The 72089-nt window shown below is 40.7% G+C and overlaps 1 long non-coding RNA gene across 1 annotated transcript; it reads left to right on the top strand.

Moving 5' to 3' along the window:
• The first annotated feature begins 39727 nt into the window (after positions 1–39727).
• On the top strand, positions 39728–48355 carry LOC134331541 (uncharacterized). The gene is made up of 3 exons (XR_010015132.1): positions 39728–39801; positions 47994–48062; positions 48304–48355. It is a non-coding gene; the product is annotated as an uncharacterized LOC134331541 (long non-coding RNA).
• The last annotated feature ends 23734 nt before the right edge of the window (positions 48356–72089 follow it).

The following is a 72089-nucleotide window of genomic DNA, read 5'->3' as shown; positions in this document are numbered from 1 at the left end:
TCCTGCTAATCACCCAGAGACATATAAGGAGGCAGCTGGGGAGAACTCATGGGAACTATTTTGATTTGATCTGTTTTGCCTTTGCTTTTGAACTTAGTTTGACTGTCTGCTTGCCTTTGAGTTTGCATGTTTGCTTGTTTGCCCTTGTCTGTCTGCTCCAGTTTGTTTGCTAATGTTGGTTAGTTCTGATTCATGCCTTGTTTAGTCTTGTTCCTATTTATCTTAGTCTAGTTCTTGTTTAGCTTAGGGTTTAGGTTAAGCTTTGTTCTTGTATGTTTAGTTTAGCGTTAGCATTGTTTGTGTGTGTATAAATTAGTTAAGTGTTAGCATTTAGTTTAGCATTTAGCTTATTTCATGTTTAGCTTTAGCATTTAGCATAGGTCATGTGTTTGCCTTGTCATGTTCTAACCCTTTTTGTGTAAAACCCTGTGTCTTCTGTTATTATTAAATAATTTACTTTGAACATATTTCTGTGTCCACCTCCTTCTTGTCTTGTCTAGCCCAGCATTACATATACCCTAAGCTAAGCTAACACAACAAGAACATGACAAAACCAAAATCATGACAACTGTTCAATGACATGTCCAATCACATCTGCCAATTTAATGTTGAAGGACTGTTTAATTATGTTAAATAATCACAATACGAGGCATTTTAACATCTGATCACAAACTATCCAACTCCTCCACACTCTCAGCATACATGTATCAAAAATTCACCTATGTGCCATCAACAAGCAAAACTGCATCAATACTTTGAGACTTTTAAACATGCCAATGTACTGCATTCTCTGTCCTAGATGTAAACAGTACACCTACGCTTAGTGCAACTAATACCAGCATAATAGCATCCTGGGATACAACTAGCTCAAACTGTGGTAATCAAACCTTTACCTGGGATGTGACGTGCAACGGCAAACATGGAAGTAAGGAAAAATAATAAATCATCATTATTTTAAATATCCTTCAATTAAAAAAATGTCATTTTATGGAATTCATCAGTAATAATTCTGAAAAAAAATGTAACTTGTTAATTTCAGAACATGATCAAAAACAGAACCTCTACATTATTTCTGGACTGGACCCATTTAAAGAGTACAAATGCAACTTTAATGCATTCTATAAAAAAAAACACTTTAACAGCACATCAAAAGACATACGAACTGAACCTGGAGGTAAGCATATTCCGTTTTGCAAATGCGGTTTAATAAATTAGGAGCTTTGAGGCTAAGCAAATCTTTGCCCGTGTTTTTAGTGACATTTTTAGTAATATATACAACTAAATTTAACTCTTCATTCACACTTTTTTGCACTTTGCTTGGGCTACTCTTAAAAAGTAACTGGGCCATTAACATTTCCTAAGACTAACCTATATGTACGCTATTGTTTTTTAAATAATGGTGAAGTCCCTTTTTTAAACATCTACAGTCATGGCCAAAAGTGTTGGCACCCCTGAAATTTTTCCAAAAAATGAAGTATTCCTCCCAGAAAATTATTGCAATTACACATGTTTTGTTATACACATGTTTATTTCATTTGTGTGTATTGGAACAACACAAAAAAAGCAGAGAAAAAATGCAAATGAGACATAATTTCACGCAAAACTCAAAAAATGGGCCGGACAAAATTATTGGCACCCTCAACTTAATATTTGGTTGCACACCCTTTGGAAAAAAATAACTGAAATCAATCGCTTCCTATAACCATTAACAAGCTTCTTACACCTCTCAACTGGAATTCTGGACCACTCTTCTTTTGCAAACTGCTCCAGGTCTCATATTTGAAGGGTGCCTTCTCCCAAGAGCAATTTTAAGATCTCTTCACAGGTGTTCAATGGGATTTAGATTCTGATTCATTGCTGGCCACTTCAGAACTCTCCAGCACTTTGTTTCCACCCATTTCTGGTGCTTTTTGAAGTATGTTTGGGGTCATTGTCCTGCTGGAAGACCCATGACCTAGGATGCAAACCCAGCTTTCTGACACTGGGTTCTACATTGCGACCCAAAATCCTTTCGTAATCTTCAGATTTTATGATGCCTTGCACACAGTCAAGGCACCCAGTGCCAGGGGCAGCAAAACAACCCCAAAACATCGTTAACCCTCCACCATATTTCACTGTAGGTACTGTGTTCTTTTCTCATTCCGTTTTTGGTAAAAAGTAGAATGATGTCCTTTACCAAAAAGCTCTATCTTGGACTCATGATTTTTTGTCTCTGTGTCAGCAGTGGGGTCCTCCTGGGTCTTCTGCCGTAACGTTTCATTTGATTCAAATATCGACGGATAGTTCGCGCTGACACTGATGCACCCTGAGCCTGCAGGACAGCTTGAATTTCTTTGGAACTTGATTGGGACTGCTTATCCACCATCCGGACTATCCTGCGTTGCAACCTTTCATCAATTTTTCTCTTCTGTCCACGTCCAGGGAGATTAGCTACAGTGGCATGGGTTGTAAACTTCTTGATTATGTTGCGCACCGTGGACAAAGGAACATAAAGATCTCTGGAGATGGACTTGTAACCTTGAGATTGTTGATATTTTTCCACAATTTTGGTTCTCAAGTCCTCAGACAGTTCTCTTCTCCTCTTTCTGTTCTCCATGCTTAGTGTGGCACACACAGACACATAATGCAAAGATTGAGTCAACTTCTCTCCTTTTTATCTGTTTTTTTTTTTTATTTAAGGTTTGTGGTTAGCGATTTAACATTTTTCTTTCACGTTTCATTTTTTTTTCACCGCTAATGACAAGGTCATATTACACAACTTTCAAAGTCATCAGGTCACTGCACAGTTCACACTACACAACTGGATCTCTTGCAATCAGGAGTCTTTTAAGTTGTTGTGTATTTCACACTACACGACTGATTGGCGATAGTGGGTCACACACTACACGATCTATCAATAAAAGGAGTCGCAGGCAAGTCTGTCTAGTCTCCCTTCGTTTTGTCACAAAAACGCACATGAGAAGTGACAAGGGGTTTAATGAAACCATGTCCAAAAATGCACGTCACCAATAAGCAAGAGATCAAAGTTGTTTGTGCGCTGATGTGCAGCGTAAAAGCAAGGATAAAAAAAACATTAATGAATGAGTGAATTGGGCTACGCGACCAGCAGGGTTCGTCTGTTCTGTTGTGAGTTTGAGGTTAATGAATATTTTTTGTAATGCATCGTTGGTATTATGGTTTGGTGTGAATTATAGTCACATATACAGGCTTCTGGTTGAAGTATATTCTTTACTGTAACTTGTTTTAGAATCTATCTTTGACTATTAACTTGCTTAACTGTGCTAGAATTGAACTATTTGTAAGAAACTAAAGCTAATCTGTTGCTGCATTAATCTGTGTTTTGCTGATTGGCTGGGTGGTTTCAGGTGCCTATTGTTAGAGGCCTAGGTGTGAATTGAGGGGCAGGGCTAAGCTTAGTATAAAATTAAATCTCCGCCGGTCTTTACCATTACTAGGTTTTATTGTCTGTCTGGATTGTTTAATCTGTCTAATTTTTACTACTAATCTAAACTAAACTAACTTTGGGTAAGCACAATCAGTCTCTGACATTGTTTCAGTTACCAAACTCATTTCAGCATGTGCTACTCAATCATTCCTGTGCTCATATCTCACAGACCCTGCAGACATCTCAAGTCACATTACAGGAACAGCAACGCCAGCAACCTCATCTACCCCCAACTGAAACAGTCTCAAACAGTGGTGGTAGGTGGGGTCTGGAATTGTCAATCAGCCGTCTAAAAAGCTGACTTCATCTCAGCTTTTGCACTTTTTCACAGCCTTGACCTCCTGGCACTAACTGAGACGTGGATCACCACCGAGAACTCAGCAACACCAGCAGCCTTATCCTCTGCCTACACCTTCTCTCATACACCGAGAGGATCTGGCAGGGGTGGTGGTTCAGGTTTGCTCTTGACCAGGAAATGGCACTTTACTCCTGTGAATCTTTCTCACCTTAACATTTCATCCTTTGAATTTCATGCTATTACTGTTACTTTTCCAATTACTCTTCATATCATTGTCATCTACAGACCACCTGGCTCATTGGGAGACTTCATAGAAGAGCTGGATGTTCTTCTGAGTTTCTTCCCTTCAGATGGAACTCCTCTGACTCTTCTTGGTGACTTTAATCTCCCTACAGACAAACTTCAGTCATCCTGTCTTCTTCCTCTTCTTTCATCTTTCAACCTCCTCTTTAACCACAGCCCTCCAACACACAAAGGAGGAAATCTTCTGGACCTGGTCTTCAGCCGTCCAGCTTCTGCTCTGGACCCCACCGTCACCCCACTTCACCTCTTCGACCATCACTTTGTGTCCTTCTCTCTCTCTCCCAACCCTTTCCACTTCCAACCACACTTACATCCTTAAAACACGCCCTAATCTTAACTCTCTTTCTTCCTCCTTACTGATTTCTAACATCTTAACTTCACTACCTAACCCTGACATGCTCGCTACCCTTCCACTCAACTCTGCAACTAATACTCTACTCTATTCTCTTTCATCATCCCTCGATCAGCTCTGTGCTCTTACCTTCAAACGAGGAAAACCTTCTCACCCTGCTCCTTGGCTTTCAGATGCATTGCGCAGCAACAGAAGAGAATTGAGGGCAGCTGAGAGAAAGTGGAGAAAATCTAAGCTTGGTGTTGATCTCCACTCCTACCACAATCTGCTGTCCAGGTTCTCATCCGACGTGACGGCTGCAAAAACATCTTTTTACAAAGCCAAGCTTGAAAAATCTGCTGCTGACCCACGTAAGCTTCATGCTATCTTTTCTTCACTTCTGAACCCTCCTCCTCCTCCCCATCTGCTTCTCTTACTGCTACTGACTTTGCAACATTCTTTCAGGAAAAGATTGACAAAATCAATCAATCCTTCTCTCTGACCGACCCACTTTCAACTGACCCTCAACCCACCAACACACTCACCAGCTTCACCCCACTCACCATGGTTGAGGTTGCACAGCTCCTCTCATCCAGCAATCCCACTACATGCACACTCGACCCTATACCATCCACCATCCTCAAAGACATCTCACAGGACCTAATCCCCTTCATCACACCCATCATCAACAACTCCCTAACATCAGGTGTTGTCCCTACTGCTTTTAAGAAAGCTCAGGTCATTCCCCTTCTTAAGAAACCTACACTAGACAGACCTGTCTCACTCCTCTCTTTTCTATCCAAAATTCTTGAACGTTCTGTCTATAACCAACTATCTGCCTTTCTTACTCAGAATGACCTCCACGTTCCGTACCAGTCTGGCTTCAAGGCAGCGCATTCTACAGAAACTGCACTTGTAGCTGTTACTGAGAAGCTTCATGCAGCCAAAGCAGCCAAACTGTCATCGGTCCTTATTCTGCAGCCTTCGACACGGTGAATCACAGCATTCTCCTGTCCACTCTCTCCAACCTTGGAGTAACAGGTTCAGCATGGCAATGGATGGCCTCCTACCTCGAAGGGCGCCAAGTGTCATGCAGGGGATCCATATCTCCTCCATGCACTTTCTCAACCGGTGTTCCTCAGGGCTCTGTACTTGGCCCACTTCTCTTCTCTATCTACACCCACTCTTTGGGTAAGGTCATAGCCTCCCATGGCTTCTCCTACCACTCCTATGCAGATGACACTCAGCTCATTCTGTCATTTCCTCCTTCAGACACACAAGTCTCAGCTCACATCTCAGCATGTTTGCAAGATATCTCACAATGGATGTCAGCTCATCATCTAAAACTCAATCCCAGCAAGACAGAGATGTTGCTCATTCCTGGAGATCAATCTCCAACCCAGGACCTAGTCATCTCTCTTGATGACTCCCATATTAGACCATCTGTTAAGGTAAGAAGCCTTGGTGTTGTCCTGGATAACCAGCTGACCTTCTCTCTCCTTACAATCGCTTGTAATCTCACGGTTGGACTACTGCAACTCCCTCCTGGCAGGAGCTCCCATGTCCACTATTAAACCCTTGCAGCTCATTCAAAATGCAGCTGCCCATCTGGTTTTTAACCAGCCCAAACACTGCCACCCCACATCACCCCACTGCGTCGTTCTCTTCACTGGCTTCCTGTAGCTGCACACATTCAGTTTAAAACACTGATGCTCACCTACAAAGCCAAAAATGGACCAACCCCAAGCTATCTTCGCGGTCTAATCAAACGCGCAACCTCCGAGCCACTAGTCTTGCTCGACTTGATCCTCCAAAAAGGAAGACAAGCATCAAGGCTCTTCTCTGTTCTAGCACCCAAGTGGTGGAATGAACTTCCTCTGTCTGTCCGAACATCTGAGTCTCTTGCTGTCTTTAAAAACAATTAAAAACCCACCTTTTTACTAAGCACTTAAGCTGACTTGTACTTATTTACTAACAATTTTTTTTTCCATTATCAAAAAAACCCCCAAAATAAAACAAAAACAGGTTTTAGCAGATTTGTGTTCTTCGACTGTTGTTTGCTAAAACTTGAGAAATGAAATGTTTACTATGGAAGCACTTCTGTAAGTCGCTCTGGATAAGAGCGTCTGCTAAATGCAGAAAATGTAAATGTTATTCAGTCAATTTAGAACTTATTATTAAGGCACCTTAGTAGGGAGCATGTTAAGGCATCTAAAAATTCGGACAGCCTTCTTCTCTGGAGCGTGTGTAGGATGACATACAATGTTGTCTATATAGAGAGCTCACTAGGTTTTCAAACAGACCCAATGTTTGATGTATGTGTTTATGTATCGAGTGCATTTGTCCCTTTGGGTATTCCATAGTCAACAATAATGTGTGTTTCTACACACATGATCATCTCTCTGTTGTCTGTGCTAATAAGAACAAGCCAGTAAAGTATTATGCTTTTGATAATTTGTCTATGGAAAGTTTTTTTCTGTCTTGATAACATGATAGTGAAGTGTTTCTTTTTTAGTGAGGTTAAGTGATAAAACATGACTCTATACACACATTTTTTTTATAATATTTTTTTAGCCATAGAGAAAGACGCAGCAGGCTCACCCTCACTCACCCCCAAGCAACAAACACAACCTACAGTCACCCAATGCTAAAGAGGGTAACGATGTCTTTATTTTGCAAAAAGTGATTTCAGCTACATTAAGTCATAAATGATTGTAACAGTACAATTTAATATACATACATTTGCAAGAAAATAACTGTAAGCAATTAGAAATTATTTTCATTAGGGAGTTTTCATAAAATGAGGTGGCTAAAAAGTTAAATTAAGTTAAATTAAATAATTTTTACAAATGCAGTGCTGTTGTATTTTGTCTTAGATGGTCCTATTCCAGTTATCAGTACTAGGTGATGCTGTGTGTTGCACCCCGGTAGGAATCAGACGAGGCTGTGTGATACCGTCTGCCCCATAGTACCTGTGTTGTATCAGTACTAGATGATGCTGTGTGTTCCACCCCGGTGGGAATCAGACGATGCTGTGTGATACCGTCTGGCCCATAGTACCTGTGTTGTATCAGTACTAGGTGATGCTGTGTGTTCCACCCCGGTGGGAATCAGACGACGCTGTGTAATACCGTCTGCCCCATAGTACCTGTGTTGTATTAATACTAGGTGATGCTGTGTGTTCCACCCCGGTGGGAATCAGACGACGCTGTATGATACCATCTGGCCCATAGTACTAGAAAAGGTGGCGCTGTGTGTTCCACCTGACCCGTAGTTTAAGAATTAACAGTAAAGACGTCTGGGACGCCTGTCTATGTAAGACGGAGATATCACCATGGACGAAATCGCTATATGAGCGTCATTGTGTGGCAGTAGAACTGGAACACTGTACTATTGGTAAAGATCGGTTGTATTAGTTACTTTGTTTGCTGTCAGTCTGTGGGATAGTCTTAGTATTTAGTACTGTAATTTCCCAGTTAATATGTATAATTAATCCCTTATAATAATGTGTATCTTTCTTGTTTTAATTTCATATTCTCTAAAGTGTATGGTATATTTTACTATATTTTCTTGTAGTTTTCATGTTCTTAATTGCTTATCTCTCTTGTTTTAATTTCATATTCCTTAAATTGTAGGGTATATTTTACTATATTTTCTTTTAGTCTTCATGTTCTATATTGCTTATCTCTCTTGTTTTAATTTCATATTTCCTAAATTGTAGGGTATATTTTACAATATTTTCTTTTAATTTTTCATGCTCTTAATTTTTGTATCTTTCTTGTTTGAATTTCATGTTGTCTTACTGTAACTAAATGTTTGCAAGAAGTCTTCCTGAGGTTCTAGATCTCAGGAATGTTTTAATGCTTTTAATAAAATTTTTTTTCTTTATGTAAAGCACTTTGAATTTCCACTGTGTATGAAAGGTGCTATACAAATAAACTTGCCTTGCCTTGCCTTACTGTCTAAATGGGTATCATTTATTAATTAAGCCAGAATCAGTTCTCAATTCAGAATCAATTCTGACTCAAGAACCTTAATTCAACCTCATCACAAAAAATGTTCAGAATCAATGAATCCAGAGGGCATTTGTAGCCTAGTGGTTAAGGTACTGCACTAGTAATCGAAAGGTTGTTGGTTTAAGCCCCATCACTGCCAGGTTGTCACTGTTGGGCCCTTGAGCAAGGCCCTTAACCCTCAAATGCTTCAAGTCGCTTTGAATAAAAGTGTCTGCTAAATGCCGAAAATGTAAACGTCCATTATTTCCAAGATTTTTAAATAAATGTAAAAAAACAATCATTAGCAATTGTAAATGCAACACTGACTTCCATTAGAAGAACCAAAAATGGTTCTTCTATCGTTATGATGTCAAGCTTGTAAAAACAGAACCCTTTTGGTGCTATATACAGTAGAACCCTTTTCAAAAAGGTTCAATATAGCACTCTCTACAGCATATTCTCCATCAGTCTGAAGAACCCTTTCATGATGCAAAAAAAACAAAAGGTTCTTTGAAGGTTTCATGGTTCTATTTTATATCATTATTAACAATTTATCATTATTAGTTAGTTAGTCAACCATCGTGGACGTTTTTTGGTTTTGTCCATTTGAGGCAGTCATACTGTTTTTAAACATGTATTTAATTCTGGACTTGTTAAGCTTATAATTAGGGATGCATCAATAAAAAAATTTCCCAACCGAGTACAAGTACATGTATTTTTGTACTTGCCGATACCGATACTAATACCTATTTAGAATGATGCAATCTGGAGCATTATGGAATAGTGTAGTTTTTAGTGTAAAATAGTGCAATGGAACTGTTGATTTGTTCCTTTGAGTACACACCCTGAACAGAAACCAACGGTCTCAATACCGTTTTTTTTTTAAACAACACACGCGAGAAGTGACAAGAAGTTTAATGATACCACGTCTGTTGTGTTCTGTATACAGTATTCATGTATTGTGTTACATTCTGAAAAGTACATGTTCATAAATACTGTTACTTGGTTTGACCAGTTGGTGGCACTGTTAGAAAAGGAATAAAGAGGAGATGCTAAAAAAAAAAAAAAGAAGAGAGATTATTATGGCGGATAATAAAGAAGAGTGATCAAGCTTGCTGTCGTGTGCATTATTTGAATAACTTGCTTTTACGGTTCATGTACCAAGACACAACAAACTGGCGACGAGGATGGGATCATTTCAGCTGGTAGGGTTTTTGAAGTTGCAGGCCATCCAGTCTCCATGTACGTCCGTAGTGTAGTTATCTCTGGGCAGGAAGAGCAAGCAGCAGTAAAATCAGACACCGGTATGGCAGCAAGAAACATGGTGACAGTAGCCACAGTCTCTGGTTCAGTATCTACAGTCGTATCATTGTGGTGAGGTAACGGTAAGCGAGATAGGCAATCAGCAGCACGATTATCTGCGCCTCTTCTGTACATGATGTCATAATTGAAGCAAAGTAGCCTAGCTGACCAGCGTGCTATACGCAAACCCGCACGTCCCATGCCTTTGGATGTCAGCAGTGTAGTTAAGGCTTGGTGATCGGTCCGCAAGGTGAACATTTGGCAACACGAATAGCATGGATTGTTCTGTAGTGAGTTGGAGGTTATTAAATATTTTTGCATGTTGGTGTTTTGTTGTTATGTTTTGTAGAGAACAATCAGGTCAGAAATACTGTAAAACGTGTGTGTGCCGGTGTATTCTGATATAAACTATATTATCCCCCTGTCCCACCTGTTTACACATCTCTCCTGCGTTTCCCCTCACACTGTATCCTGCGTTCTCATGGGCTGTTCGACATGTCTCTCATTCCCAGTCGCACATGCTAGAAAACTTAAACCGATCGCCGGGCGAACGCCGAGTTGCTCCCAAGCCGGCAAATGTAGCGCCGACCAGTCGCCGAGCAAAAATCGTGTAGTGTACACTAGGCATAACACAGCAACGTGCACTAGGCACACGGTATCGGATGTTTAGTATCGGGCAAATACCCCATACTAGGGCTGTCGTGCTAACCGCAATTTTTTATATTTTGATATTCACGTTTTTTCTTTCTTTCTTCTCTTTTTTTTTTTTTTTTTTTTAGGGTCCATCTTGTTTCACGCTTACATTCGGGCGTAATAAATGTTAAATAAATTCATAATGAAAATGAGCTAGGAGCGACATTTTCCCGCAACCTGTTCGCATGCGTTGCTGCTGAGTGTCAGGCTTTGTGTTTTAAAATGTAAACAATCGCAACAGGAATTATAGGCAATTTTATTAATGATCAAATTGAGTTCACTCTCAATAAAATACTTGTAATTTAGACTATATTCAAACATCCTCGGTGTACTAAAACACTTAATGACGGTTAATATGGCATTGCAGCCTGCAAATATTCTCTTGCTGGAATGATTTTAATGTATTTTTTCGTTGAATAAAAATGTATTGAAACGAATAATAACTTAAAATGTAGTATATATTGTTATGTTAATTATATCTACTAAATAGATAGTTAATAGTGGAGCAATAACCAGGCTAGATTTGCTTTGATCTGTAAAGTCGCATGCAGGATCAGTACACGTGTATTAGTGCAACATCGGTAACACCGGGAACATCTCTACCCCACTCAGATCCTCTCTAAACCACATCAGGTGAACATGTTGGTTCTTCTAGCGCACATGATAACGCAGGTTTAAGGTCTTACAGACTTTATTCTTTATTTTATTTTTTTTTTACCATATTTTGATTAGATGTACGTTTAAAATATTTAGCCTAAACTCTTTTTTTTTTCGTTTCACAGTGTATATCTAGCCTAGGCTAGAAGCTAAATTTAAACCTTTTTTTAATAGAGAAAAGACGCGCATCCCTGCTCTGTTCTGTATTTAACATTAAACACGCATTTGATTTGTCTTAAAGCTGTCTCATCTTTGTCATTATAAAGCAATAATATACCGAATTATAGCCTAACAATAAAGCTCGTTTATATAGCTCTAAAATCCAGATTAATTAAGTAATAAAAAAATAAAAAATAAAATAAAATAAAAAATGGCGATATCACCGCATACCGCGATATTGAGACAGGTTGAATATCGCAAGGGGAAATTCTTTCACCGCGACAGCCCTACCCGATACCAGTATCGGTACTCATGCATCTCTACTTATAATATACCCCCCCCCCCCCCATTTGGTTATATAATGCAATATCAGACAAGTGACTACAAGATTTTTGAACAGATCTATGCTAGACATTTTAAGTTCTGACAGGTTACTGCTCTAATTTAAACTGTAATTATTACTTCATGTATATACACTTTATCACATATAGTTGAAAACCTAAGTGTGAATGGGGATATTATTAGTTTTGACTAATAAGAAATAAACATTTGCAAGCTAACTGCACTGTAAGCCCGGACTTTATATCTAATTAAACATTTTTAGTACAACATACTGTACATAAATTATTTAAGTTTTTTTGCTCTACTATAAAATGCAGAGTACATTGTACTAATTTGAGTATGCATATACATGTGCTAAAAGATTTAAGTTCATTAAACAAAAAAAATACTTTTCTATCAGATTAACTTAAAAAAGTTAAGTTAAGGTAATTAAACAGAAAAACGCCCCCATTTACGTGTAAGTCCGCCTTTTTTCAGCTTGCTGTTGGTGAATCAGGCAAAAATGATTTTCTTGTGTTGGGTAGCCATTTGTTTTAACTTTTGTAACCTGTTGCAAAATACTTTTTACTTTTCATTTAGACCTTTTTGCAAAAGTAAACTTGTCTTTCTTGAATGTCTTTTGTAAAGTGGAACCTTTGTTAAACTAAGTGGACAAACATTTTCTTCCTCATTATCCAATTTTTGAGTAGCATGTACACCAGTCTGATGGGGCTTTTTCATCTTCTGTCTAATTTTGGTAAGTGTTTTAAATTACTTAACAATTTTGTTGACACTAAATTGCGCTGCTTTATTTGCCATTTTTAGGCTACATGCTAGCATGCTAGCCTTCATATGAAGCAAAGAGTGTGCTGGCTTGCTTTATTTTAATCCTTAAATCAATTATATTAATGTTACGTGGGACAGTGAGGTTTGGACCCAAACACACGGACCACACAAAGCTGTTTAATAGGAGAGTCCCTGTAGTGCTTTTGATAACCACTAGGGAGACTGGCAGGAATCTACAGGAATGGGCTCAAGATAAAGGTGCTCAGAAAAGAAAATAGGAGAAAGGTCAAAACTAAGGGCGTCAATGCTGACGGCTCAAAATCAGGATTTACTCTAATAAATGAGAACTAAGATTATCCACTCTAAATAATATTTCTCCAACTTAACTAATCATTAGCTTCTTATTTTATCTTATTTCATTTTTCATTTATTTATTTATTACTATTATTTATTTCTTTTCGTATGTTTTTACTTTCATTATTAATTATTCATTAAGCTTTTTCTTTGTTTCATAATTTGCTCTTTCCCTAGCGGAGGAAGTTACCTCGGGCAGTGCCCTACCGTCGCCCCGCTATGCGGCTTGACGTTACCGACTTTCCCTATCAACTGTTATTGGAACACCACCGGACTGCGCGTCACCGCTGACGTAGCGCAGCTCTCGGAGACCAGACCCGGAAGATAGATCGCTCTTTTTATTTTTCTCTCGCTCTTCCTAGATGAGGCAGATCGCCTCTAGAAACAAATATATCTTTCCCTAGCTGTAGATATTACCTCGGGCAGTGCCCTACCGTCGCCCCGCTATGCGGCTTGACGTTACCGACTTTCCCTATCAAAATACCGATCGCCATGCAACGCGAGAGCAGAATGAAGGTGCGACGGTGAACCACGCTCGCTCGTCTACTTAAAAGCAGGCGGGGGGCATGGTCCTCCGTCATTAGTGATTCTCCACAGCTATTCCCTATGAATGCTGATTCATTCAAGGAGGTGTTCGACACAGGATGACCGGTGACTAGTAGTCAGACACCGGAGCATTCGGCCCAGGTCTTGGTTGAGCCGCTCAGTCTGGCCATTGGACTCAGGGTGGAAGCCTGATGACAGGCTAGCTGTAGCCCCTAAAAGCTGACAGAAAGCTTTCCAAAACCTACTTGAGAATTGTGGCCCCCGATCGAATACTACATCCGTGGGTATGCCGTGGATCCGGACCACGTGCTGAAGCAGCAACACAGCGGTCTCCTGGGCTGTTGGCAACTTGGGGAGTGCCACGAATTTGCATGCTTTGGAAAACCTGTCAACTATAACCATGATGGCTGTGTTGCCCCGTGAGGGTGGCAACCCTGTGACAAAATCCATGGCTATGTGCGACCAGGGGTGGGCGGGTATGGGTAGTGGGTGCAACAGGCCTTGAGGTTGGGAGCGGGGCTCTTTTTACCTGCAACAAACTGCGCATGCCCGAATGGGGTTTTGCACATCTTGCTCCATCCCTGGCCACCAAAATCGCCGCTGCAAAAATTCGAGGGTTCTATTGACTCCCGGATGGGCCGTAAAAGGTGAGGCATGTCCCCAATCCATGACTCGACCTCTTACGGCTGGCGGCACAAACAGCCGACCTGGCGGACCACCCCCTGGGTCCGGCTCGAGCTGCAGGGCCCTTCTTACTGTCCTTTCAATCCCCCACTCTAGAGCAGCAACAATATGTGCGCTGGGGACAATGGGCTCCGGCTCTCTGTCCAAGACCGGTGCCTCCCACTGGCGGGACAGAGCGTCCGGTTTTCCATTCTTGGTCCCTGGGCGGTACGACGGAGTGAAGTGAAACCGGGTAAAAAATAGTGACCACCGAGCCTGGCGAGGATTGAGCCGTTTAGCCTGTTGGATGTAGGCTAAATTTTTGTGGTCAGTCCACACCAGGAAAGGATGTTTTGCTCCCTCTAACCAGTGGCGCCATTCTTCCAGCGCCAATTTAATGGCTAGGAGTTCTCTGTCACCAACGCTGTAGTTTCTCTCTGTGGGGGTTAATCTGTGAGAAAAGAAAGCACAGGGGTGGAGCTCGTGGCCCGGACCCACACGTTGGGATAGCACGGCTCCAACCCCTACCTCAGAAGCGTCTACCTCGACTATGAATGGCTCCTCCGGATCGGGGACTTGGAGGACCGGAGCCGATGTCAGCTGTTCCTTAAGTGAGTCGAATGCCTTTTGGGCATCGTCGGTCCAGCGAAATGGTCCGGGAGTCTTCCGGGTGAGGGTTGTGAGGGGTGCTGCGATTGTGCTAAAATTTCTCACAAACCTCCGGAAGAAATTAGCGAAACCCAAGAACTGCTGAACCTGACGGAGGGACCCTGGACGAGGCCATTCCGCGATGGCTTTGATTTTTGCTTGATCCATACGAACAGAGCCGCTGGACACAATAAACCCCAAAAAGGGGACAGATGACGCAGGAAACATTGACTCTCTAGCTTCACGTACAAGTTGTTTTCTAGTAACAGCTGGACAACACGCCTCACATGTCCCACATGCTCCTGCACGGAATGGCTAAAGATTAGAATATCATCCAGGTACACATATACATAGCGGTCTAGGGTCTCCCTGAGGACCTCATTAATAAACCTTTGAAACACCGCTGGGGCGTTCATAAGCCCAAAGGGCATAACGAGGTACTTATAGTGGCCCGTTGGGGGTGATAAAAGCGGTTTTCCACTCGTCCCCCTGCCTAATGCGGATAAGGTTGTACGCACTGTGCAGGTCCAATTTTGTAAAAATGGTAGCCTGCTGCAACGCTTCAAAGGCTGTGGGCATTAGGGGAAGTGGGTAGCGATCCTTAACTGTTATCACATTCAGCCCCCGATAATCAATGCAGGGACGCAATGTGCCATCTGCCTTGCCTACAAAGAAGAAACTTGCCCCAGCCAGTGAGGAGTACGGGCGGATGAAACCAAGCTGAAGGGCTTCCCTAATATAGTCCTCCATTGCCTTGTGTTCAGGACCCGAAAGAGCAAATAGCCGTCCTCAGGGTGGAGTGGTGCCTGGGAGAAGGTTAATGGCACAATCAAACGCCCGATGGGGAGGTAGGCGTTGTGCCTGCGCCTTGCTAAAGACCTCCCCCAGATCCCAATAACACTCTGGCACAGAGGCAAGGTCTGGTGGTGGGGTTATTTTCGGGGACCTCGGCATATGTGGGCTTGTAGACCCGACCAGACAATCCCCCTTGCACCGTGGGCCCCACACACAGATCGACCGCGTTGACCAATCTATGTTGGGGTTATGTTTTTCTAGCCATGGGTACCCCAATACTAATCGCAGTTGTGGAGCTTGTGTGACCAAGAATGTAATGCGTTTTGAATGGGCCCCCTATGCACATGGTCACCGGCTCAGTACGATGGGTTATGGGACCACTGGCTAGGGGTCGACCATCAAAGGCTTGGGCTTTAATGGGTCGGCCCAACTCTCGGATGGGCAGACTTAATTGTCTGGCCAGGACCACATCCACAAAATTATCTGCGGCCCCTGAGTCGATGCAGGCCTGCAAGTACACTGCCTTATGGCCCACCCAAACCAAAGTGACAGATACCTGCATGCCTACCACGGGGAGAGAGTTTTGGCCTAGTCCCGGCTCCCCTCGCCGCGACTGGCCGACTCGTTTCCCTGACGGCGTTGGGCTCGCATTCCCGAGGAGCGGCCCTGCCCTGGAACCTGTGCCTCCCCTAGTTGCATGGGTTCAGGAGGGGGTTCTCTAAAGTGTGAGTGTCGGGAGCTGTGAGGCTCTGGACAAAGTTCCTCAGGGCCCCGACGGCTGGCCAACTGTTCCCGAGCCCGATCAATGTTAATGCACATTTCATACAACTGGCTCAATGCGTCAGGGGGGTCATGTGTGGCCAGTTCATCTTTTATGTGCTCACTGAGACCTTTTTGAAAAATGGCCTTGAGGGCCTCCTCATTCCAGCCGCCAGGGTCCGGAAATCAATCACGTATTCTGCTACAGGTCTGGTTCCCTGTGACAGCTCCAGCAACCGTGGAGCTGCGTGCCGTCCCCCTCGGGGGTTATAAAAGGTCTCCCGCATAGCGCGGGAAAAGGTTTGCTCATTGGCACATTCCGGTGCACCTTGCTCCCAAAGAGCCGTAGCCCAAGCCAGGGCCCGCCCAGTCAACAGAGATATCATAAATGCTACTTTGGACCTCTTTGAAGGGAACCGGGATGGCTGCTGCTCAAAGACCAATGAGCATTGTAGCAAAAACCCTCTACAACAATCGAGGTCCCCAGCGTATCGTTCTGGAGTAGCTATTAAAGCATCTGGTTGGGCTACCTGTGCCCCAGATACTCCAGGGGGTGCTGGCTCAGATGGAGGAATTCGGGCCTGTGCTGCAGCCAACACTGACAGTTGCTGTGCTATCTCGTGGAGCATCTGCTCATGCCGGCCTAGCACTCTTCCTTGTGCCTGTAGGGCCTCTCTCTCTGACGAGGTCTCGGCTGGGTCCATGTCTGGTTGCACCTTTCTGTTACGTGGGACAGTGAGGTTTGGACCCAAACGCACAAACCACACAAAGCTGTTTAATAGGAGAGTCCCTGTAGTGCTTTTGATCACCACTAGGGAGACTGGCAGGAATCTACAGGAATGTGCTCAAGATAAAGGTGCTCACAAAAGAAAATAGGAGAAAGGTCAAAACTAAGGGCGTCAATGCTGACGGCTCAAAATCAGGATTTACTCTAATAAATGAGAACTAAGATTATCCACTCTAAATAATATTTATCCAACTTAACTAATTATTAGTTTCTTATTTTATCTTTTATTTTATTTCATTTTTCATTTATTTATTTAATACTATTATTTATTTCTTTTCGTATGTTTTTACGTTCATTATTAATTATTCATTAAGCTCTTTCTTTGTTTCATAATTTGCTCTTTCCCTAGCGGAGGAAGTTACCTCGGGCAGTGCCCTACCGTCGCCTTGCTATGCGGCTTGACGTTACCGACTTTCCCTATCAACTGTTATTGGAACACCACCGGACTGCGCGTCACCGCTGACGTAGCGCAGCTCTCGGAGACCAGACCCAGGAGATAGATCGCTCTTTTTATTTTTCTCTCGCTCTTCCTAGATGAGGCAGATCGCCTCTAGAAACAAATATCTCTTTCCCTAGCTGTAGATATTACCTCGGGCAGTGCCCTACCGTCGCCCCGCTATGCGGCTTGACGTTACCGACTTTCCCTATCAAAATACCGATCGCCATGCAACGCGAGAGCAGAATGAAGGTGCGACGGTGAACCACGCTCGCTCGTCTGCTTAAAAGCAGGCAGGGGTTTGGAGTTCCAGTGGTCCGCACACGCCTGCCGAGACGGCGCCCTCTGCCTGCCGTCGAGCGCATGGCTGGACCCCTTACAATTAATGTTTATATTAATACTTCTATTTCTTGTTTCTTTGTTTTGTTTTAGAGAGCTGCAGCCAAACTGTAAGAGGTCAAGCCATACCGCCGGCTACCAGCAGGGGGCCGGGTCGGCGCAGTAAGAGAGCAGCTGGGAGCAGCTCTCAGAACTCCAGTTCCCAGAAGCCTTAGCACTGATTAGTGCTAATCAGGCACACCTGCAGGGTGCTGCATAAAAGACTCACACAAACCGTGCTCAGTGCTGCACCTTTGTAGAGGGGCAGACGGTAAGGTACTTTGCAAAAGGAGAAAACAAAAGTGAGAGAAAAGAAAAGTAAAAGAAAAGAAAGAGAAAAGAAAAGTGAAAGAAAAGTAAAAGAAAAGTAAAAGAAAAGAAAGAGGAAAGGAAGAGAAAAGTAAAGAATTATAGACTGAGATATTTATTAACAAAAGATAACAGTTTTAGTTAAGAGTATTTCCAGCCCAGTGGCTGAGGGTTATTTTGTGTTGGTTTAGTTAGCAGTAGCTCCCTTTGTTTGAGCACGCCATTTTTTGGCGTTTCCTTTGTTTGCCGTTCCCGCCTTTTTTCACCACTGCCTTTTGAGTTGGTTTTCCATGTGCTTTGCCACTCCTCTTGTAGAGTAGTGGTAAAGTGCAGCTCCCTGGTTCCCTGAGTTGCTGGTTCGAATCCAGCCTCAGACACATCAACTCTAAAAGTACACAAGCACACTCACTACACCTCATACATCAATTTTATTATATATTAGTAAAAATAAATTAATCTAGAGCTCTGCTCTTGGGTCCACCACCCACCCTTCCCGTAACACAAACATTAAGAAATCAGCTTGCTGTGTGACATGTATTTTAAGTAAATACTTCTGAAGTGAAATAAAGAAAAATAATTTTATAATTCTGTCTTTTTCTATAAACATTTCTAATTGATATTTAAAATGTAATTAACATGAAAACTAAGAAGAAATCTTTTTTTTTCCATTCAGTTAATAAGTAGAATTATTGGGAAAAGCAGTTGGTATAACAAAAAAAAGAAAGTTTAATCAACTTGCTTTTTAGGTGTAATAACTTAATGTTTTAAGTTATGCTAACTCAAGTTTTCATTATACGTACATTACTTAACTTTTTTTAAGGCAACCGGTTTCCTCAAATTTTTTAAGTAAATTTAATTTATTCGGGCTTACAGTGTGAGCCCGGGTGTGTTATAACTAACAGTGTGATAACTAACACCAGTGTGTTTAACTGCTTGTTTATTGGAATATTTAACTTATTTCTTAGATTCATGGACTGGAGTAAAGCCGGTTCAGCCAAATCATCTGAGTCAGTGATGATTCCAGTGCTCACACGCCTTGTGTACTTGGCAGCAGCTCAGAGGACTCACAGGATCCATAGCAGGTGGTTTGTGGATCCCCAGTCCGGTAGCCACACACAACACATTGAACGAGCTTGAGGGATCATCAAAGGACATATCCATAGACTGAAAGGAAATCACACTGAGACTTTGTTGAAGGAGCACCTCAAGGTGCTTGAATGGTCATCCTGGCTTGGCTCTCGTCATCCTGATGGGCCACTTGGACATTTGTTCAAGGGCATACAAAAAGAATTTCCAGTGTAAATTTTCATAATTTATTTCTTATATTAGCTAAATGTTAATGTTTTTAACTAATGTTTGTAAATGAATGGCGATGTGTTTTGCACTTTACTATAATTCTCTCTTTTGGCAGTTATACGTGTTAGTAACTCATTAACAAATGGTGAAATGTTTAACACTTTACAATAAGGCTCCTGTTTTGCAGTTAAAAGTGTTAGTAACGTATTAACAAATGGTGAAGTGTTTTGCACTTTACTATAATTCTCTCTTTTGGCAGTTATAAGTGTTAATAACTCATTAATAAATGGTGAAGTGTTTTACACTTTACAATAAGGCTCCTGTTTTGCAGTTAAAAGTGTTAGTAACTCATTAACAAATGGTGAAGTGTTTTATACCTTATAATAAGGCTCCTCTTTTGCAGTTATAAGTGTTACACTTTTAAATAAAGCTCCTGTTTTGCAGTTATAAGTGTTAGTAACTCATTAACAAATAGTGAAGTGTTTTACACTTTACATTAAGGCTCCTGTTTTGCAGTTATAAGTGTTAGTAACTCATGAACATACGGTGAAGTGTGTTACACTTTTTACAATAAGTCAGAGACGGTTTAGATAGGTCACAGATATGTGAGAGTGGCCTGCAGTAAACCAGAACCTGTGACAGCCATGAGGAAGATATCACTATGCTGAAAATGTCATGGTAAAAGTAAATATTGCTAAGACCTTAGAATGTGAATTTAGTCATTTCATATAGAGTTCGCCACATTATCGTTAATGACTAAAAAAAATGGTGGTTAAATGGCTAAACATGGTGGTTAAATGGTTAAAATTATTAACACGTGATGAAGCTGACAGGTTTAATGCTTTGAAGACAAAGCAAGATAAGTAGCTGACAAGATCTGAGGTTTAACATAACAGATTGATGTGGGTTCAGTATTTGGCAATAATGTAGGTTCACTATTTGGCAAATAACGTTCCAGTTGCCCTTTCTATTTATGCTTTTCAACCATTTATAACCCATTTATGAAGGTAGGCTTATTTTAAAGTGGAGCTCCACACAGCGGTAAAACACGCTAGCACACCAGAGCTGGGATTTTGAATACATTGTATCGAATCTCAGCTCTGCCATCCGGTTGGGCTGGGAAGCCTCATGAACGATTGGCTGTTGTTTAGGGATGGGAAAGCCGGACCAGGGTTCCTCATAACTGGTGCAATTACGACCTCTGCTGGCTGATTGATGGCGTCTGCACAGAGTTGGGGAATAACGCTGATCAGGGTGTGGCTCTCTGTGTACAAAGCTGATCCGTATATAAACTCGACTAATGCACGTGAAAAGAGGCAGTCGGTATTGCTCATGTGTCGGAAGGGGCATGTGTTTGTTGCAAAGCTCCTCATTCAGTGGTGGAGGGTTGTATTGGTAGAGGTGAAGTGTAATGAAACCAGGGTAATTGGATAGAACTAGATTACGGAAGAAAATTGGGGGGGGAAATCAGTGATAACGTTGTAGTGCTTTGTGTGATGAAGTGTGCGTGCGTGTGTGTGTGAACTTGTGAGCAGAAGCTGTGACTGCTCTTATTTCAGGGCATGCTGAGTAAAAAAAATTATTAACTACATTAACTGATCAGTGGTTGTAACAGAATACATATATTTGCAAGATCATAACTGTAAACAATTTTGGAATTAAGGAAGTATCGGACGCTCCCTTGTAATTCAGTCAATGTAGTAATTAGATTAGGCTTTGGTGTACGTCACTTCCGGTGGTACGCACGCTGAGACGCTAGCCTAGTTGTTTGTTTGTAGCCTTTAGCTAAATAACTTTTTATATACGTATGTTTTAAACATATAATTTATACGTTAATCTTCCGTGTGTTGTTGATTTAGTTTTATTTTGTTTATCGTAAAAAGCGCTTGTGTTTACTAACGTAAATTCGTGCTGTGTTGGAAACTAGGAAACTTCTGCTACCGGCATCCGAACGAAGCCGGTTTTGTTTGTTTTTGTACTTCAGCGCATAAACATCTTAATGATCCAGAATTAAAACTGTTTTCGGTCCGCACGAAGCGCGTTTGTGTTTGGTTGTGTTCTGTATTTCAGCTCTTAAAACACCTTTGTTCTGTGGGGAGTTATAACCGTTTCTGTTCGTAGGAAGCGCGTTTATTTGTTTATTTGTTTAGTACACCAGCGCATAACACCGTTCTCCTTTAGAATTACAGCCGCTTTTGTCCGAACGAAGCGCGTTTGTGTTGGTTTGGTTGGTGGTTTTTGTATTCCAGCTCATCATCGCCTGTTTCATCCGGAATTAAAGCCGTTCTTCTGTGACTACCAGCAGAAGCGCCGGTGAATCCAACATAAACATCATCTCCAACTCATCTTGTAAAGCTAAGTACATTTCTCTGTTATTATGGCCCCAGCAGGAGCATTATATCCATGTTCCGAGTGTAATATGTTCAGTTATTCCTTCTCCGTGTTTAGTGATAACTTTACATGTGATAAGTGTAGATTAGTTGTTAGTCTGACGGAGAAGATCTCAGTGTTAGAAGGGCGCATTCGGGCGTTAGAACAGACCACTACTAGTGAGTGTTTAGATTCAGCTGTAGCAGCCCCGAATGCCAGCAGTTCAGGTGTAGAACCCCAGACTCCGGCATTAGAGCCCTCACAGCGGGGCGACTGGGTGACGTCTCGGCGACATAGTCGTAGGGCAAAGCACCGACCATCTCAGTTGCACGTGTCCAACAGGTTTTCCCCACTCAGTGAGCCACCCGCTGAGCAGCCTGTTAATGTAAGTGCTCTGGTTATAGGAGATTCTCAGCTCCGACACGTGCGTATTGCAACCCCCATAGAGACACCAGCAACCATAGTCACTTGTATTCCGGGGGCCAGGGCGCCTGACATCAGAGCAAACCTGAAAGTGCTGGCTAATGCTAATCGTAGATTTTCGAAGATTGTTATCCACGTCGGCACTAATGATGTTCGTTTACGGCAGTCTGAGGTTACTAAGAATAATGTTAAAGAGGTGTGTGAGTTAGCTAGGTCGATGTCTGAGGCAGTAGTGTGCTCTGGCCCCTTACCGATTCGACCCAGTGGCGAAACCTACAGCAGGTTGTTGTCGCTGAACCGCTGGATGTCTAAATGGTGCTCAGAAAACTGCATTGATTTTGTAGATAATTGGTCCACCTTTGAGGGAAGGCCTGGTCTTTTGAAGCGGGATGGTGTCCACCCCACGTGGGAGGGTGCTGCTCGCATTTCTTGCAGCATAGGTGACAGGCTTTACCACCGCATTAGTGTAGCGGCAGATAGTGTTAAATGACTATCCAGAGCCAAGACCAGGCAGCAGACTAACAGGCCTAACCGACTGTCTGCGAGTCGCCATCGGACGTCACCCGGAATCCTTAGGTCACAAACCATTGAGACTGTGTCTGTTTACCATGGCAGGTGTAAGCCAAAACAAAATCAAAAAGTATGTCATAATAACTTAATTAAAATTAATCTAAATGAGCATCATGAAAACCATAGTAAAGCTAAACTAAAGTTAGGACTTCTAAACATCAGGTCACTTGCATGCAAAACAGTAATTGTAAATGAAATAATTACAGATAATAGTCTTAGTGCACTTTGTTTAACTGAGACCTGGGCTAGACCTGATGAGTATCTAGGTTTAAATGAAGCATCTCCTCCGGGTTACAGTTATGAACATAAGCCACGTCTTAGTGGTCGTGGTGGAGGAATAGCCGCAATTTATGACAAGGACATAGGTCTCACTGTAAAATCAACTCCCATAACAAACTCGTTTGAAGTTCTTATCTCTGACATAACCAATAAATGTTCATCTGATAAAACTAGTATGTTTAAGCTGGTTACTGTTTATCGACCCCCTGGTCCTTACTCAGAATTTCTTAACGAATTTGCCGATTTTCTTTCTAAATTAGTTTAATCAACTAAGAAAGCTTTAATTGTTGGTGACTTTAATATCCATTATGAGGATAAATGTAATCCACTCAAAACTGCGTTTGACTTTATTTTAGAATCTTTAGGCATCACCCAAAATGTAACAGGACCCACTCACCGCTGTAAACATACCTTAGATTTAATACTTACTTATGGTATAAACATAGACAACCTGGAAATTGTACCACAGAATGACTTAATCTCTGATCACTCTCTACTAATTTATGAAGTGTCCCTGTCCAATAAGGTACAGCAACCAAATCGTTTTAAATATAAGCGCACTATTACATCTGCAACTGCAGCAGCGTTCATAAACTGCCTACCAGAATTACCAAATATATCAGCATCGGAACCTAAATAACTAGATCAGGCAACTCAAAACCTAGAGACTGTATTGCGCACAACCTTAGATAACGTAGCCCCACTCAAAACTAAACTGATTAGGGAGAAAAAACTTGCTCCTTGGTACAATGACCACACATGCACACTTAAACAAGCAGCACGGAAATTAGAACGCAAGTGGCGTCACACTACACTGGAAGTGTATAAGATTGCTTGGAAAGATGCTCTAACTGAGTATAAACATGCACTTATAAAAGCTAAATCTTTATATTTTTCGTCCCCAATAGAGAAAAATAAAAACAATCCCAGATTCCTTTTTGAGACAGTGTCCAAATTAACTAAAAACGTCAATGAAACTGAATCTAATATACCGCCTGACTGTACCAGCGATGATTTTTTAAAATTCTTTAATGACCAGATAGAAAAAATACGACTTCAGAGTCAGAGTGTGTCACCTGCCAATGTTAAGTATGGACTCACTCTGAGCAGCATTGGTGAGAACAGTGATGATAACAGTAACGAGTTAATCCAACTAAATTCCTTTAATCCAATCTCCCAAAATGAACTAACTGTGTTGATTAAATCATCGAAGTCATCATCGTGTATACTCGATCCTGTTCCAACTCGTCTACTTAAAGATTTACTCCCAGCTATTGTAGAGCCCCTGCTTACATTAATCAATGCATCCCTTAGCCTTGGATATGTACCTAAATTGTTTAAAAGTGCTGTTATTAAACCCCTGATTAAAAAACCTAATCTTGATCCACATGTACTAGCTAATTATAGGCCAATTTCAAACCTTCCTTTTGTCTCAAAGATATTAGAAAAAGTAGTTTCCAAACAGCTATGTTCTTATTTGAATGAAAATTGTATTCATGAAAAATTTCAATCAGGATTTAGACCCAACCATAGTACCGAAACCGCATTAATAAGAGTAGTTAACGAGTTGTTAATGTCTTCTGATAATGGATGTGTCTCTTTTCTTGTTCTATTAGATCTTAGCACAGCGTTTGATACGGTCGATCATAACATTTTACTGGAGAGGCTAGAAAATACAGTAGGTGTTAAAGGACTCGCACTCTCTTGGTTTAAATCATATCTGACTGACCGCTCTCAATTCGTTTATGTAAATAATAAATGCTCGGAAACTACAAAAGTAAAGTATGGTGTTCCACAGGGGTCGGTACTAGGACCGCTATTATTTACACTCTATATGCTTCCACTAGGTGAAATTATTCATAAACATGGCATAAACTTTCACTGCTATGCAGATGACACACAGCTGTATATATCAGCCAAACCAAATGATACTGACACAATCAGTAAGATAGAAGATTGTGTAAACGACATAAAAAACTGGATGTCGTGTAATTTTCTTTTACTTAATTCAGATAAAACTGAGGTTTTACTTGTTGGCTCTAAAGCTGCAAGAGACAAGTTGTCTAACCTGGTGCTAAACTTAAACACGTTCTCTGTTACTCCCAGCCCAGATGTAAAAAACTTAGGTGTCACAATAGATTCAGATCTCTCATTTGATACACACGTTAATAATATTACTAGAGTTGCTTTCTATCATTTGCGTAACATTTCTAAAATAAGAAATATACTATCTGTTAATGACGCCGAAAAACTGATCCATGCGTTTATAACTTCTCGGTTAGATTATTGTAATGCTCTTCTAACTGGATGCTCTGGTAGATCCTTAAACAAACTCCAATTAGTTCAAAATGCAGCAGCTCGAGTGCTAACTAGAACTAAAAAATTTGAACATATTACTCCTGTTCTATCATCTCTACACTGGCTGCCAGTTAAATTTTGCATTGATTACAAAATACTTTTACTAACTTATAAAGCGCTACATGGTCTGGCTCCACAGTATCTGAGTGAACTTATTAATCACTACAGCCCAGCGCGTCCACTTCGTTCACAAGATGCAGGGTTACTTATAGTTCCTAGAATTAAAGAGATCACGGCTGGTGGAAGAGCGTTTTCTTACAAAGCTCCACAACTCTGGAATAATCTTCCTGCCTCTATTCGGGATTCGGACACAGTCTCAATGTTTAAGTCTAGACTGAAAACATATTTATTTTCTCAGGCTTTTGATTAGTATAGACAAAGGTGCAGAGCTTGGGGGTTCTTGGTCATAGAAACTTGTGGTGATCAGGGATGTTGGGTTGCTGTCGTTCTGCCTCTCTTGTCCGATCACTCCGGTTTGGGTAGGAGAGGTGGGCGCTGATGTCCTATGAAAGCCTTCATGACCTTGTTACCTGCTCGCTCTCCCTTTTAGTTATGCTGTAATAATTAGGGCTGCCGGAGTCTAAAACTCTCTGTAAAACTGTTTGTCAACTAGCATTGTACATTATTAACTACATTCTCTGTTGTTTTACCCCGAGGGCATTCTGATGGAAACCTGTTTACCCGCCGAGGTTAAGGATTAAAGTCGAGACTGCCGGGACAACGATGCTGCTCCTGTCAGATGTGACGGGTCTGGAGTAATTGCAACGACAAGAAATCACTACAGACTTTATTGAAGACTAGAGCGGATAACAACTCTATTATTATTTAATTGTTTATTTATCTATTTATTACCAGTTATGACTTTTAGATCATTTAATTCTGTGTTTGTATGATTTGTGTAAATCGTGTATTTATTTAAAGTATCCTCCAGGCCACCCAAGAAGGATGGGCCCTGCTGAGTCTGGTTCCTCTCAAGGTTTCTTCCTGTAATTTTCAGGGAGTTTTTCCTTGCCACAGTCGCCCTCGGCTTGCTCAACAGGGGTTTTTGTATCTGTTGGTCCTGGATTTTGTAAAGTTGCTTTGAGACAATGTCTATTGTAAAAAGCGCTATATAAATAAAGTTGACTTGACTTGACTTGACTTGAATTTAAGGCACCTTAGTAGGGAGCATGTTAAGTCATCTAAAAATTCGGACAGCGTTCTTCTCTGGAGGGTGCGTAGGATGACATAAAATGTTGTCTATATAAAGAGCTCACTAGGTTTTCGGACAGACCCAATGTTTGATGTATGTGTCCACATATCAAGTGCATTTGTCCCTTTGGGGATTCCATAGTCAATAATAAAGTGTGTTTCTACACATATGATAATTTCTCTGTTGTCTGTGCTAAAAAAAAAACGCCAATCTCATCCAAAGCCGGTGCAGGTAACAAAGTCTGTATTTTGCAAACAAAAATTATTTCATCTACATGTTATCACACCTTTGGGCTAAAAATTTGCAGTGCTAACTAAAGATAATCAGATGCATTATATAGGTCCTAAAAATTGCTATGGGTGAATTAAAAACTGAACTGGTGCCCTGTTTGAAGTGTAGATCTGCCCTAAACCCACTCTTCCAGAGATTAGAACCCACCATGGCCCTAGATGTGACACAACAACATTTGATAACAAGATTGATGCATGATTCCACACATTTCTGTATAATGCTTTTTTTGCCACAGACAATACCACAACAGTCTCACCGCCACCCACCACGCAACAACATCTTACAAACGCATCCAATGCAGGTAACGATGTCCGTATTTTGCAAAAAAGATGTGAATAGATGGATTAATTATTAACTAAAGAGGCATGATTAATTAACTTGATAAATAACAAACAGTTCCATAATTATTGTTTAATTATTCCAAATATATTTAATACAACTTTTACTTCTTTAGAAAACATTTTTGTAAAAATAATTTGATTAATTTACTCATCAGTTTACAGATGAGTATATGATAACATTGTAGTGTAGGATGCTTGTAGTGCTTTGTGTGTGTGTGTGTGTGTGTGTGTGTGTGTGTGTGTGTGTGTGTGTGTGCGTTTGTGTGAGCAGCAGCTGTCACTATACTTTTACAGAATACATACATTTGCAAGATCATAACTGTAAACAATTTTGGAATTATCCTCTACATGGATATCCTATAAAATGGGGTCAGTTTTTAACATTAGTCATAAAAATTGATAAACACATTGATAAAAACATTTTTAGTAAATTATATAAAGATCAGACCATGTTATATGAGACGTGTTACTTCCCACACACGTCTTGGTTTATGTTTCCATTTTTAGTAAATTATATAAAGATCAGACCACATTATATGAGACGTGTTACTTCCCACACACATTTTGGCTTATGTTTCCATTTTTAGTGAATTTTATTAAAATCAGACCATGTTATATGAGACGTAATCAATAACAGAATTCAAGGCTGGCATGGTGGCTCGGTGGGTAGCACTTTCCCCTTACAGCAGGAGGGTCCTGGGTTCGATCCCCAGGTGGAGCGGTCCAGGTCCTTTCTGTGAGCAGTTTGCATGTTCTCCCCGTAAAATTATGTAAAATGTTGTCTATGTAGAGAGCTCACTAGGTTTTCAGACAGACCCAATGTTTGATGTATGTGTTTACATGTCAAGTGCATTTGTCCTTTTGGGAATTCCATAGTCAATAATAAAGTGTGTTTCTACACACATGATCATCTCTCTGTTGTCTGTGCTAAAAACAAACAACAAGACAGTAAAGTATAATGCTTCCAATAATATGTCTATGTAAAGAACTCTTCCTGAGATTAAAACCCACCACGGCCCTAACTAAGACAAAACGACATTTGATAACAACTGGTTAACTTTTTTTTAGTGAGGTTAAGTGATGAAACATGACTCTATACACACATTTCTGTATAATTCTGTTTTTTTGCCATAGACAAAAATACAGGCTCACCCTCACTCACCACTCAGCATCATACTACAATCTCATCTGATACTTTGTAACAGTCATGGTGGCTAACGCCATAGGATTAAATTTGGGCAGTTTTCTTGGTCTCCCTTAGGGGGCAATAGAGAGAATTGCCCATATGTGTTTTAGTAAAAAGAAGAAGACACAGCCTTTCCCTGGGAAAAGCAAAAGTTGTTTGCTACTCAGTGTGCTGCTGTGGTTATGGGATCTTTATGCAGAGTTAAAAGACTCCTTTCCTAGAAAACATTGCTGTTTCATGCCTAGATGTGAGTATTGCAATTTATATTTAGATTATAATTATTCTTGGTATAGTTGCTATTTCTGGAAACATTATGGAAGGTTAAGGCTAAATGCTAATTTCGTTTGTGTATTATATCGCTAATGCTATATGCTAATGTTGGATATTCCTACTTCTATAGAAAAGGAGTTTAATTGTGAATACTACCCCTTGAGAACTGCTGGATTATGAAAAAGGACATTCAACTTTAACAAGGGTATGAATAAGAACAGCACTAGCCGGAATAACTCTGACTGTTGAAGGGATATCCGGTAAGGCATCTGTGCTTTGGACTTTTCAAAGACTTCTTTGGCCAACTTGCTACTGGACTTATTTTATATCGTCTGGAAAGGAAGTTATTTGTAAATATTTGGTTGATTGTGGATGTATGATATTTGTTTTCAATGCCTTATTACTGTTTTTTGTTCAACCATTGTTTTCTGTAAAGAAGTGTTTATTTAAAATATAATAATAATACCGTATAAAAGGCACAGGGAACCACTCTCAGATAATTTTTTATGTACAACTCTTTAAAGGAGGAAGGTTACAACTTCTGCAGGTAACAATGTCTACATTTAGCAAAAAATGTGATTTAAGCTACATGAAGTTATAAATGATTAACAATTCAATTTAATGTACATACATGTGCAAGAAAATAACTGTAAACAATTAGAAATTATTTTCATCATAGATTTCTAATCAAATGTGGTGGCTAAAATACTTACATTTATTTGAACAGCAAAACTGTTTATAATTTTGCATCTCTTATTACAATCAAATACAATGCTGTTGTTTTTTTGTCTTGAATGGTCCTATTCCAGTTACTGTGTTTACAAGACAGCTAATTTACGAAACAACCCAAAACACACTTTTGGGTTGAATCTTTGCAGTGCTAACCAATCATATGCATCATAGGTCCTACAAATTGCTACTGTGTGAATTAAAAACTGTGTAAAGATAATCAGATGCATCATGTGTTCCAAAAATATGTTACTGGGTGAATTAGCGACTCTAAACTGGTGCCGTGTTTGAAGGTATTTCTACCTTGAACCCACTCTTCCTTAGATTAGAACCCACCATGGCCCTAACTAAAACAAAACAACATTTGATAACAACTGGTTAACTGTTTATAGTAAGGTTAAGTGATAAAACATGACTCTGTACACACATTTCTGTATAATTCTTTTTCTTTCCATAGAAAATAACACAGGCTCACCCTCACCCACCACTCAACACCATCCTACAATCTCATCTAATACAAATGCAGGTAACAATGTCTACATTTAGCAAAAAGTGATTTAAGCTACAAAGTTATAAATGATTGTACCAATACAATTTGATATACATCCATGTACAAGAAAATAACTGTAAACAATTAGAAATTATTTTTATCATAGATTTTTAATCAAATGTGGTGGCTAAAATGCAGTGCTGTTGTTTTTGTCTTGAATGGTCCTATTCCAGTTACGGTGTTTATAGAACAAGGTTAACTTACAAAACAATCCAAGGTAAACGTACTTTTGGGTTAAAACTTTGCAGTGCTAACTAAAGATAATCAGATGCATCACTTGTTCCAAAAATATGCCACTGGGTGAATTAGTGACTCTTAACTGGTGCCCTGTTTGAAGGTATTTGTACCTTGAACCCACTCTTCCTTAGATTAGAACCCACCATGGTCCTAAGCAATACAACAACAATGACAAACAACAATTGATAACAACTGGTTAACTGTTTATAGTGAGGTTAAGTGATAAAACATGACTATACACACATTACTGTATAATTCATTTTCCTGACATAGAAAACAACGCAACAGGCTTACCCCCACCCACCACCAAGCAACAAACACAATCTACAATCTTATCCAGTGCTAATGAAGGTAAAATATGTCTACATTTCACAACGAGATTGAGCTACATTATGTAGATTTAAAATAAATTATACATGCATACAAAATAACTATTAACTATTTAAATTGATCTTATTTCTTTATGGATTTCTCATTAAATGGGGTGGCTAAAATGTTCTTGCATTCATTTCACAGCAAAATGCATTTTCTTAACCGTTTACAATTCTGTGCGTCTTTATAAACACAATGCTGTTGTTTTTTGTCCTAAAATGTTCTATTCCAGTTAATATGTTCACAGGACGTATTTAATTTACAAAACAATCCAAGACACACTTTTGGGTTAAAACTTAGCAGTGCTATCTAAAGATAATCAGATGCATCACGTGTCCCAAAAGATTTGCCACAGGGTGATTTAGGTACTCTGAACTGGTGCCCTGTTTGATGGGATTTCTACCTTGAACCCACTCCTTCTGAGATTAGAACCCACCATGGCCCAAACTAAAACAAAACGACATTTAATAACAGCTGGTTAACTTTTTTTAGTGAGGTTAAGTGATGAAACATGACTCTATACACACATTTCTGTATAATTCTGTTTTTTGCCATAGACAAAAACACAGGCTCACCCTCACTCACCACTCAACATCATGCTACAATCTTATCCGATACTTATGCAGGTAACAATGTCTACATTTAGCAAAAAGTGATGTAAGCTACATGAAGTTATAAATGATTGTAACAATTCAATGTCATGTACATACAGTGTATCACAAAAGTGAGTACACCCCTCACATTTCTGCAAATATTTTATTATATCTTTTCATGGGACAACACTATAGAAATAAAACTTGGATATAAGTTAGAGTAGTCAGTGTACAACTTGTATAGCAGTGTAGATTTACTGTCTTCTGAAAATAACTCAACACACAGCCATTAATGTCTAAATAGCTGGCAACATAAGTGAGTACACCCCACAGTGAACATGTCCAAATTGTGCCCAAAGTGTCAATATTTTGTGTGACCACCATTATTATCCAGCACTGCCTTAACCCTCCTGGGCATGGAATTCACCAGAGCTGCACAGGTTGCTACTGGAATCCTCTTCCACTCCTCCATGATGACATCACGGAGCTGGTGGATGTTAGACACCTTGAACTCCTCCACCTTCCACTTGAGGATGCGCCACAGGTGCCAATTGGGTTTAGTCCATCACCTTTACCTTCAGCTTCCTCAGCAAGGCAGTTGTCATCTTGGAGGTTGTGTTTGGGGTCGTTATCCTGTTGGAAATCTGCCATGAGGCCCAGTTTTCGAAGGGAGGGGATCATGCTCTGTTTCAGAATGTCACAGTACATGTTGGAATTCATGTTTCCCTCAATGAACTGCAGCTCCCCAGTGCCAGCAACACTCATGCAGCCCAAGACCATGATGCTACCACCACCATGCTTGACTGTAGGCAAGATACAGTTGTCTTGGTACTTCTCACCAGGGCGCCGCCACACATGCTGGACACCATCTGAGCCAAACAAGTTTATCTTGGTCTCGTCAGACCACAGGGCATTCCAGTAATCCATGTTCTTGGACTGCTTGTCTTCAGCAAACTGTTTGCGGACTTTCTTGTGCGTCAGCTTTCTTCTGGGATGACGACCATGCAGACCGAGTTGATGCAGTGTGCGGCGTATGGTCTGAGCACTGACAGGCTGACCTCCCACGTCTTCAACCTCTGCAGCAATGCTGGCAGCACTCATGTGTCTATTTTTTAAAGCCAACCTCTGGATATGACGCCGAACACGTGGACTCAACTTCTTTGGTCGACCCTGGCGAAGCCTGTTCCGAGTGGAACCTGTCCTGGAAAACCGCTGTATGACCTTGGCCACCATGCTGTAGCTCAGTTTCAGGGTGTTAGCAATCTTCTTATAGCCCAGGCCATCTTTGTGGAGAGCAACAATTCTATTTCTCACATCCTCAGAGAGTTCTTTGCCATGAGGTGCCATGTTGAATATCCAGTGGCCAGTATGAGAGAATTGTACCCAAAACACCAAATTTAACAGCCCTGCTCCCCATTTACACCTGGGACCTTGACACATGACACCAGGGAGGGACAACGACACATTTGGGCACAATTTGGACATGTTCACTGTGGGGTGTACTCACTTATGTTGCCAGCTATTTAGACATTAATGGCTGTGTTTTGAGTTATTTTCAGAAGACAGTAAATCTTCACTGCTCTACAAGCTGTACACTGACTACTCTAAGTTATATCCAAGTTTCATGTCTATCCACGATTTTCCTGAACTTTGACCTTTCCCGTGATTCGTAGCTGAAGCCGGTTTTTGACTTCCGGTTACAGTGTTTACGTTCTGAACGACAGAAGTAGTGGTCATTCATAACTGGTTTTTTTTAACAAACATGGCCAAAAGCACTCGGTGGTTGAATAGTAAGTGTAGAGCGACTGTCTATTTATGCATTTTGTTAGACGAGTGCACTGTGTACCCTTATTCCCTCCTCTCGGTGTGTTGTTGGAACGCACCCTGCTCACTCGCATGTTCCGTGTCTCTGCAAGCTGATACTCCGAACAATAAAGCAGTTTTGTTTGAGTTAAAACTGAGTCCTTTCTTAATTCCTAGCACTTGACAGTAAGGACATTTTAAGAAGCTGTGATGACCGTGTTCTGACAGTGCTCCACCCTTCCACGCTTACAGAGTGGGTAGATGACATGAGGTTAGCTATATTGATATAAGTGAACCATTTCGTCTTTTCCGAAGCTGTAGACGGTGAGGAGCTACAGAACTATAAAAGCACAGAAGGCTTACATGCGTAGGAATTGCTGAAGGTAAACATCAGGCGTGGGTAATGCTGAGGGAGAGTGGAGTAGTCGGTGGGTTACTCGTGCATTGCAGGGTAAGGGAAGTTGTGGAAGGTAGGGATCAACCGAGGAACATTCTAATAGCTGTGAAACACTGGAAATAATAAACAATGTATCACGACTGATTTGTTGATTGTTTTTACTTCTACAACAGTGTATACTTATATTGGTTCATGAGTGGATGTAAAGCAGGAAAGGGGAGCTGAAGGGACAGAATAAAACGCGTTTAATTTACTAAAACAATGAACTGGGAACAACAAACAGGGTATTTACACCCGTTCAGTATTCACTTGCACAAGCCGTGTCTGTCTGGGTGTCCGGATTTAAATGTTATTTGTCCAATTTCTGCAACGCGCTCTCAAATTTTGGACTATACAAAGTGAAACTGCATTATACGATATTATAAATCTTTTATTATTATTTAATTAATACATATTATATTATTGATATAATTAATATGATTATTATTATATTATTATGGAATGTAACGCGTAAGGCGCAGCGCACGGACAATGTTTACAAATCCGCTGGTGTTCAAAGCACGAACTTTCCAATAACAGCTTCAATTTCTTTGAGTTGTTGTGGCACCCGAGAGCGACACACGTCGAGCCCGAGCTCATATTTGAACCATGTAGTCCTTACCAAAAGTAGTTTAATAATGTTGTAGTTAGTACTACAGCAAATCTAACGCGACTGGAAACGAAAAACCGGCAAACGGAAATATGGAGGTGTCATGGCAGCCCACATTGTGTTGCCAGGAAAATCGTGGATAGTGTTGTCCCATGAAAAGATATAATGAAATATTTGCAGAAATGTGAGGGGTGTACTCACTTTTGTGATACACTGTACATGTGCAAGAAAATAACTGTAAACAATTAGAAATGATCATCATAGATTTCTAATCAAATGTGGTGGCTAAAATACTCTTACATTCATTTGAACAGCAAACTTTATTTTAACTGTTTATAATTTTGCATCTCTTAATGCAATCAAATACAATGCTGTTGTTTTTTGTCTTGAATGGTCCTATTCCAGTTGCTGTGTTTACAAGACAGCTAGTTTACACAACACACTTTTGGGTTGAATCTTTGCAGTGCTAACCAATCATATTGTGGCGCCGGCGAGTAGGAAGGATAGCGTCAGAGCCGCAAGTGAGCTGCCTTTGGCAGTTCATTCAATGGTTTAGGGACAGACACCCATTCATACACACACACATTCATACAACAGACAAACATATAAGCTACTTACCCAACCCTCACCGCAGCCACCCCACTCCCAACAACGGGATACACGGCTACGGTGAGCTTAGACACCACTGCCGCAAGGCTTTCTGGGTAAAGCCTGTCCCGGGCCCCTAGAACGACGCTACATTGCTCCCCTCCCTATGGTCAACCGACCCGGTGACCAACTCACCAGCGTCCACTGGGTGGTTCCTCGGCCGAACCGCACCCCATTACACTGCCGAGCCGCCGTTGTACCCACTGCTGCACCTGGCTTACCATGCCCCTGCAGCAACCCCGGGGCCAGCGCACTCGGACAGATCGGGCATATTGGCCCACCGAACCATCAGAACCACCCAAACACCACGATCCCACTTCTGACACCAATGTGGCGCCGGCGAGTAGGAAGGATAGCGTCAGAGCCGCAAGTGAGCTGCCTTTGGCAGTTCATTCAATGGTTTAGGGACAGACACCCATTCATACACACACACATTCATACAACAGACAAACATATAAGCTACTTACCCAACCCTCACCGCAGCCACCCCACTCCCAACAACGGGATACACTGCTACGGTGAGCTTAGACACCACTGCCGCAAGGCTTTCTGGGTAAAGCCTGTGCCGGGCCCCTAGAACGACGCTACAATATGCATCATAGGTCCTAAAAATTGCTACTGTGTGAATTAAAAACTGTGTAAAGATAATCAGATGCATCACGTGTTCCAAAAATATGTCACTGGGTAAATTAGTGACTCTAAACTGGTGCAGTGTTTGAAGGTATTTCTACCTTGAACCCACTCTTCCTTAGATTAGAACCCACCATGGCCGTGACTAAAACAAAACAACATTTGATAACAATTGTTTAACTGTTTTTAGTGAGGTTAAGTGATAAAACATGACTCTATACACACATTCCTGTATAATTCTTCTTCTTTTTTCCATAGAAAATAACACAGGCTCACCCTCACCCACCACTCAACAACATCATACTACAATCTCATCTAATACTAATGCAGGTAACAATGTCTACATTTAGCAAAAAGTGATTTAAGGTACATGAAGTTATAAATTATTGTACCAATACAATTTAATATACATACATGTGCAAGAAAATAACTGTAAACAATTAGAAATTATCTTTATCATAGATTTCTAATCAAATGTGGTGGCTAAAATATTCTTACATTCATTTGAACGAAAAATGCACTAAGTGATTAGAATTCTGCGACTTTTTACAAATGCAATGCTGTTGTTTTTGTCTTGAATGGTCCTATTCCAGTTACGGTGTTTATAGGACATGGTTAACTTACAAAACAATCCAAGGTACACATACTTTCATGTTAAAACTTTGCAGTGCTAACTAAAGATAATCAGATGCATCACGTGTTCCAAAAATATGCCACTGGGTGAATTAGTGACTCTGAAATGGTGCCTTGTTTGAAAGTATTTCTACCTTGAACTCTTCTTTAGATTAGAACCCACCACGGCCCTAAGCAATACAACAACAACGACAAACATCAATTGATAACAACTGGTTAACTGTTTATAGTAAGGTTAAGTGATAAAACATGACTCTATTCACACATTCCTGTATAATTCTTTTTCCTGCCATAGAAAATAATGCAACAGGCTTACCCCCACCTACTGCCAAGCAACAAACACAATCTAAAAAGAATATCCAGAAGATCACATTCTATGATTTTTAAATAATTTGTTTGCATTTTATTGCATGAAATAAGTATTTGATACAATGGAACAACAGAACTTAATATTTGGTACAGAAACCTTTACAGAGGTCAGACGTTTCCTGTAGTTCTTGACCAAGTTCTTAGACAGCTCTTTGGTCTTGGCCATGGTGAAAGGTTGAAGTGTGGTTGATTGAGTGTGTTGACAGGTGTTTTTTATACAGGTAACAAGTTCAAACAGGTGCAATAAATACAGGTAATGAGTGCAGAATAGGAGGGCTTCTTAAAGAAAAACAGATCTGTGAGAGCCAGAATTCTTGCTGGTTGGTAGGTGATCAAATACTTATTTCATGCAATAAAATGCAAAGTCATTATTTAAAAATCATACAATGTGATTATCTGGATTTTTTTTTTATTCTGTCTCTCACAGTTGAAGTGTGCCTACGATAAAAATTACAGGCCTCTCCATTCTTTGTAGGTGGGAAAACTTGCAAAATCGGCAGTGTATCAAATACTTACTGTATTTTCCCCACCGTACACACAAAATAACTACTAACTATTTAAAATGATCTTATTTCTTTATGGATTTCTCATTAAATGGGGTGGCTAAAATGTTCTTGCATTCATTTCACAGCAAAATGCATTTTCTTAACCGTTTACAATTCTGTGCCTCTTTAAAATGGCAATGCTGTTGTTTTTTGTCCTACAATGTTCTATTCCAGTTAATGTGTTCACAGGACGTATTTAATTTACAAAACAATCCAAGACACACTTTTGGGTTAAAACTTAGCAGTGCTAACTAAAGATAATCAGATGCATCACGTGTCCCAAAAGATTTGCCACAGGGTGATTTAGATACTCTGAACTGGTGCCCTGTTTGATGGGATTTCTACCTTGAACCCACTCCTTCAGGGATCAGAACCCACCATGGCCCTAACTAAAACAAAATGACATTTGATAACAACTGGTTAACTTTTTTTATTGAGGTTAAGTGATTAAACATTACTCAATATACATTCCTGTATAATTCTGTTTTTTGTCATAGACAAAAACACAAGCTCACCCTCTCTCACCACTAAACAACATACTACAATCTAATCCGATACTAATGCAGGTAACAATGTCTACATTTAGCAAAAAGTGATTTAAGCTACAGTTATAAATGATTGTAACAATACAATTTAATATACATACATGTGCAAGAAAATAACTGTAAACAATTAGAAATGATCATCATAGAGTTCTAATCAAATGTGGTGGCTAAATTACTCTTACATTCATTTGAACAGCAAATTTTATTTTAACTGTTTATAATTTTGCATCTATTAATACAATAAAATACAATGCTGTTGTTTTTTTGTCTTGAATGGTCCTATTCCAGGTACTGCTACAGTGTGAATTAAAAACTGTGTAAAGATAATCAGATGCATCATGTGTTCCAAAAATGTTACTGGGTGAATTAGCGACTCTAAACTGGTGCCGTGTTTGAAGGTATTTCTACCTTGAACCCACTCTTCCTAAGATTAGAACCCACCATGGCCCTAACTGAAACAAAACAACATTTGATAACAACTGGTTAACTGTTTTAGTGAGGTTAAGTGATGAAACATGACTCTATACACACATTTCTGTATAATTCTTCTTCTTGCCATAGAAAATAACACAGGCTCACCCTCACTCACCACTCAACACCATCCTACAATCTCATCCAATACTAATGCAGGTAACAATGTCTACATTTAGCAAAAAGTGATTTAAGCTACATGAAGTTATAAATGATTGTAACAATACAATTTAATATACATACATGTGCAAGCAAATAACTGTAAACAATTAAAAATTATCTTCATCTGGGAGTTTTCATAAATTGAGGTGGCTAAAAAGTTATTGCGTTTATTTGAATAAAAAATGCATTTTCTTAAATGATTATAATTCTTACAAATGTAATGCTGTTGTTTTAGTCTTAGATGGTTCTATTCTACTTACAGTGTTTATAGGACATGGTTAACCTACTGAACAATCCAAGAGACACTTTTGGGTTGACACTTTGCAGTGCTAACTAAATATAATCATAGGCATCACGTGTTCCAAAAATATGTTACTGGGTGAATTAGCGACTCTAAACTGGTGCCCTGTTTGAAAATATTTCTACCTTGAACCCACTCTTCCTTAGATTAGAACCCCCAATGGCCCTAACTAAAACAATATGACATTTGATAACTGGTTAACTTTTTTAGTGAGGTTAAGTGATGAAACATGACTCTATACACACATTTCTGTATAATTCTTCTTCTTGCCATAGAAAACAACACAGGGTCACCCTTACCCACCACTCAACAACACCATCCTACAAACTCATCCAAAGCTGATGCAGGTAACAATGTCTGTATTTTGCAAACAAAAATGATTTCATCTACATGTTATCACACTTTTGGGTTAAAAATTTGCTGTGCAAACTAAAGATAATCAGATGCATTATATAGGTCCTAAAAATTGCTATGGGTGAATTAAAAATGGAACTGGTGCCCTGTTTGAAGTGTAGTTCTGCCCTGAACCCACTCTTCCAGAGATCAGAACCCACCATGGCTTTAAATGTGACATGCTTTTTCTTGCCACAGACAATACCATAACAGGGTCACCCCCACCCACCACGCAACAACACCATCTTACAAACTCACCCAATGCAGGTTACGATGTCCATATTTTGCAAAAAATGCAAGTAGATAAATTAAGTGTTTACTAAAGAGGCATGATTAATTAACTTTGAAAAAATGTATTATAATATATGAAAATATTTTTTTTTTACTTCTTTAGAAAACATTTTTGTACCGTGCAGCGCTAAAACACACTAGCACACCAGCGCTGGAATTTTGAATACATCATATCGAATCTCAGCTCTGCCATCCGTCTGGGATGGGCGGCCACATGAACGATTGGCTGTTGTTCAGGGATGGGAAAGCCGGACCAGGGTTCCTCATAACTGGGGCAATTACGACCTCAGCTGGCTGACTGATAGCTCCTGCACAGAGTTGGGGAATAATGCTGATCAGGGTGTGGCTCTCTGTGCACAAAGCTGATCTGCATTTGAACTCGACTCGTGCAGGTGAAACGAGGCAGTCGGTGCTGCTCACGTGTCGGAAGGGGGCGTGTGTCAGTTGCAAAGCTCCTCAGTCAGTGGTGGAGGGTTGTATCGGTGGAGGTAAAGGGTAACACAATCAGGGTAATTGGATACAACTAGATTAGGGGAGAAAATTGGGGGAAAAACAATCCAAGATACACTTTCGGGTTGAAACTTTGCAGTGCTAACTAAATGCTAACTAAATATAATCATAGGCAACACATGTTCCAAAAATATGTCACTGGGTGAATTAGTGACTCTGAACTGGTGCCCTGTTTGAAGGTATTTCTACCTTGAACCCACTCTTCCTTAGATTAGAACCCACCACGGCCCTAAGCAATACAACAACAACGACAAACAACAATTGATAACAACTGGTTAACTGTTTATAGTGAATTTAAGTGATAAAACATGACTCTATACACACATTTCTGTATAATTCTTTTTCTTGTCATAGACAAAAACGCAACAGGCTTACTCCCACCCACCACCAAGCAACAAACACAATCTACAATCTCATCCAGTGCTGTTGCAGGTAAAGATGTCTATATTTTTCAAAACTGATTTAAGCTACAATACATTAAATATACTGTAGGTGTTAGGAGTCGGTCTGGTTCCCAGACGGCCACCAGGGGGGGCCGACCCGCGATTCACACAGTTAACCCCAGTGCTCGCACTGAAAGAGGCCGATCAACTCCCTCTGCGCCCACCAGAGGGAGCCAAACCCGTGAGCTTCCGCCGGCTGCCACCAGAGGGCGCACAGCCCGTAGTTCGACCAGGGGGAGAAGAACTACAAATCCCAAGGCACCCTCAGGCAATCAGCAGCGACGAGGAACACCTGGCTGAGTTGGTATTTAAAGCAGCGCTCAGCCAGGTGTCCTCGTCACACCCTTGTTCTTTTGTGCTCTCTTGCACGTTAGGTTAGGGACACAGGTAACGCGAGGCCTCATAGAGGGTTTGCGGTAGGCCCAGGGGCCGAGGTAATAAAAGGAACTCAGGGAAAGATTAGGTTTTGGTGTGACTCCTTTGCACTCTCCTAACTTTACCAGGAGAATTGCGTACTCCGTATCTCTTCCTCTTTCCATTGTTTTGGCTGCCTGGTGAACCAGCAGTGCTCACGAGCTCCACCCCGCGCCTTGGGTTCGAGCTCGCACAGGCTCCTCCTCCGATCAGTACTCTGAGAAGGAGAGGCTCGCCTCACGCATCTTTCTCGCTATCTCTCGCATCTAGCTCCGGACCCGCGGGGTCGGAGCACTCGCGCCGAGCGCTCAAGCGGATCTCGGTGTTGGCTGGCCACGGCGGTGTTCGCTACCAGCACCCATCCCCGCTCCGCCTTGAGTGTCGCGTTGGTAAAGCTTAAGCACCTCTGTTCGCTTACGCGAATATTGACCCACTAGTCTCGAGGGAGACTAAACTTGATATAAACCCGAGTCGCGGAGAACTAACCGGATCGGGTACGATCACAAAAAATAACTATATATATATATATATCTATTACCTTTTTTGTTGTTATCCGCTCGAAGGATTTCCTGGGTTCTTATACCTAGAATAACTCCTTAGTTTGATATCGCTATAGATTCTCATTATTATTAATACAAGTAGAACAAATAAAAGCGATCCTTAGTTTGCCCTTCAATTTGCCCACCGGCGCTAGCAACATCAGCGGCGCTGTGGCTCGCTCGGTTGCGTCATAGCGTGTGTGTGTCTGAGTTCGCCGGTTCGAATCTCGCTAGCGGGGTTGCCGTGAGCGCGGTGAAAGTAATTTATTGTGCAGTGCACACGAGATCCTTTTGGATCTTTCTTTTGTTTAAACACTTTGGAGGACTGCGATCTACTCGTTGTGTTACGTTTGGGGTTTTATTTATATTTAGATATTTCAGTTGGCTTGGGCTCGCCCGGCCCCTCCTCTTTCATTCGGTGGAGATAGTCACCTTATTTGTGTACTCTAAACCGGCCGCTCTCTCCTCCGGCCGGCGTGCCCGCGATTGAGTCCTCACCTTACATATATCATAACAGAAGGGTGTGACCAACAATGGACTCAGCGGGTCACACAACCCTGCAGCAGGCAGTCAAGCTGCAGGAGGTAGCTATCCATCGTCATGAAACTATGCTTAACCAGCTGGCCGAACGCTTCAGCACGCTAGCCGTTTCCCAGCCATCGCCCAGTGCGTCTCCAAATACCCCTGAACCCCCAATTGTCCCTCCCGAACGCTTTTCGGGGGAGCTCCACCGGTGCAGAGGCTTTATCTTGCAGTGCTCTTTGGTTTTTGAGCTGCAGGCCTCCCGCTTTCCCACAGAAAAGTCCCAAGTGGCGTATATGATTTCACTTCTTTCGGACCGTGCCTTGCTGTGGGCCACGGCACTGTGGGAGCAGAAGGCACCGGAGTGTAACTCCAGGGAGGCGTTCTCCAAGGCCTTGATGGACACTTTTCATGCTCCCCAGGGAGGCAAGGAAGCAGGTCCTCGGCTCTTGGAGCTGAGTCAGGGGTCACGTTCCGTCACCGATTATATAATTGAGTTTAAGACCCTGGCCGCTGAGTGCGGGTGGGATCAGGCCGCCCTCAGAGCCATTTTTCTTCGGGGTCTCAGTGAACGGCTCAAAGATGAATTAGCCACCCCTGACCTTCCCTCCTCGTTGACGCAGCTATACGAGGTGGCCAGCCGTCTCGACCTCCGCCTGAAGCAACGCGCTCGCGAACGGGCGGAAATGGGCCGGAATACAGGTGCACGGGGGTCCTGGTCCCAGCCCTCCTACCTCCCTGGGGCTCCCCCGAGCGGGGAGGAACCTATGCAAATAGGCACCTCCCACAATACGCGCTTCGAAGGATCGGGACGACGACGCAGGCAGCCTCATTCGGGAAACATGCCGGCCCGTCCCTAAATGGGAGCTCGGGGCGAGGCCGGCTCACTGCTCCCGACTTAGGTCTGGCATTAACTGCCACTTTGGAATGGGAAGGGGGGTCATCGGACAGTTTGGCGGTCTGGGTAGATTCGGGGGCTGCCAACAACTTCATAGACCACCAACTGGTCAGACAACTAGGTCTCACTCCACAGCCGTTGGCTACTCCACTCCCAATAGTGGCCATCGACGGTCACCCATTGGGAGAGGGGTCCGTACGGCTCAAGACTCCTCCCATCACAATGAGGCTGGGGGATCATTTAGAGACCCTGTTCTTTTTTATCACTCGCTCCCCTAAAATGCAAGTCATCCTGGGCTACCCATGGCTTAGGCTCCACAATCCGGTCATTGACTGGAAGGCGGGCTCGGTCTACTCATGGAGCCTCCGGTGCCAGGAATCGTGCCTGATCCAGCCTCGATTACCGAGTAAACTGTCGGTGCCCGTCCTAGACCTCACCACCGTCCCTTCTGTTTACCATGATGTAGCAGAGGTGTTTAGCAAAGAGAAGGCCCAGCAATTGCCCCCTCACCGCGCCTTTGACTGCGCCATCAACTTGCTTCCGGGTACTTCACCCCCTCGCGGTCACCTCTTTGCGCTTGCCGCCCCTGAACGAAGGGCCATGGAGGAATACATCCGTGAGGCCCTAGCGTTAGGGTTTATACGGCCTTCAAGCTCACCAGCGGGCGCAGGGTTCTTCTTCGTGAGTAAGAAGGATGGAACCCTGCGTCCCTGCATCGACTACCGGGGCCTCAACGCGATTACGGTCAAAGACCGATACCCACTGCCCCTTATGCAAACTGCATTCGAGGCACTGCAGAAGGCCCAAATCTTTACGAAGTTGGACCTCCGCAGTGCCTATAACCTTATCCGCATCCGAAAAGGGGACGAGTGGAAGACCGCTTTCATCACTCCCGCGGGGCACTATGAGTATAGGGTGATGCCCTTTGGCCTTACTAACGCCCCAGCGGTCTTCCAGCGGTTTATTAACGAGGCACTTCGCGATACTCTAGACCGTTTTGCCTTTGTTTATTTGGACGACATCCTGATTTACAGCCGCTCGTTAAAGGAACATATCACCCACGTTAGGAGGGTTCTCCAACTGTTGCTCCAGCACAACCTTTTTGTTAAGTTGGAGAAATCTTCGTTTCACGTCCCCTCGGTCTCGTTCTTGGGATTCATAGTTTCCCATGGAGAACTTAGGATGGACCCCGCCAAAAATCAGGCGGTTAAAGACTGGCCGGTACCATCCTCACTACGCTCAGTCCAGCGGTTCCTGGGGTTCGCCAATTTTTTCCGGCGATTTATCCGGAATTTTAGCTCCATAGCCGCCCCCCTTATTGAGCTCACTAGACGGTCGACAGGTCGATTTAAATGGACCCACTCGGCTCAAGAGGCCTTTGAGGCTCTCAAGGAGCTTTTGATCTCTCCTCCCGTGCTCCGCCTTCCGGACCCAGAGCTGATGTTTATTGTAGAGGTGGATGCATCGGACGTGGGTGTGGGGGCGGTCCTCTCCCAACGTTCAGGGGAGGACCAGAAGCTGCACCCCTGCGCCTACTACTCGCATCGGCTTACCCCAGCCGAGCGTAATTACCCGATTGGGGACAAAGAACTCCTGGCGGTCAAACTTGCCTTAGAGGAGTGGCGCCATTGGCTGGAGGGTGCCCCGCATCCATTTTTGGTCTGGACAGACCATAAGAACCTGGCTTACATTCAGCAGGCCAAGAGGTTGAACTCCCGGCAGGCCCGGTGGTCCCTGTTCTTTGGGAGATTCAACTTTACCCTTTCATACCGTCCAGGTTCTAAAAATGTCAAGCCAGACGCTCTCTCCCGCCAGTGGGACCCTCCAGAACCCGACCCAGAGCCCAAGTCCATCCTCCCGAATACCCTAATAGTAGCTCCACTCCTCTGGGATATTGAACGTAAGGTCCTTGCAGCCCAGCGTAGGGAACCTGATCCCGGTGGCGGGCCAGAAGGTAAGCTGTTTGTACCGTCCAGCATGCGCCGCCAGGTCCTCACCTGGGGGCACGCCTCTAACCTCACCGGCCATCCGGGAGTCACACGTACCCTGGACTTCCTCAAACGTCGCTTTTGGTGGCCCACCATGATAAAAGAGGTTCGCTCCTTCATAGCAGCCTGTGAAGTCTGCTCAAAAAATAAGGAGTCCAGGGCTCGACCCCAGGGACTCCTCCAGCCCCTACCTGTCCCCTCCAGGCCCTGGTCTCACATCGCAATGGACTTTGTTACGGGCTTCCCACCGTCAAATGGTCTGTCTGCGATATTGGTGTTTGTGGACCGATTTTCTAAGGCTTGCAAATTTATACCCCTCCCAGGACTCCCCTCGGCCAGACAAACCGCCCAGATCCTCCTCCAGCACGTCATCAGACCCCATGGCATTCCCACCGACATAGTGTCAGATCGAGGTCCGCAATTCGTCAGCAGATTCTGGCGGTCCTTTTGTCTCTTAATGGGGGTTACGGTTAGCCTGTCCTCCGGATACCATCCAGAGTCTAACGGCCAGTCCGAGAGGGTCATTCAGGACCTTATACGGTCACTTAGGTGCCTGACTTCCGGGTGCCCACGCTCATGGCCCGACAAGCTGCCTTGGGCCGAGTATGCCCACAACACCCTCCGACACTCGGCCATCGGCATGTCGCCCTTTGAGTGCCAGTTTGGGTTCCCTCCCCCTCTCTTCCCGACTCAGGAAAGAGAGGTGGGGGCCCCGGCTGCCCAGCAATTCGTCCTCCAGTGCAGAAGAGCTTGGCGTAGGGCTAGGTCTGCTTTAGAAGCCAGCACCGCCACTATGCGACACACAGCCAACCGGAGAAGGCGAGCAGCACCCCGATTTCGAGTGGGTCAGCGAGTATTGCTATCCACCCGGGACCTGCCTCTCAGGGGCGAGTCGGGGAAGTTGGCGCCTCGATACGTGGGTCCCTTTAGGGTCATCAGAAGGATAAACCCTGTTACGTATCGCTTGGAACTGCCGCCAGCGATAAGGATCCATCCTACGTTCCACGTATCGCGGCTCAGGCCCTACCTATGCCGAACCATCCAGCAGCAGAAACCGCCGCCACCGCCCAGGGTGGTGGATGGGGCTCCGGCCTACACTGTCCGTCAGCTGCTAGACTCACGACAGGTCCAAGGGTCCACACAGTACCTGGTCGACTGGGAAGGTTATGGTCCCGAACATAGATCCTGGGTTCCGGCGCGTCATATCCTAGACCCGACGCTGATCCGGGAGTTCCGGGAGAACAGAGCAGCGGGCATGGGAACGTCGGGAGCCGTTCCTAGACGGGGGGGTACTGTTAGGAGTCGGTCTGGTTCCCAGACGGCCACCAGGGGGGGCCGACCCGCGATTCACACAGTTAACCCCAGTGCTCGCACTGAAAGAGGCCGATCAACTCCCTCTGCGCCCACCAGAGGGAGCCAAACCCGTGAGCTTCCGCCGGCTGCCACCAGAGGGCGCACAGCCCGTAGTTCGACCAGGGGGAGAAGAACTACAAATCCCAAGGCACCCTCAGGCAATCAGCAGCGACGAGGAACACCTGGCTGAGTTGGTATTTAAAGCAGCGCTCAGCCAGGTGTCCTCGTCACACCCTTGTTCTTTTGTGCTCTCTTGCACGTTAGGTTAGGGACACAGGTAACGCGAGGCCTCATAGAGGGTTTGCGGTAGGCCCAGGGGCCGAGGTAATAAAAGGAACTCAGGGAAAGATTAGGTTTTGGTGTGACTCCTTTGCACTCTCCTAACTTTACCAGGAGAATTGCGTACTCCGTATCTCTTCCTCTTTCCATTGTTTTGGCTGCCTGGTGAACCAGCAGTGCTCACGAGCTCCACCCCGCGCCTTGGGTTCGAGCTCGCACAGGCTCCTCCTCCGATCAGTACTCTGAGAAGGAGAGGCTCGCCTCACGCATCTTTCTCGCTATCTCTCGCATCTAGCTCCGGACCCGCGGGGTCGGAGCACTCGCGCCGAGCGCTCAAGCGGATCTCGGTGTTGGCTGGCCACGGCGGTGTTCGCTACCAGCACCCATCCCCGCTCCGCCTTGAGTGTCGCGTTGGTAAAGCTTAAGCACCTCTGTTCGCTTACGCGAATATTGACCCACTAGTCTCGAGGGAGACTAAACTTGATATAAACCCGAGTCGCGGAGAACTAACCGGATCGGGTACGATCACAAAAAATAACTATATATATATATATATCTATTACCTTTTTTGTTGTTATCCGCTCGAAGGATTTCCTGGGTTCTTATACCTAGAATAACTCCTTAGTTTGATATCGCTATAGATTCTCATTATTATTAATACAAGTAGAACAAATAAAAGCGATCCTTAGTTTGCCCTTCAATTTGCCCACCGGCGCTAGCAACATCAGCGGCGCTGTGGCTCGCTCGGTTGCGTCATAGCGTGTGTGTGTCTGAGTTCGCCGGTTCGAATCTCGCTAGCGGGGTTGCCGTGAGCGCGGTGAAAGTAATTTATTGTGCAGTGCACACGAGATCCTTTTGGATCTTTCTTTTGTTTAAACACTTTGGAGGACTGCGATCTACTCGTTGTGTTACGTTTGGGGTTTTATTTATATTTAGATATTTCAGTTGGCTTGGGCTCGCCCGGCCCCTCCTCTTTCATTCGGTGGAGATAGTCACCTTATTTGTGTACTCTAAACCGGCCGCTCTCTCCTCCGGCCGGCGTGCCCGCGATTGAGTCCTCACCTTACATATATCATAACAGTAGGTTGTTATAACAAAAATCTTTAAAGATACAAACAGCTGCAAGAAGATTAATTTTTTACTATTGACAATTACCTTTTTTTCTGCATGAATTTTTCAATGTAAATATTAGTATCAAGAATTGATAAACACATCCTGCTTAAACTATGACACACAGTTGCATGTTTCTTAAGTTTTGTCTAATGGATCACGACCAATTTTAAAATCAATAATGTGTTAATTAAACTCTATGTCATAACTCTAATGTAAACATGTCATAAACATGTCATAAATACATGTTGTTACAGTGGTTGCAACTGAGATATCTTGTACTATAAAATTACCAGCAGGTCATTTAACCTCTATGCATTGGAAGGTAAATTGTCCTACAGTCTGGTGCAGCCCTTTAAACATAACAGTGTGTCGTTACTCATTTACCTAAACATCACTATTAAAAGTCTTGGCAATATGAGCTATTTTGATGGTCCCCACCAGACTCAATAGCCTTGATGTCCTCTGGCATCAATGAGTCTTGGTCGCCCAACAACCTGTCAATGGTTCGTGGCTTGTCTACTGATTACTGTTTGTGGGTGCTCACTATGATTGTAACAATACAATTTAATATACATAATGTACATACATGTGCAAGAAAATAACTGTAAACATTTAGAAATTATCTTCATCATAGATTTCTAACCAAATGTGGTGGCTAAAATACTCTTACATTTATTTTAATGGAAAATGCATTAGGTTATTATAATTCTGCGACATTTTACAAATGCAATGCTGTTGTATTTTGTCTTAGATGGTCTTTTTCCAGTTACAGTGTTTATAGGACATGGTTAACTTACAAAACAATCCAAGATACACTTTTGGGTTGAAACTTTGCAGTGCTCACTAAAGATAATCATAGACATCACATGTTCCAAAAATCTGCCACTGGGTGAATTAGCAACTCTGAACTGGTATTTCTACCTTGAACCAGCTCTTCCTGAGATTAGAACTCACCATGGCCCTAACTAAAACAAAACAACATTTGATAACAACTGGTTAACTGTTTTTAGTGAGGTAAAGTGATGAAACATGACTTTATACACACATTTCTGTATAATTCTTCTTCTTTCCATAGAAAATAACGCAGGTTCACCCTCACTCACCACTCAACACCATCCTACAATCTCATCCAAAGCCGATGCAGGTAACAATATCTGTATTTTGCAAACAAAAATGATTTCATCTACATTTTATCACATTTTCGGGTTAAAAATTTGCAGTGCTAACTAAAGATAATCAGATCCATTATATAGGTTCTAAAATTGCTATGGGTGAATTAAAAACGGAACTGGTGCCCTGTTTTAAGTGTAGTTCTACCTTGAACCCACTCTTCCAAAGATTGGAACCCACCAGCCCTAAATGTGACATGCTTTTTCTTGCCACAGGCAATACTACAACAGGCTCACCCCAACCCACCACGCAACAACACCTTCCTACAAACTTATCCAATGCAGGTAACGATGTCTGTATTTTGCAAAAAAAAAAAAAAAAAAAAAGTGCAAGCAGATGGATTAATTGTTTACTGCAAGAGGCATGATTAATTAACATTGATAAAAGACAAACAGTATCATAATTGTTGTTTAATTATTCCAAATATATTAAATACAATTTCTACTTCTTTAGAAAGCATTTTTGTACAAATTATTTGATTCATTTACACATCAGTTTACAGATGAGTATGTGATAACATTGTAGTGTAACATGCTTGTAGTGCTTTTTGTGATGAAGTGTGTGTGTGTGTGAGCAGCAGCTGTCACTATACATACATTTGCAAGATCAACTGTAAACAATTTTGGAATTATCCTCTACATGTATATCCTATAAAATGAGGTAAATTTTTAACATTAGTCATAAAAATTTATAAACACATTTATACTATTATAAACAATTGCATATTTGATCTCAATGGCAATCATTAATTCACCATCTACATTTTGTTCAGCCTGTGTTAAGCTTTGGCTAATTAATTTAGAAGCCTGACATTTCTTGATAAAATGTTGAATAAAGTAAACACGGTTAATGCGCCCCTGCTGCCCCCACTTCCCACATATGCTGTGGCTTGTGTTTCCATTTTTAGTAAATTATATGAAGATCAGACTATGTTATATGAGACGTGTTATGTCACACATGTTTTGGTTTATGTTTCCATTTTCAGTAAATTATATAAAGATCAGACTATGTTATATGAGATGTAATTAATAACCGAATTCATGGGCAGCATGGTGGCTCGGTGGGTAGCACTGTCCACTCACAGCAAGAAGGTCCTGGGTTCAATCCCCAGGTGGGGCGGTCCGGGTCTTTTCTGTGCGAAGTTTGCATGTTCCCCCCCGTAAAATTATGTATAATGTTGTGTATGTAGAGAGCTCACTAGATTTTCGGACAGATCCAATGTTTGATGTATGTGTTTACGTATCGAGTGCATTTGTCCCTTTGGGGATTCCATAGTCAATAATAAAGTGTGTTTCTACACACATGATCATCTCTCTGTTGTCTGTGCTAATAAGAACAAGCCAGTAAAGTATTATGCTTCCGATAATTTGTTTATGTAAAGTTTATTTATTTCTTAATAACATGATAGTTAAGTGTTTCTTTTTTAGTGAGGTTAAGTGATAAAACATGATTCCACACATTCCTGTATAATCATTCTTCTTGCAATAGACAATAATGGAGCAGGCTCACCTTCACTCACCACCAAACAACAAACACAACCTACAGAGTCATCCAATACTAATGCAGGTAACAATGTCTACATGCAAAAAGTGATTTCAACTACATGAAGCTGTACATGATTGTAACAATACAATTTAATATACATAAATGTGCAAGAAAATAACTGTAAACAATTAAGAATTATCTTCATCAGGGAGTTTTCAAAAAATTAGGTGGCTAAAAAGTTCTTGCATTCAATTGAATGAAAAATGCATTTTCTTAAATGATTATAATTTTTACAAATGTAATGCTGTTGTGTTTGTCTTAGATGGTCCTATTCCAGTTACAGTGTTTGTAGGACATGGCAAACTTACAAAACAACATTTGATAACAACTGGTTAACTTTTTTAGTGAGATTCAGTGATGAAACATGACTCTATACACACATTTCTGTTTAATTCTTCTTCTTGCTTTAGACAAAAACGCAACAAGCTTACCCTCACCCACCACTCAACAACACCATACTACAATCTCATCCAAAGCTGATGCAGGTAACAATGTCTGTATTTTGCAAAAAAAAAATGATTTCATCTACATTTTATCACACTTTTGGGTTAAAAATTTGCAGTGCTAACTAAAGATAATCAGATGCATTATATAGGTTCTAAAATTGCTATGGGTGAATTAAAAACTGAATGCCCTGTTTGAAGTGTAGTTCTGCCTTGAACCCACTCTTCCAGAGATTAGAACCCACCATGGCCCTAAATGTGACATGCTTTTTCTTCCCACAGACAATACTACAACAGGCTCACCCCCACCCACCACGCAACAACACCATCTTACAAACTCATCCAATGCAGGTAACGATGTCTGTATTTTGCAAAAAAATGCAAGTAGGTGGATTAATTCTTTACTAAAGAGGCATGATTAATTTACTTTGATAAATGTATTCTAATATATAAAAATATATATTTTTACTTCTTTAGAAAACATTTTTGTACCGTGCAGAGCTAAAACACACTAGCACACCAGCGCTGAGATTTTTAATACACTGTATCGAATCTCAGCTCTGTCATCCGGCCAGGCTGGGAACCCACATGAACGATTGGCTGTTGTTCAGGGCTGGGAAAGCCAGACCAGGGTTCCCTATAACTGGTGCAATTACGACCTCTGCTAGCTCATTGATGCCGCCTGCACAGAGTTGGGGAATAATGCTGATCAGGGTGTGGCTCTCCTTGCACAAAGCTGATCCACATTTAAACTCAACTAATGCAGGTGAAAAGATGCAGTCGGTACTGCACATGTGTCGGAGGGGACGTGTGTTGGTTGTAAAGCTCCTCAGTCAGCAGTGGAGTGTTGTATCAGTGGATGTAGTAATTAGATTTAAGGCACCGTAGTAGGGACCATGTTAAGTCGTCTAAAAATTCGGACAGCCTTCTTCTCAGGAGGGTTAGTAGGATGACGTAAAATGTTGTCTATGTAGAGAGCTCACTAGGTTTTCAGACAGACCCAATGTTTGATGTATGTGTTTACGTATGGAGTGCATTTGTCCCTTTGGGGATTCCATAGTCAATAATAAAGTGTGTTTCTACACACATGATCATCTCTCTGTGTATAATTCTTCTTTTTGCCATAGACAATAACACAAACACACCCTCACTCACCAAGCAACAACATCATCCTACAATCTCATCCAATACTAATGCAGGTAACAATGTCTACATTTAGCAAAAAGTGATTTAAGCTACATGAAGTTATAAATGATTGTAACAATACAATTTAATATACATACAAGTGCAATAAAATAAATGTAAACAATTAAACATTATCTTCATCAGGGAGTTTTCATAAAATGAAGTGGCTAAAAAGTTCTTGCATTCATTTGAATTAAAAAAAGGCCTTTTCTTAAATGATTATAATTTTTACAAATGCAATGCTGTTGTTTTTGTCTTAGATGGTCCTATTCCAGTTACAGTGTTTATAGGACATGGTTAACTAGATTAGAACCCACCATGGCCCTAACTATAATAAAACGACATTTGATAACAACTGGTTAACTTTTTTAGTGAGGTTAAGTGATGAAACAAGACTCTATATGTTAGGGTGCCTGCGAGGTCTGGTGAACAGACCACCAGTTCCCAGCCTCGCAGGCGTTACAGAACAAAGGGCAGCGTGGCCTCAAATAGGAGGCCAGCTGATTAGGGCGAACGACCTGCAGGTGCGAGCCTCCTATTTAAGGGGGCGTCGCCACACTGCAGGCGTCGCACCTTTTGTTCTTTTTTTTGGTCTATGGCTGCATCGCATCAGTCCTTTTTTTTCATAGGGTTAGTTCGATTACCCCAGGCACTGTATAGTGGTTGGGTGTGTAGGTCGTAAGGCCGAGGTATTTTTAGGGCTTAGATCTCTTTATTAAGAAAAGCTGGTGCGATTCCGTGCAGCCCTTGCGCTGCGGTTTGTTTTGATTTCGCTACTTCCCCCGCTTGCATGGTTAGCAGCGCTCTTCCTTAAATTAGAACCCTCCATGGCGCTAAGCAATACAACAACATTGACAAACAACAATTGATAACAACTGGTTAACTGTTTATAGTGAGATTAAGCGATAAAACATGACTCTATACACACATTCCTGTATAATTCTTCTTCTTGTCATAGACAAAAACACAACAGGCTTACTCCCACCCACCACCAAGCAACAAACACAATCTACAATCTCATCCAGTGCTGTTGCAGGTAAAGATGTCTATATTTTTCAAAACTGATTTAAGCTACAATACATTAAATATTAGGTTGTTATAACAAAAATCTTTAAAGATACAAACAGCTGCAAGAAGATTACTTCATACTATTGACAATTACCTTTTTTTCTGCATGAATTTTTCAATGTGAATATTAGTATTAAGAATTGATACACATCCTGCTGAAACTATGACACACAGTTGCAAGTTTCTCAAGTTTTGTTTAATGACGACCAATTTTAAAATCAATAATGTGTTAATTAAACTCTATGTCATAACACTAATGTAAACATGTGATTATCTGTCATGAACATTCACAACAGTTGATGTTGGGTATTACATGTTGTTACAGTGGTTGTAACGGAGATATCTTGTACTATAACATTACCAGCAGATCCTTTAACCTCTATGGATTGGAAGGTAAATTGTCCTACAGTCTGGTGCAGCTCTTCAAACATAACAGTGTGTTGTGACTCACTCACCTAAACATCACTATTAAAAATCTCCCCACGAGACTCAATAGCCTTGATGTCGTCTAGCATCAATGAGTCTTGGTCGCCCAACAACCTGTCAGTGGTTTGTGGTTTGTCTACTGATTATTGTTTGTCTAAAAGCAGTGTGCATCCCTAGCTGTTTCAGTGATTCTTCAACCCAGTCACCTGGCATAACAATTTGGTCCCAATCAAAGTCACTCAGACCCTTATGTCCACATCTGCTGCATTTGCACTTTTATGACAAGTAACATTTATCAGTCTAACATTGAATTAATCCCAGTGTGTGACATGTCAGTAACAATGTCTACATTTAGCAAGAAGTGATTTATGCTACATGAAGTTATAAATGATTGTAACAATACAATTTAATATACATGTGCAAGAAAATAACTGTAAACAAATAGAATTGATCATCATAGATTTCTAACCAAATGTGGTGGCTAAAATACACTAACAGTCATTTTAATGGAAAATGCATTAAGTGATTATAATTCTGCGACATTTTACAAATGCAATGCTGTTGTTGTTTTTTGTCTTAGATGGTCCTATTCCAGTTACAGTGTTTATAGGACATGGTTATTTTACAAAACAATCCAAGATACACTTTTGGGTTAAAACTTTGCAGTGCTAACTGAAGATAATCATAGACATCACATGTTTCAAAAATATGCCACTGGGTGAATTAGCGACTCTGAACTGGTGCCCTCTTTGTACTCTTTTTTAGATTAGAACCCACCATGGCCCTAACTAAGACAAAACGACATTTGATAACAACTGGTTAACTTTTGTAGTGAGGTTAAGTGATGAAACATGACTCTATACACACATTTCTGTATAATTCCTCTTCTTGCCATATACAAAAATGCAGGCTCACCCTCACCCACCACTCAACAACACCATCCTACAATCTCATCCAAAGCCGGTGCAGATAACAATGTCTGTATTTTGCAAACAAAAATGATTTTATCTACATTTTATCACACTTTTGGGTAAAAAATTTGCAGTACTAACTAAAGATAATCAGATGCATTATACAGGTCCTAAAATTGATACTGTGTGAATTAAAAACTGAACTGGTGCCCTGTTTGAAGTGTAGTTCTGCCCTGAACCCACTTTTCCAGAGATTAGAACCCAACATGGCCCTAAATGTGACGCAACAACAATCGATAACAAGATTGATGCAGGATTCCACACATTTCTGTATAATGCTTTTTCTTGCCACAGACAATACTACAACAGGCTCACCCCCACCCACCACGCAGCAACATCATCTTACAAACTCATCCAATGCAGGTAACGATGTCTGTATTTTGCAATAAATTCAAGTAGGTGGATTAATTGTTTACTAAAGAGGCATGATTCATTTACTTTGAGAAATGTATTATAATATATACAAATTTATATTTTTACTTCTTTAGAAAACATTTTTGTACAAATTATTTGATTCATAGCTGCTTAAAACATGCTAGCACACCAGAGCTGGGATTTTGAATACATCATATCGAATCTCAGCTCTGCCATCCAGCTGAGCTGGGAAGCCACATGAACGATTGACTGTTGTTCAGGGATGGGAAAGCCGGACCAGGGTTCCTTATAACTGGTGCAATTACGACCTCTGCTGGCTGATTGATGGCGCCTGCACAGAGTAGGTGAACTATGCTGATCAAGGTGTGGCTCTGCGTGCACAAAGCTAATCTGCATATGAACTCGAATAATGCAGGTGAAAAGAGGCAGTCGGTACTGCTCATGTGTCAGAGGGGGCATGTGTCAGTTGCAAAGCTCTTCAGTCAGGGGTGGAGGGTTGTATTGGTGAGGGGTAACACAATCAGGGTAAATGGATACGACTAGATTAGGGAAGAAAATTAAGGGAAAATATCAAAGTGATAATGTTGTAGTGTAAGACGCTTGTAGTGCTTTGTGTAAAGTATTATGCTTCCGATAATTTGTCTATGTAAAGTTCATTTCTTTCTTGATAACATGTTAGCTAAGTGTTTCTTTTTTAGTGTATAATTCTTCTTTTTGCCATAGACAATGACACAGGCTCACCCTCACTCACCAAGCATCAACACCTTCTTACAGTCTCACCCGATACTTATGCAGGTAACAATGTCTACATTTAGCAAAAAGTGATTTAAGCTACATAAAGTTATTAATGATTGTAACAGTACAATTTAATATACATGTGCAAGAAAATAACTGTAAACACTTAGAAATTATCTTCATCAGGGAGTTGTCATGAATTGAGGTGGCTAAAAAGTTCTTCATTTTAATAAAAAATGAAAATTATTTTTTATAATTTCTACAAATGCAATGCTGCTGTTTTTGTCTTGTATGGTCCTATTCCAGTTACAGTGTTTATAGGACATGGTTAGCTTACAAAACAATCCAAGACACACTTTTTGGTTAAAACTTTGCAGTGCTTACTCAAGATAATTAGATGCGTCATGTGTTCCAAAAATCTGCAACTGGGTGAATTAGCGAGTCTGAACTAGTGCCCTGTTTGAAGGTATTTTTTACCTTAAACTCACTCTTCCTGAGATTAGAACCCACCATGGCCCTAAATAAAACAAAGCGACGTTTGATAACAACTGGTTAACTTTTTTAGTGAGGTTAAGTGATGAAACATGACATTATACACACATTTCTGTATAATTCTTCTTCTTGCCATAGAAAATAACACAGGCTCATCCTCACTCACCACTCAACAACACCATCCTACAATCTCATCCAATACTAATGCAGGTAACAATGTCTTTATTTAGCAAAAAGTGATTTAAGCTACATGAAGTTATAAATGATTGTAACAATACAATTTGTATATACATACACGTGCAAGAAAATAACTGTAAACAATTAGAAATTATCTTCTTCATAGATTTCTAATCAAATGTGGTGGCTAAAATACTCTTACATTCATTTACATTTTTGGCATTTAGCAGACGCTCCAGAGCGACTTACAGAAGTGCTTCCATAGTAAACATTACCTTACTCTAGTTTAAGTAAACAACAGTCCAAGAACACACATCTGCTAAAACCCTGTTAGAATTTTTTTTTTTTAAGAAATAAAAGTGTTAGTAAGTAAGTACAAGTCAGCTTAAGTGCTTAGAAAAAAATTGGGTTTTAAATCGTTTTTTGAACGAAAAATGCATGGTCATTATAATTCTGTGACTTTTTACAAATGTAATGCTGATGTTTTTATCTTAGATGGTTCTATTCCAGTTACAGTGTTTATAGGACATGGTTAACTTACAAAACAATCCAAGATAAACTTTTGGGTTGAAACTTTGCAGTGCTAACTAAAGATAATGATAGGCATCATGTGTTCCAAAAGTATGTCACTGGGTGAATTAGTGAATCTAAACTGGTACCCTGTTTGAAGGTATTTTTACCTTGAACCAGCTCTTCCTGAGATTAGAACCCACCATGGCCCTAACTACAACAAAACAACATTTGATAACAACTGGTTAACTGTTTTTAGTGAGGTTAAGTGATGAAACATGATTCTTTACACACAATTATGTATAATTCCTCTTCTTTCCATAGAAAATAACACAGACTCACCCTCACTCACCACTCAACACCATCCTACAATCTCATCCAAAGCTGATGCAGGTAACAATGTCTGTATTTTGCAAACAATTATACCAACAACACTATACTACAAGCTCATCCAAAGCCGATGCAGGTAACAATGTCTGTATTTTGCAAACAAAAATGATTTCATCTACATTTTATCACACTTTTGGGTTAAAAATTTGCAGTGCTAACTAAAGCTAATGAAATCCATTATATAGGTTCTAAAATTGCTATGGGTAAATTAAAAACTGAACTGGTACCCTGTTTTAAGTGTAGTTCTACCTTGAACCCACTCTTCCAAAGATTGGAACCCACCAGCCCTAAATGTGACATTCTTTTTCTTGCCACAGACAATACTACAACAGGTTTACCCCAACCCACCACGCAACAACACCTTCCTACAAACTCATCCAATGCAGGTAACGATGTCTGTATTTTGCAAAAAATTGATTGTTTACTGCAAGAGGCATGATTAATTAACATTGATAAATGACAAACAGTATCATAATTGTTGGTTAATCATGCCAAATATATTAAATAACATTTTTACTTCTTTAGAAAACATTTTTGTACAAATTGTTTGATTCATTTACACATCAGTTTACAGATGAGTATGTGATAACATTGTAGTGTAACATGCTTGTAGTGCTTTTTGTGATGATGCGTGTGTGTGTGAGCAGAAGCTGTCACTATACTTTTACAGAATACATACATTTGCAAGATCATAACTGTAAACAATTTTGGAATTATCCTCTACATGTATATCCTAAAAAAATGAGGTAAATTTTTAACAGTAGTCATAAAAATTTATAAACACATTTATACTATTATAAACAATTGCATATTTGATCTCAGTGGCAATCAATAATTCACCCTCTACACTTTGTTCAGCCTGTGCTAAGCTTTGGCTAATTAATTTAGAAGCCTGACTAACATTTCTTGATGAAATGTTGAATAAAGTAAATACAGTTAATGCGCCCCTGCTGCCCCCCACTTCCCACACATGTTTTGGTTTATGTTTCCATTTGTAGTAAATTATATAAAGATCAGACCATGTTATATGAGACGTGTTACTTCCCACATGTTTTGGCTTATGTTTCCATTTTTAGTGAATTTTATGAAAATCAGACCACTCACAGCAAGAAGGTCCTGGGTTCAATCCCCAGGTGGGGGGTCCCGGGTCTTTTCTGTGCGAAGTTTGCATGTTCCCCCCATAAAATTATGTAAAATGTTGTCTATGTAGAGAGCTCACTAGGTTTTCGGACAGATCCAATGTTTGATGTATGTGTTTACGTATCGAGTGCATTTGTCCCTTTGGGGATTCCATAGTCAATAATAAAGTGTGTTTCTACACACATGATCATCTCTCTGTTGTCTGTGCTAAAAAAACAAAAAAACAAGCCAGTAAAGTTTTATGCTTCCGATAATTTGTTTATGTAAAGTTTATTTCTTTCTTAATAACATGATAGTGAAGTGTTTTTTTTTTTGTGAGGTTAAGTGATAAAACATGATTCCACACATTCCTGTATAATCATTCTTCTTGCCATAGACAATACTGGAGCAGGCTCACCCTCACTCACCAAGCAACAAACACAACCTACAGAGTCATCCAATACTAATGCAGGTAACAATGTCGACATTTAACAAAAAGTGATTTAAGCTACATTACATTGTTACAAATTATAAATGACTGTAACAAAACAATTTAATATACATACATGTGCAAGAAAATAACTGCAAACTATTAGAAATTATCTTTATCATAGATTTCTATTCAAATGTGGTGGCTAAAATACTCTTACATTTATTTGAAAAAAAAAAGCATGAAGCGATTATAATTCTGCGACTTGCAAATGCAATGCTGTTGTTTTTGTCTTGAATGGTCCTATTCCAGTTACAGTGTTTATAGGACATGGTTAGCTTACAAAGCAATCCAAGATACAGGTACTTTCAGGTTAAAACTTTGCAGTGCTAACTAAAGATTATCATAGGCATCACTTGTTCCAAAAATATGCCACTGGTTTAATTAGCGACTAAACTGGTGCCCTGTTTGAAGGTATTTCTACCTTGAACCCACTCCTCCTTAGATTAGAACCCACCATGGCCCTAAGCAATACAACAACGACAAACAACAATTGATAGCAACTGGTTAACTGTTTATAGTAAGGTTAAGTGATAAAACATGACTCTATACACACATTCCTGTATAATTCTTTTTCCTGCCATAGAAAATAACACAGCAGGCTTACCCCCACAACAAACACAATCTACAATCTCATCCAGTGCTAATGAAGGTAAAATATGTCTACATTTTGCAACGAGCTTAAGGTACATTATGTTGATTTAACAGAAATCATACATACATACAAAATAACTACTAACTATTTAAATGATCTCATTTCTTTATGGATTTCTCATTAAATGGGATGGCAAAAATGTTCTTGCATTCATTTCACAGCAAAATGCATTTTCTTAACAGTTTACAATTCTGTGGCTCTTTATAAACACAATGCTGTTGTTTTTTGTCCTAAAATGTTCTATTCCAGTTAATATGTTCACAGCACGTATTTAATTTACAAAACAATCCAAGACACACTTTTGGGTTAAACAACATGTGATAACAACTGGTTAACTTTTTCTAGTGAGGTTAAGTGATGAAACATGACTCTATACACACATTCCTGTATAATTCTGTTTTTTTGCCATAGACAAAAACACAGGCTCACCCCCACTCAACACTCAACATCATACTACAATCTCATCTGATACTAACGCAGGTAACAATGTCTACATTTAGCAAAAAGTGATTTAAGCTACGTGAAGTTATAAATGATTGTACCAATTCAATTTAATATACATACATGTGCAAGAAAATAACTAAACAATTAGAAATTATCTTCATCGTAGATTTCTAATCAAATGTGGTGGCTAAAATACTCTTACATTCATTTGAACAGCAAATTTTATTTTAAATGTTTATAAGTTTGCATTTCTTAATACAATCAAATACAATGCTGTTGTTTTTTTGTTTTTTGTTTTTTGTCTTGAATGGTCCTATTCCAGTTACTGTGTTTACAAGACATAGCTAATTCACAAAACAACCCAAAACACACTTTTGGGTTGAATCTTTGCAGTGCTAACCAATCGTATGCATCATAGGTCCTAAAAATGGCTAGTGTGTGAATTAAAAACTGTGTAAAGATAATCAGATGCATCATGTGTTCCAAAAATATGCCACTGGGTGAATTAGCGACTCTAAACTGGTGCCGTGTTTGAAGGTATTTTTACCTTCAACCCACTCTTCCTGAGATTAGAACCCACCATGGCTCTAACTAAAACAAAACGACATTTGATAACAACTGTTTAACTTTTATTAGTGAGGTTAAGTGATAAAACTTGACTCTATACACACATTTCTGTATAATTCTTCTTCTTTCCATAGAAAATAACACAGGCTCACCCTCACCCACCACTCAACACCATTCTACAATCTCATCTAATACTAATGCAGGTAACAATGTCTACATTTAGCAAAAAGTGATTTAAGCTACATGAAGTTATAAATGATTTTAACAATACAATTTAATATACACACGTGCAAGAAAATAACTGTAAACAATTAGATATTATCTTTATCATAGATTTCTAATTAATGTGGTGGCTAAAATACTCTTACATTCATTTGAACAAAAATGAACTAAGTGATTATAATTCTGTGACTTTTTACAAATGCAATGCTGTTGTTTTTGTCTTGAATGGTCCTATTCCAGTTACGGTGTTTAGAGGACATGGTTAACTTACAAAGCAATCCAAGGTAAACATACTTTCGGGTTAAATCTTTGCAGTGCTAACTAAAGATAATCAGATGCATCACGTGTCCCAAAAGATTTGCCACAGGGTGATTTAGATACTCTGAATTGTTGCCCTGTTTGAAGAAATTTTTACCTTGAACCCACTCCTTCTGAGATTAGAACCCACCATGGCCCTAACTAAAACAAAACGACATTTGATAACAACTGGTTAACTTTTTTAGTGAGATTAAGTGATGAAACATGACTCTATACACACATTTCTGTATGATTCTGTTTTTTGCCATAGAAAATAACACAGGCTCACCCTCACTCACCACTCAACATCATCCGACAATCTTATCCGATACTTATGCAGGTAACAATGTCTACATTTAGCAAAAAGTGATGTAAGCTACATGAAGTTATAAATGATTGTAACAATTCAATTTAATATACGTACATGTGCAAGAAAATAACTGTAAACAATTAGAAATTATCTTCATCATAGATTTCTAATCAAATGTGGTGGCTAAAATACTCTTACATTCATTTGAACAGCAAATTTTATTTTAACTGTTTATAATTTTGCATCTCTAAATACAATCAAATACAATGCTTTTTTTTTTTGTCTTGAATGGTCCTATTCCAGTTACTGTGTTTACAAGACATAGATAATTTACAAAACAACCCAAAACACACTTTTGGGTTGAATCTTTACAGTGCTAACCAATCATATGCATCATAGGTCCTAAAATTGCTACTGTGAATTAAAAACTGTGTAAAGATAATCAGATGCATCATTCTACCTTGAACCCACTCTTCCTAAGATTAGAACCCACCATGGCCCTAACTAAAACAAAAAGACATTTGATAACAACTGGTTAACTTTTTTTAGTGAGATTAGGTGATTTAAAAATGACTCTATACACACATTTCTGTATAATTCTTCTTCTTTCCATAGAAAATAACACAGGCTCACCCTCACCCACCACTCAACAACATCATACTACAATCTCATCCAATACTAATGAAGGTAACAATGTCTACATTTAGCAAAAAGTGATGGTTAACTTACAAAACAATTCAAAGTAAACATACTTTCGGGTTAAATCTTTGCAGTTCTAACTAAAGATAATCATAGGCATCACGTGTTCCAAAAATATTCCACTGGGTGAATTAGTGACTCTGAACTGGTGCCCTGTTTGAAGGTATTTCTTTCTTGAACCCACTCTTCCTTAGATTAGAACCCACCATGGCCCTTTAACATTAGTCATAAAAATTGATAAACATTCATACCATTAAAAAAATGGCATATTTGCAGTTGTAACCGTCCTTCACAATAACACCTTTGTAGAAGGGTTTGGCTGCTCCTCACCTGTGTCAGTTAATGACTGTGTGTCATTATCACTTGTTTGATAAAATTGGTTAATTAATTGAGGGTTTTTTTTTGCTCAGAAAATGTTGCATTGAAGACTAATTTCAAGATTTGTCATTTAGAAGTGATGTTAACTTGTCATTATTATTAATAAATTCTTTACTACAATTTGGGATGAAACTTTGCAAGATGTTTATGTTGAATTTGTTCATAACCTTAAAGAGAGTAAAAACTTAAAAAAAAAAAAATTAACTACATTAACTGATCAGTGGTTGTAACAGAACACATATATGTGCAAGCCAGTAAAGTATTATGCTTCCGATAATTTGTCTATGTAAAGGACTCTTCCTGAGATTAGAACCCCTAAGAGGTTAAGTGATAACATGACTCTATACACACAATTCTGTATAATTTTTCTTCTTGCCATAGAAAATAATGCAGGCTCACCCTCACCCACCACTTACAAAACAATTCAAGGTAAACATACTTTCGGGTTAAATCTTTGCAGTTCTAACTAAAGATAATCATAGGCATCACGTGTTCCAAAAATATGCCACTGGGTGAATTAGTGACTCTGAACTGGTGCCCTGTTTGAAGGTATTTCTTTCTTGAACCCACTCTTCCTTAGATTAGAACCCACCATGGCCCTAAGCAATACAAAAATAACGCTGGCTCACCCTCACTCACCACTCAACACCATCCTACAATCTCATTCAAAGCCAGTGCAGGTAACAATGTCTGTATTTTGCAAACAAAAATGATTTCTTTTACATTATATCACACTTTTGGGTTAAAAATTTGCAGTGCTAACTAAAGATAATCAGATGCATTATATAGGTCCTAAAAATTGCTATGGATGAATTAAAAACTGAACTGGTGCCCTGTTTGAAGTGTAGTTCTGCCCTGAATCCACTTTTCCAGAGATTAGAACCCACCAGCCCTTAATATGACATGCTTTTTCTTGCCACTGAAAATACCACAACAGGCTCACCTCCACCCACCACGCAACAACATCATCCTACAAAATCATCCAATGCAGGTAACGATGTCTGTATTTTGCAAAAATACAAAAAATGCAAGTGGATGGATTAATTGTTTATTAAATAGGCATGATTAATTAACTTTGATAAATGACAAACAGTTCCATAACTATTGTTTAATTTTTCCAAATATATTTAATACAATTTTTACTTCTTTAGAAAACATTTTTGTACAAATTATTTGATTTACACATACAGATGAGTATGTGATAACATTGTAGTGTTGGATGCTTGTAGTGCTTTGTATGATGGTGTGTGTGTGTGTGTGTGTGTGTGTGTGAGCAGCAGCTGTCACTATACTTTTACAGAATACATACATTTGCAAGATCATAACTGTAAACAATTTTGGAATTATCCTCTACATGGATATCCTATAAAATGGGGTCAATTTTTAACATTAGTCATAAAAATTGATAAACACATTCATACCATTAAAAAAAAATGGCATATTTGCAGTTGTAACCGTCCTTCACAATAACACCTTTGTAGAAGGGTTTGGCTGCTCCTCACCTGTGTCAGTTAATGACTGTGTGTCATTATCACTTGTTTGATAAAATTGGTTAATTAATTGGGGGTTTTTTTGCTCAGAAAATGTTGCATTGAAGACTAATTTCAAGATTTGTCATTTAGAAGTGATGTCAACTTGTCATTATTATTAATAAATTCTTTACTACATTTTGGGATGAAACTTTGCAAGATGTTTATGTTGAATTTGTTCATAACCTTAAAGAGAGTAAAAACTTAAAAAAAAAAAATTAACTACATTAACTGATCAGTGGTTGTAACAGAACACATATATGTGCAAGCCAGTAAAGTATTATGCTTCCGATAATTTGTCTATGTAAAGGACTCTTCCTGAGATTAGAACCCCTAAGAGGTTAAGTGATAACATGACTCTATACACACAATTCTGTATAATTTTTCTTCTTGCCATAGAAAATAATGCAGGCTCACCTCACCCACCACTCAACAACATCATCCTACAAACTCATCCAATGCTAATGCAGGTAACAATGTCTACATTGTTTACTAAAGAGGCATGATTAATTAACTTTGACAAATAACAAACAGTTCCTTAATTATTGTTTAATTATTTCAATAATTTCCTTTGGGATAAATAAAGTATCCTATCAGTCTGTCAGTCTGTCTGTCTGTCTGTCTGTCTGTCTGTCTATCTATAAGTTTACCCCCTTACCAAGACTTGATTAGTCTATAATTTTTATGGAAGGTTTATTTTAACAGAGAGAGACAGAATATCAACAAAAATCCAGAAAAAAATACATTAAATAAAGGTTATAAATTAATTTGTATTTGATTAAGTGAAATAAGTATTTCATCCCCTACCAACCAGCAAGAATTCTGACCCCCACAGACCGGTTATGTGCCCACGAGGCACACAAATTAGTCCTGTCCCTGTATAAAAGACTCCTGTCACAGAATCAGTTTCTTCCGTTCAAATCTCTCGACCACCATGGGCAAGACCAAAGAGCTATCAAACATCAGGGACAAGATTGTAGACCTGCACAAGGCTGGAATGGGCTACAAGACCATCAGCAAGACGCTTGATGAGAAAGAGACCATTGTTGGCGCGATAATTTGAAAATGGAGGAAATACAAGATCACAGTCAATCGCCCTCGCTCTGGAGCTCCATGCAAGATCTCACCTCGTGGGGTAAGAATGATTCTGAGAAAGGTGAGGTCAGCCCAGAATTACACGGGAGGAGCTTGTTAATGATCTCAAGCTGGGAGCACAGTCACCAAGAAAACCATTAGTAACACACTTCGCCATAATGGATTGAGATCCTGCAGTGCCCGCAAAGTCCCTTTTCTCAAGAAGGCTCATGTACAGGCCCGTCTGAAGTTTACTAATGGCAGAGAAACATGGAGGTGGAAACATTCTGCTTTGGGGCTGTTTCTCTGCTAAGGGTACAGGAAGACTTCATCGCATTGAGGGGCTGATGAACGGGTCCATGTACCGTAGAATCTTGAATGAGAACCTCCTGGCCTCAGCCAGAACACTGAAGATGGGTCGTGGATGGGTCTTCCAGAATGACAATGACCCAAAACATACGGCCAAGGCAACAAAGGACTGGCTTAAGAAGAAGCACATTAAGATCCAAGAGTGGCCTAGCCAATCTCCAAACCTTAATCCCCTAGAAGAGGGAGCTCAAACTTTGAGTTTCCAAGTGACGGCCTTGAAACCTTCAGGATTTGGAGAGATTCTGTAAAGACTAGTGGGCCAAAATCCCCCCTGAGATGTGCACAAACCTGGTGACCATTTACAAGAAACGTCTGACCTCTGTGCTTGCCAACAAGGGTTTCTCCACCAAGTACTAAGTCATGTTTTGCTTGGGGATCAAATACTTATTTCACCTAATCAAATACAAATTAATTTATAACCTTTATTTAATGTTTTTTTTTCTGGATTTTTTTTGATATTCTGTTTCTCTCTGTTAAAATAAACCTTCCATAAAAATTATAGACCGTTTAAGTCTTTGAAAGGGGGTAAACTTACAAAATCAGCAGGGGATCAAATAATTATTTTCCCCACTGTATCTATGTATCTACATTTAGCAAAAAGTGATTTCAGCTACATGAAGTTATAAATGATTGTAACAATTTATTATAAATACATGTGCAAGAAAATAACTGTAAACAATTAAAAATCATCTTCTTCAGGGAGTTTTCATAAAATGAGGTGGCTAAAAAGTTCTTGCGTTCATCTGAAATGAAAAATGCATTTTCTTAAATTATTATAATTTCTACAAATGTAATGCTGCTGTTTTTGTCTTAGATGGTCCTATTCCAGTTATAGTGTTTATAGGACATGGTTACATTTACATTTTCAGCATTTAGCAGACGCTTTTATCCAAAGTGACTTACACAATGAGCAATTGAGGGTTAAGGGTTTTGCTCAGGGACCCAACAGTGGCAACTTGGTGGTGGCAGGGCTTGAACCGGCAACCTTCTGTTTACTAGTCCAGTACCTTAACCACTGAGCTATCACTGGCCCTACTGGCCCCACTGGTTAGCTTACAAAACAATCCAAGATACATTTTTGGGTTGAAACTTTGCAGTGCTAACTAAAGATAATCAGCTGCATCACATGTTAGAAAAATAGGCCACTGGGAGAATTACTGACTCTAAACTGGTGCCGTGTTTGAAGGTATTTCTACCTTGAACCCACTCTTCCTTATATTAGAACCCTCTATGGCCCTAACTACAACAAAACAACATTTGATAACAACTGGTTAACTTTTTTAGTGAGGTGATGAAACATGACTCTATACACACATTTCTGTATAATTCTTAATAATTCTTAAATAAAAAATGCAAGTAGGTGGATTAATTGTTTACTAAAGAGGCATCATTAATTAACTTTGATAAATGTATTATAATATATAAAAATATATATTTTTACTTCCTTAGAAAAAATTTTTGTACCACGCAGCGCTAAAACACGCTAGCACACCAGCGCTGTGATTTTGAATACATCGTATTGAATCTCAGCTCTTCCATCCGACTGTGCTGGGTGGCCACATGAACGATTGGCTGTTGTTCAGGGATAGAAAAGCCAGACCAGGGTTCGTTATAACTGGTGCAGTTACGACCTCTGCTGATTGATGGTGCCTCCAACACATGAGCAGTCGGTACTGCTCATGTGTTGGAGGGGGCGTGTGTTTGTTGCAAAGCTCCTCAGTCAGCGGTGGAGGGTTGTATTGGTAGAGGTGAAGCATATCACAATCAGGGTATTTGGATATGACTAGATTAGGGCAGAAAATTGGGGGGAAAAACAGAAAAAGAGGGGAAAAAATATTTGATTCATTTACACATCAGTTTACAGATGAGTATGTGATAACGTTGTAGTGTAAGACTCTTGTAGTTCTGTGTGTGATGGTGTGTGTGTGTTTACTTGTGAGCAGCAGCTGTCACTATACTCTTATTTCAGGGCATGCTGGGTAAAAATATTTAATCTACATTAACTGATCAGTGGTTGTTACAGAATACATATATTTGCAAAATCGTAAACAATTTTAAAATCATCCTCTACCTCTAGGGCAAGCCGTAGCCTAGTGGTTAAGGTACTGGACTAGTAACCAGAAGGTCACTGGTTCACTGCCAGGTTGCTGCTGGTGGGCCTTTGAGCAAGGCCCTTAACCCTCAATTGCTCAGACTGTAACTATAATGTAAGTCACTTTGGATAAAGGCATCTGCTAAATGCCATAAATATACATGGATATCCTATAAAATTGGGTCAATTTTTATGCATAAAAATTGATAAACACATTTATACTATTACAAACAATTGCGTATTTGATCTCAATGGCAATCATTAATTCACCATCTACATTTTGTTCAACATGTGTTAAGCTTTGGCTAATTAATTTAGAAGCCTGACGGAACATTTCTTTATAAAATGTTGAATTAAGTAAATACAGTTAATGCGCCCCTGCTGCCCCCCACTTCCCACACTTACATTTCCATTTTTAGTAAATTATATAAAGATCAGACCATGTTATATGAGACGTAATTATTAACCAAATTAATGGCCGGCATGGTTGCTCGGTGGGTAGCACTGTCCTCTCACAGCAAGAAGGTCCTGGGTTTGATCCCCAAGTGGGGCGGTCCGGGTCCTTTCTGTGCAGAGTTTACATGTTCTCCCTGTGTCTGCGTGGGTTTCCTCTGGAGTTTTCTCCCACAGTCCAAAAAACATGCAGTCAGGTTAATTGGAGACACTGAATTGCCCTATAGGTGAATGGGTGTGTTTGTGTCTGCCCTGTGATGGACTGGCATTTAAAAACACTTGGTGTCTGCGCCATTGCCAGTACTTGTTTGTTTATTTGTTTATTAGGATTTTAACGTCTAACATTCATGACAGGAATGGTAGTCACTCATTACACAAGGTTTATCAATTCACAAGGTTATATCAAACACAGTCTTGAACAATTTAGTGTCTCCAATTCACCTCACTTGCATGTCTTTGGACTGTGGGAGGAAACTGGAACTCCCGGAGGAAACCCACACAGACACAGAGAAAACATGCAAACACCACACAGTAAGGACCCAGACCGCACCACCTGGGGATCGAACCCAGGGCCTTTTTGCTGTGAGGTGATAGTGCTACCCACTTAGCCACTGTGCCGCCCGCCAGTACTTCAACCAAGCCTTATGGACTTACTGTACGATAAACTAAAGCCATATGGCATCACTATAAATGGTTGCATCATTGTCATCATTGTCATCATTGTCATCATTGTCATCATGTCATCATGTCATCATGTCATCATGTCATGTGAAGGGGAAGCTGTAGCCTAGTGGTTAAGGTACTGGATTAGTGATCTGAAGGTTGCCGGTTCAAGCCCCACCACTGCCAGGTTGCAACTGTTGGGCTCTTGAGCAAGGTCCTTAACCCTTAATTGCTTAGATTGTATACTGTCACAATTGTAAGTCGCTTTGGATAAAAGCGTCTGCTAAATGCCAAAAATGTAAATGTAAATGTGAATGGAAGTGTATACAAACAACCACACAAAAATAATCGCAGGTTATTGGATAACCACAGTAACACGGGGGGCTGCCCTCAGTGATCCAGGCGTGCCGATCCAGGTTCTGAGACCGGTGCTTCTCTGAACTGACAAGCCTGCGACAGCTGCACACTCTTTGGCCATAATAATTAAACTTAGTTTTATCTTGAAATAATTTCGACTTTATTCTCATAATATTTTGACCTTTATCTCGAAATCGAAACTTATACGACTTTATTATCGAAATCTAAATGTAAAAATAGTTTTTACAGTGGCCTTAATACGTTGTCGTAGTGATGACTGGACTAATTTTTTTTTTGTTTATTTAGTTTTTTTAAGTTTATTGGTCAATGTCAGTCTCCATTTGTCAGTCAGTCTCCACGAGTTGAATTCGGATTCCTTATTATCAATCAATAATAGATGTACGTTGAAAAGAACCAGCAGAACCCAAAGCCTTCATGTGAACAAATAATTGTCTTCTGTATCCAACGATGTTCCTTCGCGTTGGAGCTTTTGACCGGTCTCAACAGACGGAGCCATTTCTTTTTTCCTCTGTCCCAGGTCAGCTCTACAATGGAGGGTAGACTAGGCATCTGCTTTCTCGTGTCCTTTGAGTAGATCTGTGCTAAGACTCATGTGAAGAAGTTAATTTCTATCTGTGCCACCGAATCTGGATAATAGCGTTGAAAAGGCGGCGGTGGTCGCATTTTCTGAAGCCTAGTAGGTGCGTCCAGCGCTACTCTAGACTTGTTTACTAAGAAGTAACTGAGATCTGTAGTCTGTGCTGGTTTTCTTTCTTCTTTGTTCTCAGCTCGGCTTTCTTCTGCTGCTCTTAGATGTTTTTTCAGGTCTCCTGCTTCGTCTGCATAGTCTGTCTAGAACAGCCTTACCGCCCCTTTTGAAGAAGAAATAGAAGGAGTGGTTTTGTTTAGAGAGAGCCAATGAGAAAAAAAGGGCTTCCTCCAGAGGGTGTGACCAAATTTGAGCTTCCCAGATCTCACCAAAAGAGTAAATTACTAGTGGCCACTAGATGGCGCTATAGATAGCTCTTCCAAATGAGCTTCATCTAGCTCATCTGGAAACATTTAATGGTAATACTTATTTTCTAGTTAATACTGGATACACTCTGATACAAGTTCACTCTTAGTATCAAAATATGTTTGGATATTAATAGTATCAAATATGTTTGATAGCTTTAGCACACACTACTATGATTATGAATTCATTATGACAAACACACTGTTTATTAAATGAATAATAAAACAACTTAATCTGTATAAGCTATAACATGCCACTCAGATACATTTATAATACAGACATTCCTTGGGAGGAAAAAGAACATAAGGCAATTTCTAGCATTATCAAGTGGGTTACAAAGTTATATCTGAAAAAAAAAAAAAAATTCATTAATAATGATGTGTGTGTGTGTGTGTGTAGAGGTGAGGACCCCCCGGTGGGTCACAAAGAGTTCAAGATATTGTGGTTCCCCTTTGTCTGGAGTGGTATGCCTGTTCAGGCTGTAAAAGGGTCGTTAAGAGATTAGCTTCACCTAGCCACATGTCTCTCTGGTAATAGACATTTTTTGGGAGTGGACAAAGGACTGGATTTTAGTGGTGTGATGTCTGTCTTCTTGGTCGTCTTTTCAGTCTATCTGCTTTGAAGAGGATCTGGGAGAAAGATTTCAGGTTATAAACTAAAAGAAGGGGTGTCAGAGAGAGTTCAGAGCCATATTTTTTGAAGATTAGTATCTTGCTGGTCCCCACAGATTTAACATAGAGAGATTCCAGTCTTAGTGTTTAAGAAAATTAATTAAGTCTGTTCTGCTACATATCCTCCACTCGGTTCGGTCCTCTAACTGCAAAAGAGGGTCGGGCCGCAAGCAGGTGGAATGGCTGTGGAGGTTGAGGTGTTAGTAGACACATATTCTCATGCTCACATCAATGGCTTGGTTCTGCTGGTTGCGGTACGAGTTATGAATCTAGGCCTAAATGTGAGTGTGGTGCTGTTAGGATTGCCTACTCCTGTAGCTCTATGAGGACAGGGGTCCCATTTTCTTCCTCCTCAGCAGAGGAGTTAACGGGATGGTCTTGCCCGCACTTCTTTTGTCTAACAAATTTGACCATCCGTTCGGAGCAGTTACTCAATTCTGTCTGCAGCCTCTAGGTATGTTTAAAGTAAATGTAGGTGATTGCGCCAGTGAGCACATATTCTAGTCCCACCATGGTTACTAGGATTGTGTCAGAGGCTGACCAGGAATGGAGGAGGGATTGGCCGGGGGTTGGGGGCTATTTCCTTAAGGTATCGTTGTCAATAGGGGTCATCTCTATGGCCTGCATTCCCTCAATCTGGACGCACGTAATAGTGGTCTGTTCTAATTCAAACCAACACACACGGACCAGTACTTAAGGTTTGACTCCCATCATCCATTGGAGCACAAACTAGGAGTCATCAGGATGCTGCACCACCGGGCGGACAGCATCCCCACAGACACCACGGCCAAGGATAGAGAGAAATCTCATGTCAAGAAGGCCCTGGGTGAATGTGGTTATCCCAACTGGGCATTCATAAAAGTGGGAAAAATGCCCAAACACAGCTCCAGTGGATTGAAGGGAGGAGATGAACAACCGCGGTCTAAGCGCAAACCAGTGGTGATTCCGTATGTGGCAGGAGTAGCAGAACAATTGAGATGGATATTCTCCAAACACCGTGTTTTAGTTGCTTTCAAACCCCAAAACACGCTACACCAGAAATTTGTTCACCCTAAGGACCGGGTCCCTCAACACAAACAGAGTAACGTAGTGTATGCTGTTAGGTGCCGGGAGGATTGCCAGGAACTGTACATCGGGGAAACTAAACAGCCACTGGTGAAATGGATGGCCCAACATAGATCATGCTCTTCTGGCCAGAACTCTGCAGTTTACACTCACCTGCAAGCCAGCGGCCACTCATTTAATGATGACGATGTGCAGATCCTTGACAAGGAGGAACGCTGGTTTGAACGGGGAGTCAAAGAGGCCATCTATGTGAAGAGGGAACAACCATCCCTGAACCGAGGAGGGGGCCTGAAAGTACATCTCTCACCTTCTTACAACACCGTAATAGGAGCTATACCCCAATCATATGTGAAAGGCACACATGGCCATTGTAATTAATGGTCATTGTGATTTGAATATGGACCTGATCACCGGTTCCATTGTTATGCAATGGGTGGTGATCGGTCGTTATGGAAATCGGCTGCATATAAGGTTGGGGTATTCACCACCAGCTCAGACTGAAGAAGTAACTTGGATGAGTGGCGAAACGTATCTCTACAACAAACTTGTGTCCAGATGAACTGATTCAACTTTGTGGATATGCTGGGGACAGTATACAGGAAGTGGTAGGCCACGTAAAATGACAGTGGCAACAGTTTGGGGATGGCCCCTTCCTGTTCCAACATGACTGCACACCAGTGCACAAAGAAGGTCCATAAAGACATGGATGAGCAAGTTTGGTGTGGAAGAACTTGATTGGCCTGCCCAGAGTCCTGACCTCAACCCGATAGAACACGTTTGGGATGAATTAGAGCAGAGACTGCGAGCCAGGCCTTCTCGTCCAACATCAGTATCTGACTTCACAAATGCGCTTCTGGAAAAATGGTCAAAAACTCCCATAAACAGACTCCTAAACGTTGTGGAAAGCCTTCCCAGAAGAGTTGAAGCTGTTATAGCTGCAATGGGTGGTCCCACATCATATTAAACCCTATGGATTAAGAATGGGATGTCACTCAAGTTCATTTGCGAGTGAAAGCAGACGAGCAAATACTTTTGGCAATATAGTGTATAATACACAGCACAGCCTACCTTAATAGTTAAATGTAAACCTAGAACATCTTTTGACAGTGCTAGGCTCCGTCTCGAATACAAAAATACTTCTTTTGACACCCCCCTTTGCGTCCACAGAATTGGTTGGGAGTTTTCCAAACTCAGTTACCTGAGTCGTGTTTTTAG

The sequence above is a fragment of the Trichomycterus rosablanca genome, chromosome 17 (assembly GCF_030014385.1).
Source record: "Trichomycterus rosablanca isolate fTriRos1 chromosome 17, fTriRos1.hap1, whole genome shotgun sequence".
NCBI lineage: Eukaryota > Metazoa > Chordata > Actinopteri > Siluriformes > Trichomycteridae > Trichomycterus > Trichomycterus rosablanca.
Note: the sequence above shows the minus strand (reverse complement) of the source record. Positions and strands in the feature narration are given on the sequence as shown.